At 45.3% G+C, this 70,300-nt stretch overlaps 4 protein-coding genes and 1 long non-coding RNA gene across 8 annotated transcripts in view; 3 read left to right on the forward strand and 2 right to left on the reverse strand.

The window, feature by feature from the left end:
- The first annotated feature begins 7,874 nt into the window (after positions 1-7,874).
- LOC121579462 (lysine-specific demethylase 6B-like) lies at positions 7,875-27,385 on the forward strand. 3 transcript variants are annotated; one of them, XM_045224420.1, is made up of 21 exons: positions 7,875-8,095; positions 12,202-12,355; positions 15,485-15,582; positions 15,709-15,832; positions 15,937-15,990; positions 16,114-16,336; positions 16,476-16,736; positions 17,020-17,175; positions 17,266-20,435; positions 20,555-20,681; positions 20,929-21,034; positions 22,061-22,266; positions 22,356-22,534; positions 22,661-22,729; positions 22,820-22,968; positions 23,055-23,169; positions 23,320-23,507; positions 24,569-24,710; positions 25,108-25,234; positions 25,380-25,556; positions 25,659-27,385. In XM_045224420.1, exons 4-21 carry the CDS (start codon positions 15,714-15,716, stop codon positions 25,680-25,682), a joined length of 5,592 nt encoding a protein of 1,863 aa, XP_045080355.1. In that variant the 5' UTR covers positions 7,875-8,095; positions 12,202-12,355; positions 15,485-15,582; positions 15,709-15,713; the 3' UTR covers positions 25,683-27,385. The 3 variants fall into 3 exon arrangements, with proteins under 3 accessions (XP_045080355.1, XP_045080356.1, XP_045080354.1); XM_045224421.1 differs by having other exon boundaries at positions 12,205-12,355; positions 15,688-15,832; XM_045224419.1 differs by having other exon boundaries at positions 12,205-12,355.
- A 2,578-nt stretch (positions 27,386-29,963) lies between these two features.
- On the forward strand, positions 29,964-33,080 carry LOC121580219 (transmembrane protein 88-like). The gene is made up of 3 exons (XM_041895271.2): positions 29,964-30,497; positions 31,440-31,825; positions 31,987-33,080. Exons 2-3 carry the CDS (start codon positions 31,451-31,453, stop codon positions 32,263-32,265), a joined length of 654 nt encoding a protein of 217 aa, XP_041751205.2. The 5' UTR covers positions 29,964-30,497; positions 31,440-31,450; the 3' UTR covers positions 32,266-33,080.
- Positions 33,081-33,963: 883 nt separating this feature from the next.
- On the forward strand, positions 33,964-44,609 carry LOC121580331. The gene is made up of 3 exons (XR_006003022.2): positions 33,964-34,157; positions 41,016-41,125; positions 43,538-44,609. It is a non-coding gene; the product is annotated as an uncharacterized LOC121580331 (long non-coding RNA).
- A 6,388-nt stretch (positions 44,610-50,997) lies between these two features.
- Positions 50,998-55,488, reverse strand: LOC121580330 (procollagen C-endopeptidase enhancer 2). The gene is made up of 9 exons (XM_041895383.2): positions 55,285-55,488; positions 53,787-53,895; positions 53,428-53,686; positions 53,133-53,257; positions 52,813-52,949; positions 52,271-52,647; positions 52,090-52,167; positions 51,788-51,958; positions 50,998-51,424 (listed from the first exon to the last, which is right to left on the reverse strand). Exons 1-9 carry the CDS (start codon positions 55,386-55,388, stop codon positions 51,294-51,296), a joined length of 1,491 nt encoding a protein of 496 aa, XP_041751317.2. The 5' UTR covers positions 55,389-55,488; the 3' UTR covers positions 50,998-51,293.
- Positions 55,489-63,874: 8,386 nt separating this feature from the next.
- Positions 63,875-70,300, reverse strand: part of LOC121578905 (period circadian protein homolog 1-like) — a 9,064-nt gene continuing 2,638 nt past the window's right edge. For both annotated transcript variants that reach the window (XM_045224422.1, XM_045224423.1), the window contains exons 6-17: positions 69,904-70,278; positions 69,626-69,779; positions 69,231-69,474; positions 68,956-69,070; positions 68,536-68,805; positions 68,268-68,426; positions 67,663-67,989; positions 66,413-67,500; positions 66,122-66,299; positions 65,823-66,006; positions 65,391-65,541; positions 63,875-65,215 (exon numbers count right to left, since the gene is read on the reverse strand). In XM_045224422.1, coding sequence (XP_045080357.1) covers positions 64,802-65,215; positions 65,391-65,541; positions 65,823-66,006; positions 66,122-66,299; positions 66,413-67,500; positions 67,663-67,989; positions 68,268-68,426; positions 68,536-68,805; positions 68,956-69,070; positions 69,231-69,474; positions 69,626-69,779; positions 69,904-70,278 — 3,659 coding nt within the window. In that variant the 3' untranslated portion in view covers positions 63,875-64,801. The remainder of the gene's footprint in view (positions 65,216-65,390; positions 65,542-65,822; positions 66,007-66,121; positions 66,300-66,412; positions 67,501-67,662; positions 67,990-68,267; positions 68,427-68,535; positions 68,806-68,955; positions 69,071-69,230; positions 69,475-69,625; positions 69,780-69,903; positions 70,279-70,300) is intronic.

Below are 70,300 nucleotides of genomic sequence, written 5' to 3' on the forward strand. Positions count from 1 at the left end.
AATGTATTTGGCTTAGGTGTATGTAAACTTCCGACTTCAACTGTATGTACAAGTCTTGACTGAGCATTCACTGTTGTCATGTCAAGATTATGGTATGATGTGGATTCCTGGATACAAACTTCACTTATATGATGGAACCTTGAATACTAATAACTGAGTGAGTCATGTCATGATGGCATTTTCAGGTTATTTGAAAGCCGTTTTGCGTCTACAGTATATGTACTCCTTTATGGACTATGACATATTGAATTTGAATGAGTTTCAATTGGAAAGACAATTGAGAAGGGATTAAGCAATGTGGTGTGACAGGATTTGTGTGTAATCCTTCTCTAGAAGGAAAAATACATCTTAGAATGTTGATTGAAATTGAGGAATCTCATGAATAAGGGAATATGTGGGTTGGCTTCAAAGTGAAGTGACCTGAATCCCATTTGAATGAATTGTTGAATTTGAGTGACTGGTATAATCAACCAGCACATTTTTATTTTGTCAAATCAAGTCAATCGGCAAATGCATAGCCAACAATTTGCAACATTATACTCTTGCAATCAAACGATTGAGTTTCCCTTCTAATTCAAACACCAAAATACTAGATAACAGATAGGCCTAGAGCAGTGCTCAATCCTGGTCCTGGGGCCCAAAGGCTGTGTTCACACATGGAGCCCAATTCTGATATTTTCTTTACTCATTTGTCTTTTGCCCCATCTGATCAGCTCTTTTGCCCATAATTGGGCAAAAGATCAGAATTGGGCTGTCTGTGTAAACACAGTCAAAGGGGTGCATATTCTTTATTTTGCCCAAGCACTCACACACTTCGTTCAACTAATCAACTCTAGGGCAAAAACTAAAATGTTCACCCCTTTGGGTCCCTAGGACCAGGATTGAGAAACAGAGTACTGTAACAGGGTGGAGGTACCATTATTAGAGTAAATTAATTTGAGGCTTGTCAAAGTTCGGTAGCCAAAGTGAATCCCTTCATCGGGGATTGGACAACAGTAGGGATTCTTCAATGAAGTGTTTGTTGTCATTCAACGACAGACGACTAGTTTTAATACAAATTTTTTTGCTTAAGAAATACTGCATCAAACATATTAGTTAATGTAAAATTGCACGACTCAGCTAAATTGTCAAAATTAATTAGAGATTTCTTAAGTTATTTTAGGTTAATTCAGATTATTTTAAGGAAGTGTACTTGTTACTACGGCGTCTCAAGAGGGACAAACAATAATATGGCTGCTTTTTTCTGTTTTCTTCAAGCAAAGGTATTTTAAGGGAGTATGCGAGCACTTCGCCTAGCCGAGTTCTGCTAGGAGCAAACCAAACCTATGTATGTGGACACCTTAACCCTAACCTTAGCCATAACCCTTACCTTACCCTAACCTTAACCGTTTGACATTTCAACTTCAATGGGTTGACGTCAGAGTTGGGACTTCCCAAGGATCCTGTTTTCCATCTTAAATGTAGTCAATTTTCTTCTTCTATTGTGTTTGAAAAAAGTGTGAAGCTAATTTTTGTGATTTACCACCACATGCAGTGCTGGAGTCCTGAACCAAATCTTGTCATTCATTTATTGTGGCCACTAGATGGCGGCAGTATAGCTTAAAGCCATTTACAAACCATAGGACCCAATTTGAAGAAGACTTTGCTCTTTGAAGAAGGAGACGGCCAGCAAATGTATTTGTGTTTTGTTGTGTATTTGTACAAAGGTCCGCATAAGCACTTTGATATTTATCCCCACTTAAAGTATTGTGTGAAGTTTGCCGTGCCTACCATTAAAGAGCAACTGCCCTTAAAAACCAACTTCTCCCTTCGAAAATGGCTGGGTGGCATCGATATGAGTCAGAAACATTTATTCTAATGTCAAAATGTACTACAAAGTGTAAATAGGATAATTTTGTTCATAAAGTCAGTCTCGTCCAAAACTGAGATTTGCGAGATGATAGGAAAAATATTTATGTCACGGAATTTAATCACAGCTTTCCTTGTATTGGGTTTATTTCAATCCTGCCTACAAGCCCACAGCTGGCAGCACCCAAGTAAACAGTGCAGCTCCACGTGACCCGATTGCAATGCACATGGACAATTTTGTTTGACTTTGGATATCCCTATGGGGCTAGTTGGGGACCATAAGTCATTTACACAATGTACATGGGAGAATCTGTTAAAATTCCAAAAGCTCCAAATTTCAGTGACTTAAAAACCTCAAACCAACTATAAATTGTAGAAATGTATATACAAATATTGAAAGCATTTAATGAGAAATCTAAAAGGTGTGCAACATGAAAATATTGTCTAATTTACATTGTGTAATTTATTGACGGTCCCTAACTAGCCCCGGAGATAGGCTATCCAAAGTCAAAGCAACTTTTCCACGGTCAACACCAGCCGGCTGAAGCTAATTGGCGATGGAATTTGGCTAGCTCTTCCCACCTGCGAACACACACACGAGACACGCACATCAAACCACGTTTGAATTCAGTCATGGCCGCTAGCATTTCTTAAGGGGCCAAATCGGGAAGATCAGCCACCCTTTAAGATTTGCTGTGCCTTTTGAGATACAATGTTTACTTGAGAATTGAATATTGCATGTGATCACTGAATTGTTGCCTTTGTATTGAAGACTTTATACCCACTGTTATTTACCTTTTTCAAGGCAATCTACATATTCCAAGCACACCCGCTACGGCCCTAATTTAATCTTAATTCTCTCTAATAAAATCTATTCTTTGTGATGATAACCATGTGTTGTGAGTGCCTGTATACTCAGTTCAAGTCTTAATTGACTATGCCCTATCTAGTTTACACAGGCAGCCCAATTCAGAACTTTTCCAATTATTTGCATATCTGATACCTATCTGATCTTTTCAGACAAAACACACATTGGCTGCATTTACACAGGTAGCCCAATTCTGATCTTTTGCCCATAATTGGGCAAAATATCAGAATTGGGCTGCCTGTGTAAACACAGCCATGGAATCTGATATTTTGACTTCCGATTTATACTACCTCCATGTGGCTTTGTTTACACAGGCAGCCCAATTCTGATCTTTTACCCAATTATTAGCAAAATATCTGCTCTGGTTGGTCAAAAGACCATCAGTTGGGCAAAATATCAGAATTGGGCTGCCTGGGTAAACGCGACCCTTGTGGATTTAAATTCTGATACAAACCCGATCCTCCATATGTGACCTCTGTCTGGATGCTCAGATCAGATTTTTTTTTTCTGAAGTGTTTTTTGTTTTTGCTCATGACCTGTCATTACCAGTGGTGGAAAAAGTACCCAATAGTCATACTTGAGTAAAAGTAAAGATACCTTAATAGAAAATGACTAAAGTAAAAGTGAATGTCACCCAGTAAAATCATACTTGAGTAAAAAATAAAAATAAGATACTTGGTTTTAAATATACTTAAGTATCAAAAGGAAATGTAATTGCTAAAATATACTTAAGTATTAAAAGTAAAAGTATAAATCATTTCAACTTCCTTATATTAAGCAAACCAGACAGCACAATTTTCTTGTATTTTTTATTTACGGATAGCCATTGGCACACAACACTCAGACATAATTTAGTGAGTCCGCCAGATCAGATGCAGGGATTTTCTATTTTATGTGTGTGAATTAGTCCATTTTCCTGTCCTGCTAAGCATTCAAAATGTAACGAGTACTTTTGGGTGTCCGGGAAAATGTATGGAGTAGAAAGTACATTATTTTCTTTAGGAATGTAGTGGAGTAAAAGTTGTCAAAAATATGAATAGTTAAGTAAAGTATAATTACCCCAAAAAACTACTTAAGTAGTACTTTAAAGTATTTTTATTTAAGTACTTTACACCACTGGCCATTACCATGACAACCACCCCAAAAATGTAAAGGAACAGAGACAGGAAATGAGCATTGCATCTGTGTGCTACTTCAGAGGCTACATCAGTGTGAATGCCCAAATCTGATGTGGGCTGTTTAAAACTTATCTTGGACAGTCAGAAAATTTAGAAAGAAAATCAGATTTGGGTTCTTAGGATGTCTGCATAAACACAGCCCTAGAACCTTTGGGTGTTACAGTAGGCTACCCTTTTTTAAAAGTTATGTGTATTGAGTTTCTCTAACTATCCGGATACATGGGCCTCCCCTCAGTCTGGTTCCTAGAGGTTTCGTCCTCCTTCAGTTTTTCTTTGCCACTGCTGTTTAGGGATCTCGGCCTAGTTGCTGTAAAGCCTTTTGTGACAACTGTAAAAGGGGCTTTATAAATATGATAACATTTCTTTAACTTTGTCTCAACTGTGGACACGTGTAGCGCCACAGTCCTTATTTGGGGGAATTTGACAACATCACCGCATGTGTTATTCAAATTCCGTGGCCCTTTTGTTCTGTTTCCTTAAGAGTGACAGCGCCAGCGTGCATCGTGGCGCGAGCGGTACCTCGTCCACGGAGGAGTAGGTGAATGCTGCGCAATAGACGGAGGCGTGCGTATTGAGTGGCTCCCATCAGTGGCTTTACAACTGCGCAATAGGAAATCTGAATCACTCATCCCGACTGTTTCGCTCCTCAAAATGTTTTCCATCTTCGTTTGTCAGAGGTAAGCGAGAGGGGCAGTCATCGATAGCTACACTCTGCCAGGCTGTTTGTTTGTAAGGCTATTTGCATTTTATTTAAGCGACGGACCTTGTCTAGTAAATATTCTAATTCAGAAGCTTCTCTCTGCGCCATAACTTGATTATTGAAAATATGTCAATGCAGTTGAAAAGCCAACGGTCAATTATATTTCACTCATAATGTGCATGAGAAGGGATATATAAGTATCTACAATTAAGCTATAGAAATGTAGGCTACTTGTTCAAGTTACATAAAACTAGGAATTTAGACTATAATGCCAACACATTGTATTCTAGGCTACTGGGCGATCCACCTCTGTGGTTTTATTTTAGTGTGTCAATTTAGTTAATCATGTTTCTAAAGTTCCCCCCCCAAAATATAACTTTTAGAGGACTGTTTTTTTTAAAAATAAATTAGTTGGCTATTGCTTACCCATTTTATGAATTCATTACCATTCTCAATATGTCCACTTGGTTCTGTAAATATGGTGTCTTATTATCACGTTTAAATCCCACGTGAAGTTGCGGCGGGAATTGGGAAATAAACTGAATGCGGAATTGGCATATTCCCACTCAATCGCTCTCTCTCACACACACACACACACACACACACACACACACACACACACACACTGAAATATTCCCAATTTGTTTCACTAGTTTCTGTGATGCAATATGGATTATTGTCCACAAGGTGGAGATATCTGTACATGGATGATATAGAAGCCTACTTTTGTGTGGAGGTCTATGATTCATTTTCATACAGTTACATGTAGGTCTGTTTAGTGTAGATCATTGAATGTGTTATGGATTATTGTCTAATGTAGATTATTACATGTTATTTGCAATTAATGGTTGTAATTCACTAGTAATTAACTACATTTTTCAGGGTTTGGTTATTGGCCAGTTGAGCCATAATGAATTTTCCTAATAAGATACTAGATCATGTACCTTCAGTCAGTACTAATCTAATCAGGTCTCAATTTAGTACTTCTCTATGTGTTTGTCATATAAAATTGACTCCAGGGTGGTGATCAGTGGGGTTACAGAACGTTCAGATGAATGGTACTTGGAACAGACATGATGATTCTGTCATGTAGAAATGGTGCCCTCCTGAACATGAGCCAGCTCTCAATCTGTGTTACTCTCTGATTAAATAATCAATGCAGTGTTTGCTCTATTCAGTTGCATGCTATTAACACATGCTAATAGGTTTTTCATTTCTCTTGACAGTGGGTGGTGGCAGGTAACGAGAGGTGAAAAATGGCACAGCCTTTGTAGACACCCTATCAGACACCTACAATTGAGTAGCACTTTCTGTTGGCCAATAGCAGAGAGCGATGCATCCACACCTAGGACAAGGGTGTGCCATAGGAGAAGAGGACAGAAGATGAAGTGTCAGCTGTAGCCAATGGAAACCATGGTTTGATTGACTTGCAGAAGATGAACGTCCAACAAAGCCAATAGCCAACAAGATGAGGTGGGTTTCCAAATCTGCTCAGCCAATGGGAAGGGAGATAGCTCAACCAAATTATGAATAATTCAAATAGTCTATGAGCTCGAAGAGATTGTCTGGTCCATATTCCTGTATACATAGCCACAGCCACTATTTGCATTGATAACCAAAATAAATAACACCATGAGAGTAAATCGAACATGATCTTCAAATCATCTCTTGCTACAAGTCTCAATGCTTCGATTACAATCGATTCACCTCAACAGATTCTGAATGCACAGCATTGTACCATCCTTATTATGCAGCCACAGCACACACCATGGCAGCCACTATGCTGTATGCAGTATGTATAGTGTATACAAATAAGTAGGCAGTGATTTGCTTTTCAAGATGCCCCAGTGGTAGAGGGGGCACACAGCATGCAAACTGTGTGTATGTGTGAGAGCTGGGGCGAGGGTCCATGTTACACGATTCGTACATGGAGGGTGTAATGTTCAGTTTCCATGGTGAAAATGGAATCCAGCTCTGTGGCAGTGCCTGCTGATTGGCTGATATGGCCACATGGGGTTGTGCTGTGAGCAGATGGCTGGCCAATGGGGTAGAGACAGCGTTGGGGCTGTTGCTAAGGGGAGTCAGCTGGACTCTTCGGAATACTCTCTCTCTCTCTCTCTCTCTCTCGCTCTCTCTCTCTTGCGCTCCTCTCTTGCTCTTCTCTCTCTAGCTCCCTCTGTGTTTTTCACAGACTCACCCTCTCTCTCTCTCTCTCTCTCTCTCTCTCTCTCTCTCTCTCTCAGCTCTGTCCTTCAGACTGTCTGTGTCTATCCACTGCTCTTACTCTCTCTGTGTCTCTGGTGTATTGGTTGATTAAGGGTGAGGTGAGGAGAGGGGGCCAGTGAGAAGCAGCTCTACTGGCTGTGGGCTTTGAGTCACGTAGGCAAGACCCTCCCAACATAAACCCAATGCCCCCTACCCCACCTCCCCCGGATCATGTCAGCTGACTTCCTGTGGGTCCAGTGCTGGGGTCCAGTGCTGCTGGCCTGGTTAGTCATCCACTACGACTCATTGGTCGTCCCTCATTCTAATGTCTATCTGCCAGAACCACGCACATAATCACCACTCTCCTGATTAATCACACAGACATCAATTATTACACACATCAGAGCTCAGTCTGCGCAGCATCCTACTTTGCCAATATGACTCTATATTCCTCCAATATATTATCATTAAGATGATACAGTATGACATGTTTCTGTCCGTTTTCGGCGAATGACTTATCGTCACACATATAATGTCTTACCCTCTGACATAATTGAAATCCCAGTCATTCCATGGCACTATTGCTCTCTTGTGGCGCTTTTAAACTGAAGGTTTTGTGAGCTCATGTCGAATTCAGGGCATGTGAGTTTAATGTCTGAAACAAAATGCTTGTGTCATACAGTATGGAGGGAGAGAGTCAGTCCACCTGATTGGAGCACAATGCAACTGATTCCAACATTTGAATAGAGTAAGGGGAGAGTAGGAGTATTACTGACAGTGCTTAGAGGGCAAGTTCATAACTATCAATCCATTAATGGAAACCTTTACAGTTGCCAGTGATATGTATGGAGTATGCTGTACGATTTGGGGAATATCTGCCAGAGAGAAAATGGAGTCTTTGCTACCTCACTGTGGTGGTTTAAAAATAGCTTCTAGTTCTGTTGGCCTTATTCCAAAACACACACACACACAGAGAGAGAGAGAGACACCCCCCTCTATCTTTCACTCTGTCTTTGTCCCCTCCTCCTGTTTAGTGTAGGAGGATTGACATGAGACCCTCCTCCCTTATTGGCTGGTGTGAATTAAATGGCGGTGTGGGGGCCCGCCCCTCAGGTCTCTGCACGTGGATCAGTCTGCTGTTCGAGCCTGAGTATCAGAGGAGAGGAAACCAGGAGAAGAGGAGAGGGAAGAGCGGAAGAGGAGAGGATTGGGGGAGGAAAGAGGGAAAGGGAGAGGAGCCGAGGGGTGTGGAGCAGAAAGAACGAATAAAAGAACAGAAAAAAAAGGAAAGAACAGGTAAAACAAGGAGAGTGTGTCTGTCTGTTTCTTTGTGTTACTGTACAGAAGGTGTGCAATTGTGTATGCATTTGTGCAAATAATGTTATGGTGCATGTGTTAGGACATGTCTTTGTGTTGATATCTGACTACTGCACAGAGGGTGTACTAAGCTGTGTGTCTGCAGCTTGTGCAGCACAGTTATGCAGTACACACACACTGTACATAAACACAGTCAGCTGATTTGTGATGATTTTTTTTTTTGAGTAATGGTTATTCCTGTAGTGTTAGTCTCTTTAAGCCTCTGTTTAGACTCAGGCTTTAACTTGTGCTTTAGAGCAATGCAGTGTTTGGTTCGTGTTGATGTGTGAGTTTGGTTGCTGTGATACAGTAGTAAAACAGAGAGTAACCTTATATTTCCGTGCTGGAGTTAGTCCAATGATTGCAGCGCGTGACCTTGTGTCAATAGAAAGCTTTCCGATAGGGAGTGCTGCTTGTCAGTTTATTGCTAAACAATGTTATTGTATTCTGATTTGTATTTTATTTATGACAATGCAGACCTTTTTAGATTCAAGCTTGCCAGGGGTTTTCCAAGTGTGCAGAGCCCAAACAGGGAGCCTGGCATTGGGATAACGATACTTGTGTCCTCCTTTTGCTAAAAATGGCCAAGCATTGTCGACCCACATTTAGTGCAGTATTTATACAGTACAGTGACTCACTCTCCTCTGGCAGCTGCAAATAGAAGGAGTAAAGAGCAGCCTTGTTTGCCCTTGCTAAGTCACAACAACGCACCCATGTGGATACAAACACATACTAACACACACACTCTGGGCATCAGGCAGTGTTTCTTCTGTGGTCCACCACTGGTCACCAACCAGTACACCCAACCACTTGACCATGCTGATTCTATTATGAGGTTAATGTTGAGCACACACACCAGCTGCCTGTTTTCCTCCCAAATAGGTTCCAGGTGGTCGGATTGGTCCGTGTGCGTTTCATTGGAGGAATTTAGTGGTAAATCTTTGTCTTTGTTCTGAGAGACTCAGTAGTAGGCCGGGGTTATAGGTCAGGGGTGAGGGGTCAGTGTGAGAGCTTTCTGATGAGGTCCCAGCCCCCTCAACCGCCCTGCGGGGTCACAGATCATTCAGTTCCTGCCCTGCTGATGCACGTGCCTAGTGATGATCTCCATGACAACCAGTCCTCTACACATACTAGCACAGACACGCTCTCTCTGACACACATTAACGCACACACGCGCAGACACACACTCACTCACTAACACACAACCACACACACACACTCCTTCATTGCTGTCGTCTTTGAAATGCCACCTGGTCTGTTGGTATCGTTTGCAAAAAAAGACGCCCCCCCCTCCAGCCCCCCTGTTCCAAGCCTGCAGTGGTACATTCCAGTACTCCTCTGAGGTCTGTGCATACAGAGGGAGAAGCCTCCATTTTGGAGAGAAAGAGAAGGTAGAGGAGGGGAGGGCTGTGAGGTTATAAAAAGTTATTTTTAGAAAAGCAATTTATATTAATCTCATACTTTCTGCTTTGTGTCAACTCAGGTCAGCCTTTTACATTTTCTTACAGACATTGAGTACCTACAGTAGGCTACATACACATCAGTGTCTCTGTCTGTTAACCTGTGGATGTGACGCTGTATGTGTCAGTGTCCGTTTGTCTGTTTGCTACCCTGTCAGTCTTTATTCCAGGTTGATTTGTGTAGTTGTGTTTTGTAGGTGTGACTGAGAAGTGATGTCTCCCTCTTCTCTCAGTTCTCTTTCTCTATTTTTCTCTATGTATCTAAATGCTCCACATGTTCAACTGGGAATGGGAGTTGGGTATCAGAGCCAGGTCTGGTGTGGTATGGTGGTGCAGCCCATCCCCCCCGATATAAGATAGGATCAGTGTGGTGCTTCCTGCCTCCCACTCCACTAAGCAGCTTAGTGACCTCTGTCTGTCTGTGTGACTGCACTGATTGTAGAGGCTCCGCCATGTTCACCCACACAGAGGGATGCACGTCTGCACTGGGTTACTATGCCACCAGCAGGCTGATGCAAACAGTGTTCAATGTGTGTCAATGTAGAGTAACAGGGTGAGGATTATTGCTGTATTGGAATATGTTGTCTCTGCCTCTTTGATTGAGGGACACTACTGTTCTTGTGTCAGTTGCAGAGAAGTTGAAAGGCAGGGTTTGACAGTGCAAAGACATTCTGCTCTAATGTCAACATTTTTGCTAACTTCAAGACTCTAGAGACCGCAGAAGGATTACAGGGATTATATATGCTTCTATTGAGGCAACTCAAATTTGAGAATTGTAAGCATATGACTCCCATTGTCAGAAGACTATTGTGCATGGTATTATTCTGCACCTTTTCAAGCAGGCTGGTTGATAACTGAGGCAAGCATGTCTGCTAATCTGGAGAGGTTAGTTAGTTACTTCCTGTTGGTTCTGGGGGAGAGGACGGGGCAGTCTCACCCCTGGGGCTGACACCTGACTGGAGAGAGGAGAGATGGGAAGGAGGAGAGGGAAAAGATAGAGGATGAGGAGGCGTTTACTCGATCATGATTATTCAGTACAGGAACTAGGGTTGGGCGGTATCCAGATTTTCATACCGTCAAACCGTTTCTGTACCATACCGAGTTATACGGTATTAACGGAAGTGCACACGAGGGGCGCTATTTTCTTTGTTGATGCCCCAAACAATTCAGGCAACAGGGATCTTCCTCCAAGAGTGAATTGAATGTTTCTGCTGTAACTAAAAAGCTTGATCTTGACATCTAGCCACTTAGCTAGCAAGTTAGCAAACCAAATGCATAGCTGGAGCCCTGAGCTGGATATAATGTATTTGATACATCTTAGATTCCAGTTATAAAACGGGATTGAAAATCATACTGTCGGTATTTGTAAATACTCCGTTATACAGTATAACTGATATAAGGTCCAAGCCTAAAATGAACGTAACTATTAAGTCAGTGGAGAAGCAGGGCTTCTTGTTTTTAAGATCTGCAGCAGCGGGGATCTTCAATTCTTTATGAACATCTTAAGGCCTATATCACAGTTTTAAAGGTGACTTATTCTCTCAGATTTTCTTCTTCCAAAGCAGATGTTAAAAAGATGCATTATTAATAACATATTTTAGACTTGTTTCCCTTCACAGAACAGCATCGGAATTAATTAATGGGTATTGAGTAATAGTAATGAGAATGTCATAATAACAATGGCATTGACATTTGTATATCTCAAGGGCCATTCACACACAAACACACACAGTCTGAGAGAGCGAGACATGCACAATCACACATTCCCTCTGCACTCAACTCCACACACTGTGGTAATTGATCTAATTGAAAAACAAGTCAGTCGCCAGAGGGGATACAAACCTTCCTTATGCTTTCATTTCCCGACAAGCTGATGTATGCATGAACAAACACACAAACGTACAAACACACACACACACACACACACACAGCAGGGGAATACAGATAGTCAGGTGCAGCCCTCACACACAAGAAAATGTGTCTCGTTAAGGGAGAGTCTTGCTCTGGGGTAAATTATATCATTGGTTGCCAAGGATACAGGACACAGTGTGTGAGTAAGAGAGGGAAAGAGGGAGACAGAGTGAGTAGCAGACACGTGGAGGGAGATAGTAAGTGGGAGAGCGAGTGAGAGAAAGAGAGTGAGAGAAGGAGGGAGGTGGAGAATAATCAGTCTTGTTGAACTGGGTCTGGAGTAGGAGAGGTGATAGGGGAGGGGCCAGAGAGAGGAAGGCAAAAATAAATGAAATCTGACTGGCTGGTCAAAGGGGGCTGGGCCATCCTTTCCCTCTCAGCTTTCTCTACTGAGCCATTCCTTCCCTTCCCTTTGTTTGTCTACTGAGGGGAGAAACGCCACAGAGAACAGTGTGTATGACAGAGAGGGAGTGAGAGAGAAAGAGGGAAAGAGGGGGGAGAGGGAAGGACAAGAGAGGAATGAGGAGATGGAAGAATGGAATAGAGATACATACTTTCTTTTCAGACAATAACCCCTTTCATGTTCTCACGTGTCCTACCTGACAGTGGTTTCTCCTCCCTCTCGCCTGTGTGTGTGTGTGTGTGTGTGTGTATGGATGTGTGTGTGCCGGCTAGCAGAGGGAGTGGATGCCCGTTCTGTTTAACAGGACTTCAGGCTGAAGCTGAAGTGGGCAGCTGTCTCTCTCCCTGAGTGAGTGGCATCTTCACACCGAGACCACAGAGACGGTCTCCCCTCCTCCCTCTCTCTCTCACAGCACTCAGCAGCAAGGTAAGACTAGAATAATCCTTCACCTCTCACATACACACACACACACATACACATTCACATTCACATACACATACACATTCACATACACATACACATTCACATACACGGGCATGGGGTCACAGTAAGAGACAGATGTTTCCCTGGAGAGGGATATGCGTAAGTAAGGGATATGTGTTTCTCTGGTGACAGAGACACCGGTTACCGTGGAGATATAATGAGTGTTGAGGAGAGGACAGTGAGTTCTCTGGTGACAAAGAGCGTTATGGATGGAGACACTGGTCTCCTTGGTGACAGAGACCAATGGAGGGCTGCAGTTCCGAAAACTGAAGGACATGTCGGCTCAGAGTGACTGACTAACTGACTGAGCTAGTAAAGATGAAATGTGGAGCCACCCCCTTCCTCCACCCTCTACTAACTCAGCTATACAGTACATGTCTCCATATGAAATGTCCATTCTCTCTCTCTCTCTCTCTCTCTCTCTCTCTCTCTCTCTCTCTCTCTCTCTCTCTCTCTCTCTCTCTCTCTCTCTCTCTCTCTCTCTCTCTCTCTCTCTACCTCTCTCTCTACCTCTCTCTCTCTCTCTCTCTCTCTCTCTCTCTCTCTCTCTCTCTCTCTCTTTCTCTCTCTACCTCTCTACCTCTCTCTCTCTCTTTCTTTCTCTCTCTCTCTACCTCTCTCTACCTCTCTCTCTACCCCTCTCTCTCTCTACTTCTCTCTCTCTCTCTCTCTCTACTTCTCTCTCTCTCTACCTCTCTCTCTACCTCTCTCTACCTCTCTCTCTACCTCTCTCTCTACCTCTCTCTCTACCTCTCTCTCTCTACCTCCTCTATATTATCTTATTCATTGTTCAGTGTCATCTTAGAGAGTATGCACAGTGCTGTATACCAGTATCTGTGTGAGAGCGGGTTAGTGTGTATACAGTGTTTGCTGTATTTTGACAGTTCTAGTGGATGAGTAAGCAAAAGTCTATGCTCTGCCTGTGGACACAGGGAGGATGTAAAAATATTTCTCCCCTACACACTCTCACCCACAACCCCCTGAATTAGAGCGATTTCCTGTGTGCTGACATACTATAATCCATCTGCGATCTCACACAAACACACACACACACACACACACACACACACACAGACACATGTGTGCACACACACACATACACACACACACACACACACACACACACACACACGACACAGGGCTGATATCATGTTACCCCCTCTTAAGGCCCTTCTATCACCTGCCCTCCCTGTTGGCCTAATTCATTAAAGGCGCCTAGAGGCAGACTCACTAGACATATGTAGACTCACTAGATCTGACATACATTATGGTGGGGCATGCAGGCCATGGAGCATAGATCTACAAGTGCTAGATTGGATATGTAACTTGGAAGAACCCTATAGAATCGAGAAATTAATGCATAGTTGCAACCCTCATAGACATCATTTGTCATCTCTGACGGTATATTTAATAACTACGTCTCATAGCATGAATTTTCTGGATTCTTGTGTATTCTCATTGGATGAGAGACATGTCTGTCCTCACATACACAGAGGATCACTTTCCCTAAGTCCTCATACCAACCCCCATCCATCCATAACCCCTGTTTGAAAGAGCAATTGTCCATTCTTCGGAATGAAGTGCACAGAGGAGGGGGGAGGGGTGCGGCTGATTGAGTGGCCAGACAAGTGAAGGAGCAGTGAGGAGGAGGAGGGGGGAGGGGTGTGTGTTTCTGGCTGCTCTACACACTGAGCACAATGTGTGCTTGTACTCTGATTCACTGGGTCACAGGCCAGTCCCATGGGTCGGAATATTTGGGTTTGACTGAAAATAAAACGCTGTGTTTACCTCAATTTGACTTGATCCCAAACACACACACGCACAGTCGCGCACACACACACACACACACACACACACAAACGCACACAACCAGACCCAGTGTGTGTAGAGCCTCTTTTATCCTTTGGTGATATCTTTCTCATTACTCACACGTCTAAATAAACCCCAGCCCTCTCTCCTACCCATACTCTACTGGCACCCAGGATCCTATGGATGGGCAGTGCTTAAAGGTTATTTATTCAGTTTATAGGAAAAGTAGGTAACTGAAACCATAACAGGCTAAACTGATGTTTTAGTTTAGCATCATAGTATCTCTATAGTAACATTTAGCAGAGAGAGAGAGATGAGGATTAAAAGAGAGAAAGGTTAGACTCATTCATAGGTAGGTCACACATGGCCACACACAGCTGGCTGGCCTAGTTTTCACCTGTCACTGCTTCCACTACTACCACACAGCTGAATGAACTGGAGCTGGTTTGCATTTAGGGCCTGGGAGAGATAATTTAGGGCCTGTAATGACCTGCAATGTACAGCTGTCCTTATGGAACATAAGAGAAACATTATTGTCCGTATGTGTGTTTGCATTGTGCAGTAGTACACAGTAGTATTCTACAATTATTCTAAACAGCCTAATGGGAAAGTCCTCTTTCACTGTCTACTTAAAGTACATTCATACACACACACACACACACTCGCTCCATCTCTGTTGCCGTCACACACATCCATTATCCAGATCTACTGTATAAAAAGCAGATCAGCCCCCCTTCTCTCTCTCCGTCTCTGCTGTCTGCTGTCTTAATGTCCAGACTAGAATGGTTGGAGACTAGAGCAGACAGGCCTTTATCAATGGCTGGCCACAGGCTGCAGTTGCTGCAGGGAGCTGGTGATCAGAGAGGGGCTGGATGCAGGGTACAGCTCTGGCTGACTGGTGATAAACTGTGCTCACCACAAACAAACACGAGTGTTCCAGCAAGATTAGGAGGCAGACACACAGAGAGAGAGAAAGTGAAACAGAAAGAGGAGAGTGGTGTGTGTGTAGCTGCAGTGAATTGTATTTGTTGTCATTAAAGGAAAGCTCTGTCTTAGACCAGTACCTAAAGGTAATCTAGTGTAAGTGTGTGGGCAGTAGCAGTTGTAGTTGTCTGCTGGTGTAGGGAGTTGTAGTGCAGTGTTGGAGGTGCATTAACATGTACAGTGTAGAGAGTGTACAGAGACTGTGAACGTCAAGCAAGATGTGGTTGATTTTTTTGTGGTTTGGCAACTGAACACTAATCTTTCTCCATCTCTCTCTAGGTTGTGGTTCAGAGTTATTGAAGGAAAGACAGACAGGTGTTGTCGTGTAGCCCTCTCAGTTTTATAGTAGAGGGCTTCACAGACACAGACCAAGTGTGGTGAGTATTTCTACCTCTGTGTACAGTACTGTTTGTATCCATGGCAACCATTTGCCTTCATGTAGACTACAGTTTGCTCATGTTCTATCCTAATCCAGTAAAAAGGTGTGTTTTGTCCTGTCTCAGGCTGAATGTATCACCCAGCAGAGCAGTATTCTGGGCGTAACACCAGGGACTCCTACCCTGCTGGAGGACCTCACAGAGGAACATGGGCCCCTGTCAACAGTCGCCCCTGGGGCCCTTCAAACAGGTGAGCCCTCTTCTTACACCACTGTCTACTGACACACTCATAACCCTTCTTCCTGTTATGGAGTCTGTGCTGAGCCAATGGTAACCCTCCTTTATCTACTGTAGGTACAATGGCGGAATCAACCAATCCCAGCACCTAAACAAGATTTATAATGACAGGTGAGTGAAACATCTCAATTGTTCAGAACTTACATTGAGTGGAGCGCACATCTGAAATGTTAGTCCACAGTCACCTTACTGTAGTGATCCCTTAGTGATCTCCACTTTCTCTCTGGAACATAGGGGGGCCAGGCCATCCTTCCATTCCCAGGGAAGGGGCCCTCAGCGGAACCAGAGACCAGCAATACGACCCTGGGCCCAGAAAGACCAGGCTTATGAGACCCAGGGCTGGCACCAGGACTCCCCACGTTCATTTCAAAACCATGGCCGCAACCAGGGGGGCTACCAAACAGGACCGGGGGAACCCTACACCATCTGGGACTCCTACAACAACCAGCCTCCCAGGGTGAGAGAGGAAGAGAGCAGCCTATCGACAGTACATACTCTATGCTGTACATAACTCATTATCTATTACATACAGTAGTTAGGTTTATGTCTTTTTTTATTGATTGCATGACTTTAATTATGATAATTATCTCTCTCAGTATGGGGGTCCCCACCAGCACCAACGGCCCAGAGATCCCCCCGGAGACCTGGGCTCCCCAGCAGAGAGGTGGGCCGCCTCAGACCGCTCCAGGGCCTTCCAAGGTAGGATGATAGACCAGGGACCAGGACCATGGAAGCGCCCACCCCCCCACAAGCACCACCGTGGCCAACCTCCACACCGCTCCCCACCCTCACAGCACTCCCCACCCCCCAAGGAAGACTGCCCTGCCAAGAGGAGCAGAACCTCTGGCCCTGAGCAGGTCAGTCACCACCAAAGCTAATGATCGTGTTTGCCAGAAGTGTAAGGTCCCCCACCACAGTTAGTCCTGCTATCAGTGCTTGAGGAAGATGTCTACTAACCTGATCTAGGATCAGATTTCTCTACTGCTAGCCTTTACCATTAGGGTGATATCCGATCCTGGAACAGTCATCTGAAGCCACTCTGAGTGTAGCTGTGATATTTATACAATAGCACCACCTTCTGGTAGGGATCAATACACCTCACCAGGATACTTACTGTTTATTACTGTTCTCTCTCACCAGCCCTCTCACCGTGGCTCAAAGCATTTATCTGGACCAGACCAGCCCCAATCACCACCCCACTACCTCCCTCCCAAACAAGGCTTCTGGAACCAATCATATGACAGACCTGGTCCTCGCACCCATGCTGAGAGGAGGACCTCGTCTACAGAGTTACAAGTAAGTCAGTTAATAGTAAATGTACTTCAAGAGAACAGAGCTCTTAAGACTACTTATTGATTAACAATCCTCTCTCTCTTATTATTTCAGGAATCCACCAAGTCAAGATTAGGGCGTCTCAACTACAGTACACATCATTCTACCCATACTCCAGTTCCCCAGGTCCCCTTCAATGGTCAAGGCCCCCCTCCTTCCTCCTATCCCCGCCATCCTCCTCCATCCCATCCCTGTGGCGGCAGCAGACCCCCCCACCATGGATCCAGAGTGGAGGTGGATGGCCAGTCCCAGCCCCCCTCCTCACCAGCAGACCACACCGGCGTGCCTTACAGTCAGCACCACCAGCGTCCCCCATCACCCTCCTCAGTACCTCAGCACAACCCCCCAGCCCCACGCTCCCACAGACAGCAGAGGGATCAGACCCCCTCCCAGCTCTCTGCTACAGAGCCTCCCCACCGCAACAGCAGCCACAGAGATGGAGGCTCCACAGCCCCGAGCTCCTCCAGCCCCTCTGGCCTCTCCAGCTCCACCACTCCTAGTAAGGCCAGTGGGAAGAAATACCCTCCACCTAATCAGAGGAATCCTGACACTGGCTCTGGCACACCCCGTAAACGGGGACCAAGGACCCCCTCACCTAGTCCCACACCTCCCCCTCTCTCTGCCTCCCGCACAGGGCTAGGCTCAGAGCCCCAGACCCCACCCAGCTCTCCCCAGGACAGGCCTATTGTCAACAACAACATACCTACTATCAACAACAACAGACCTACTGTCAACAACAACAGACATACTACCAACAAGCCAGGGCTGCAGCCTCATGGACACAAACGGACAGAGAGGAACCATAAGGATAAAGAAAGGAGAGCAGAGAGAGGCGAGGTGGGAAAGAGGGAACCAACGAGGGAGAGGAAGATGGAGGAGAGGAAAAGGAGAAAGGAGAAAAGAGAGAAAAGGGGGGATGGGGTGAAGAATAAAACCCATAAAGGAGAAGAGGTGAGAGACAAGGTGGAGAGAAAAAATAAGAAAGAGGAAGAGAGGAAGACTGAGAAAAGGGAGGAGAGCCTTAGGGCTAAAAAGCTGGTAAAAGCAGAGATGGGATGCTCAAAGTCCCTCACTCCATCAGTACGGCCTTCCTCCCCTAAGACTCAGTCTGGATCTAGGGTTCCAGGGAAGCCAGGGCAACCCTCCCAGACACCATCCACCCCTGGCAAACACAGACACAGGGAGAAGGGCCAAGGAAGAGGTGGAACGTCCTATGACCACAGCTCTCCAAATACCTCAATCCCACCTGCTGGCCCGCCTGCCGCCCGTCCTTGCCAACCCTCACCGTCACCACATCCATCCAAACACAAAAAGTCAGAGAGGGGAGGGACCCTGAACAAGTCAAACCCAGCTCAACCCAAACCCCCCGTCAAGGGCTCACCACTGCTAGCCTGTCCCCCACCCACCACCACCAATAACAACAACATCAGCAAGACCAGTAAGACCAGTCACCAGCCCACCAGCCCTCCAAAACCTTCTAAATGCAGCACAGAGAGGAAGGCTGATTCTACCACCTCCACGCTCTCATCCAAAACCGCAGCAGCTCCCACTGTGGCTGGGTCAGGGGGGTCCATCCCAAGCCAGCAGAGCCAGACTGAGACAAGGGGTGTATGTCCAGAAGGGGGGGTCCTGCGGGCCCCAGATCTCCAGCCTGCGGCAGGGGTGGGCAGTGTGGAGGAGCTGGGAGACAACCCCCCCGCCAGCCCCCCTGTGCTCAGCTGGCAAGGCTCCCCGGCATCAGCCCTGAGTGAGGAAGAAGAGGAGGAAGAGCAGGGAGGAGTGATGAGGAGACCTGTCCTGCAGCCCAGCCCCACCCACAGCCCGTCCCTCTCACCCCCCCATGGGAACTCAGAGGGACTCAATGAGAAGGCGGAGGGCGTCAGTGAGGGGAGGGGTGCTGATGAGCTTCGCCATAGCGACCTGGCCAAGCTCTATGGCCTGCCTGATACTCCCAATGGAGTGGAGGAAGAGGAGGATGAGGAAGAGGAGGACAGTAGTGGGGACACGTCGTCCAGCTCTCTTCTTCCGCGTCGGCCACACCTCCACCAGACAGGAGTGGCTGATGTCTTCAAGTCTTTGGCATCGTTCCTAGGGGGCCAGAGGTACACATATCGGGGCGGCCCGTTTGGGCGTCCTCCTCCTAGCTCCATGGGAGGAGTGAAGTACTCCTCATCCCTCGCCATGGATCCAGAAACCAACTGTCAGGACCAGCAGTGTCCCTCCCCAACATCAGACTCCACCACGCCCCCAAGACTCACTACCCAATCATCCACTCACACTACCTCAGATCCGCCTTCCAAACCCCGCCCTCCCGTAGACCTCAACCAACCACAGCTCTCCGTGGGGGAGCGCACTAAACAGAAGCATGCGCGATTGGAGGAGATTCAGAATGAGAGAAAGAAGGAGAGGACTAAATGTGTAGACAGTGGGGAGACAGCCGGGTCTCTGAGCGCTGAGCTGAGATTGACCACCACACACCGGCTCCCTGCCACCACCAAGGAGGAGCGGGGGCAGAGGGAGGTACGCAGGCAGACAGGCAGGAAGAGGCTACAAAGCGGTGCAGATGGAAACAGGGAAGGAGAAGGGAAGAGGAAGAGAAGAAAACAATATAACAGCGTCAGTAATCATCAGAGTGGAGGCAATGAAAAGAAAAAGATGGAAGAAAAGAGTGAAAGAAAATCAGCCTCCTCCATTACGTTGTCCTCATCTACACCTCACCCCAGTAGCCCGGTCAAGCTGTTCAAAGACACTAAGAAGAGCCGTCAGATTCAGGGGAATCTTGGCCTCCAGAGCAAAGACATCCAGGGACAGAAAGACAAGGCACACACAGGAAACACTGAGCAGGGGGCACAATCAACAGAGAGGAAGGAGGAGAGGGGCAGTGAGCCTGAAACCATTACGTCCACACCAGGCAGCAACACAGACACAGTGGCAACAGCAACTTCCACCAGCACCTTCAACACCTCCTCCACTGTTACCACCTCCCCTACCCCCACCCCGGCCCCCTCTGCTGCCCCAGTGAGGAGGAACCCCTGTCCCCTGGCTGCTGCTGACTTCCTGAAGCTGAAGGCCCTGTCCATGGGCCCTCCCAAGGAACTGAAGATCCGTCTGATCAAGGTGGAGAGTGGAGACAGAGAGACGTTCATCGCCTCCGAGGAATGCAGGATCCCCCTAGGAGAGGTCAGCATCAGACACACAGCCAGCGAGGTCATCAGGGCCTGCAAGTGAGTATACAGTACATGTGATGTACATTTACTAGACATCAATACACAAAGAAAAGTGTATTAAATGAAATCTTATTGAATTCTAGCTCTTCATCTGTCTCTTCCTTTGTCTGTTTCAGGGGGGCAAAGGTGAAGGGGAAGTTTCGGGAGTCCTATCTGCTCCCTGCTTTCTCTGTCAAGCCTGTTCTCAGCACCAACCCACCCATCCCGCGAGAGAAGCTCAATCCCCCCACACCAAGCATCTATGTGAGTCCACACTCCAGAGGCGCTGCACTGCAGTTGACCCTATGCTTCAAGCTGTCTGTGGGTGTGTATGTCTTGGGAGGGGGGATAAAGCAACTACAACAAAAAGATACATCTCTGTCCTATGACAACAGACGACAGTCTTCTTCCTCTTTTTCTTCCTGTTTTCTTCATTCTCACATATCAGTTCTGTATTTGTGCAATGCCTTGCTGATTTTTTTCCGGTGTTGTCCTGTGTGTCTGTGTCCAGTTGGAGAGTAAGAGAGATGCCTTCTCCCCAGTCCTCCTCCAGTTCTGTACTGATCCCAAGAACCCTGTCACTGTCATCAGAGGCCTGGCTGGATCCCTCAGGCTCAGTGAGTTTCCGTATTTCGATTTTCTCAGGGCTAAAACTTAAAGGGAAATTCCTCCACTTTTCAATCCCATATTCATATTCTCCGGCACAATACCAGTATCTACAGTGAGGGGAAAAATTTGATCCCCTGCTTATTTTGTTCGTTTGCCCACTGACAAAGAAATGATCAGTATATAATTTTAATGGTAGGTTTATTTGAACAGTGAGAGACAGAATAACAACAAAAAAATCCAGAAAAACGCATGTCAAAAATTTTATAAATTGATTTGCATTTTAATAAGGGAAATAAGTATTTGACCCCCTCTCAATCAGAAATATTTCTGGCTCCCAGGTGTCTTTTATACAGGTAACGAGCTGAGATTAGGAGCACACTCTTAAAGGGAGTGCTCCTAATCTCAGCTTGTTACCTGTATAAAAGACACCTGTCCACAGAAGCAATCAATCAATCAGATTCCAAACTCTCCACCATGGCCAAGACCAAAGAGCTCTCCAAGGATGTCAGGGACAAGCTTGTAGAACTACACAAAGCTGGAATGGGCTACAAGACCATCGCCAAGCAGCTTGGTGAGAAGGTGACAACAGTTGGTGCGATTATTCGCAAATGGAAGAAACACAAAATAACTGTAAATCACCCTCGGCCTGGGGCTCCATGCAAGATCTCACCTCGTGGAGTTGCAATGATCATGAGAACGGTGAGGAATCAGCCCAGAACATAAGAAGAAAGTTCCTAAAAAACATTTATTTGTGACATCACAGGGTAGGAATAAAAGTAAGAAAATCTATGATCACTGTTTTTAAAATATTTTAACTTTTGATGATGTCATCGGGTAGAACTTTGTACCTTTTTATATTTTTTTCTACAAAACATTCAAATGTGCGTTTTCACATATGTAAACACTGGTATTGTGCTGTAGATAATGAAAATTAGGTTAAAGTGGTGGAGTTGCCCTTTAAAACAGCAACATTATTTCTAATTTACTCACTATACCTCTCTCACTCCTTTCTCCTCTCTCTCCCTTTCTGCCAGACCTGGGTTTGTTCTCCACTAAGTCTCTGGTGGAGGCCAATGCGGAGCATGCTGTGGAGGTGAGGACCCAGGTGCAGCAGCCTGCTGATGAGAACTGGGACGCCACTGGTTCAGCCCAGACCTGGCCCTGCGAGAGCAGCCGCTCACACACCACCATCGCCAAGTACGCCCAGTACCAGGCCTCCAGCTTCCAGGAGAGCCTCCAGGTAGGGGAAGAACACACACACATACACGTTTCCCCCCACTTCCTCTCTTTGCCCAGCTAAGTTCATTATGTACATCTATGTGTCTACAGGAAGAGAAGGACAGTGAGGATGAGGATGAGGAAGAAGAGAATGAGACTTCATCCTCTGACCCATCAACCACCCCTGCATCTGGCACCAGCAAAACCAGCCCTACTACGGTCGCCAGCAAAGCCAACCCTACTGTGGTTGCTAGCAAAGTCGGCCCTACCCCTATTGCTAACACACTCAGGTCAGAACATCCACATCATACAGTGCAGTCAACTCCTTAATAAACCAAATACAATACATTTAATCAAAACAATATTCTGACGTTATTAAAGATGTTTTAATAAAGTACACTTCCCCTTTACCATAGGCCAGAGGCAAAATCAACTGGAAAGATCATCAAATTCGGCACCAACATCGACCTCTCTGATCCTAAGAGGTGAGATAGCTTTACATGTGGTAGTTTGTTTAAAAGCTCTAAGGACACTGTTGGAGAGGAGGTAGAGTGTTAATGTGTGTTTGTTACCAGGTGGAAGCCCCAGCTGCAGGAGCTGCTAAAGTTGCCAGCCTTCATGCGTGTGGAGTTCAATGGGAACATGCTGAGCCACGTAGGACACACCATCCTGGGCATGAACACCGTCCAGCTCTACATGAAGGTCCCCGGCAGTCGCACGCCTGGTCAGTGTTCTATGGGTGTGTTTTTATATGCATATTGCATGTATCTGTACATGGGCTTAAATATCTCTGTGTATGTCTGTTTTCAGGCCACCAGGAGAATAATAACTTCTGCTCTGTGAACATCAACATTGGGCCGGGGGATTGTGAGTGGTTTGCAGTCCATGAACACTACTGGGAGCACATCAACAACTTCTGTGAGAAGTGAGTCATGAGACGGTTTTCATGTGAGGGCCTTGCATTTAGTTAAGCATTTGAGCATTTCTGCTCATTGAAAGGTATAACAACAGTGACCCACAGGGGATTTGAACCAGAAACTAGCCACTTAGATGCCATCTCTCCTCCCTCCTTCAGGCATGGAGTAGACTACCTGACGGGGTCCTGGTGGCCTGTTCTGGAGGATCTTTACCGCTCCAACATCCCAGTGTACCGCTTCATCCAGAGACCAGGGGACCTGGTGTGGATCAACGCAGGGTCCATCCACTGGGTGCAGGCTGTGGGCTGGTGCAACAACATAGCCTGGAACGTTGGACCTCTCAACTGTGAGTTACTAACAGTGTCCAACAGGGGAAGCCATAGATAGGAAAGGGGAGCTGGGTCATACACATTGCAGAGAAGAGTGTAGCTTGTAGTTGGCTGTACACTATTCTGTACCTCAATCAAATTATACTGAACAAAAATATAAAAGCAACATGCAACAACTTCAACAATTTGACTGCGTTACAGTTCATATAAGAAAATCAGTCAATTGAAATAAATAAATGAAGCCCTAATCTACTGTATGGATTTCACATGACTGGGCAGGGGCGCAGCCATGGGTGGGCCTGGGAGGGCATAGGCCCACCCACTTGGGAGCCAGGCCCAGCCAATCAGAATGAGTTTTTCCCCACAAGGGGCTTTATTACAGACAGAAATACTCCTCAGTTTCAACAGCTGTCCGGGTGGCTGGTCTCAGACAATCCCACAGATGAAGAAGCCGGACGTAGAGGTCCTTGGCTGGCATGATTACACATGGTCTGCGGTTGTGAGGCCGGTTGGACATACTGCCAAATTCATTAAAGAGACGTTGGAGGCGGCTTATGGTAGAGAAATTAAAATTAAATGATCTGGCAACAGCTCTGGTGGACATTCCTGCAGTCAGCATGCCAATTGCATGCTCCCTCAACTTGAGACGTCTGTGGCATTGTGTTGTGTGACAAAACTGCACATTTTAGAGTGGCCTTTTATTGTCCTCAGCACAAGGAGCACCTGTGTAATGATCATGCTGTTTAATCAGCTTCTTAATATGCCACACCTGTCAGATGGATGGATTATCTTGGCAAAGGAGAAATGCTCACTAACAGGGATGTAAACAAATTTGTGCACAAAATGTGAGTGAAATAAGCTTTTTGTGTGTATGGAACATTTCTGGGATCTTTTATTTCAGCTCATGAAACATGGGACCAACACTTTACATGTTGCGTTTATATTTTTGTTCAGTATACTATTAAAATTCCTTTCCAAATGTACTCTATAGAGTCTGAACACTGGTATTATTTGGCCTTAACACTGCTAATGTGAGCCTTTCTACTCTTAAATATGTGTGTCGTCTTTGCCCTTTCAGCATACCAGTATCAGTTGGCTCTGGAGCGCTTTGAGTGGAACGAGGTGAAGAAGGTCAAGTCCATCGTTCCCATGATCCATGTCTCCTGGAACGTAGCCCGCACTATCAAGATCACAGACCAAGAAACCTACAAGATGGTCAAGTGTGTGTGTGTGTGTGGACGTGTTTAACTATACTTGTGGGGACCAGAAGTCCCCACAAGAATAGTAAACAAACAAACATTTTACAAACTGGGGACATTTTGTTAGTCCCCATAAGGTAAAATGCTATTTCTAGGGGGTTTAGGATTAAGGTTAGAATTGGGGTTAGGGTTAGGAGCTAGGGTTAGTTTTAAGGTTAAGGTAATGTTTTGCGGTTAGGGTAAGGGTTAGACTTAGGGTTAGGGAAAATAGGATTTTGAATGGGACTGAATTGGTTAGTTATACAAGACTGTGTGTGCGCCTCGTCACCTATCTAGTATGCATGTTTATTTCTTGCTACACCTTATCTCTCTCTCCTCTCTCTTCTCTTCTCTTCTCTTCTCTTCTCTCCTCTCTCAGGCATTGTCTCCTGCAGTCCATTAAGCACATCCAGATTCAGAGAGACCGGCTGGTTGCTGCAGGGAAGAAGATCTCTTATCAGAGCCGTGTGAAGGACGAACCAGCCTACTACTGCAATGAGTGTGACGTAAGTCCCTCCCAACAGCCTGTGGATATATGCCTGAATCAGACCTGCTATGAACTACCATGACCCAAGTATCTTACCAACAGAGTGTTGGTGTATGGCTTTGGTTATTTTCTACAGTGATTGATTGTGCTGTGTCTGTGTGCAGGTGGAGGTGTTTGATCTGCTGTTTGTGACCAGTGAGTCTGGCAATAGGAAGACCTATATGGTGCACTGTGAGGACTGTGCCGGGAATGTCTCCAAGAGCCCCTCACTGGCAGGAGTTGTGGTGCTGGAGCAGTACCGCATGGAGGAGCTGATGAGAACCTACGACAGCCTCTGTGTGGTGAGAGAAACACACACACAGTTTCTGTGTGCTGTGAGGTTATGTCCACCTTATTTACCCCCCTTTCTGTCTCTTTCATTCTCTTCCTCTTTCTCTCTCCAGACTCCATCACCCTGTTCCAAGTGAGGCCTCCTCCCTGTTGTCCAACAGCCATAACCAAAACTCCTACACAGTGGCGGCACAGACGTTGTCTTCAAGGAATACTACTATTGCGAACACTTGGTGAACAGCCAACCATGTTTACTCAGTATTGTTTACATCACAATAAGATATCGTCCGTCAGCCAATTGAATTCCAGCTCACTGTCTTCCCCTCCTACCAGCTGCTGATTGGACTTGGGTCTTGAGATAGAATGACTAGACTGGTACTACTACTCATTAGAAACATGTCAGACAACTACAGAAAATGTGAACAAAGTTAGCACTGGAAATCAGGTCTTATTTAAAACGGACACTGCTGTGATTCAAAAGCGTCAAGTAGCCGGTATATGGTGCATTAATTCAGGTACTTTTATGCAAATCCAATGGAACTTTTTTACACCAATCTAGTTATTCTATGTCCATGAATTTACTGTGTTGTGACACTAACAGCAGGGGAATCGCTTCACTAGCAAAGTAGCCAATAGTCTCAATGAAATTACATTGTTTTGGTTTTGTTTTCTATTCAGGTGAACTCTGACATTTGTAATTCTGTCTGTATACTCTTTGGGGTGCTATTTCCATTTCAGTTATTCTGACCTAGATATTTCAAAAGTTTTACCAGCCTAGAAGTACACCTCATTGGCCTTGTGAACTGTATTTAGATGATAGGAAATGAGAAAATGCAAACATGCAGATAAGGTTTTGGAAAGCATTAGGAATATTCATTTAAGAAGTTGTAAACATTTCTCTGAAATACGGGTTTACTAGAGGACTAATCTGGTTTCACTCTTTGTTGGAAATCTAGTCTGTTTTATTGTGATTTTTGTTTTTGCATAATAATCCTAAATAATGTTTGGTAGAGAGAGATGTGGTTGCTACAATATGCCCTAAAGAACATCCCCTTCCTTTTTCTTGTTATAAATGGTATCGTTCTCCCTGTTTTTATACCTCTGTTTTGGTTGATATCTCCTCCTTTTCTGGATTACAGAGAAACTGAAGAATTGTAAATTGTGACTTTATTTATACTTGTATATGTTTTTTTTTCTTAAATGTATTTATTGCATATTGATGGTGCTTCTCTGGGGACACCAGCTATTTTTAAAGTTTCCTATTGTGTGTGGACAGCGAAGGGCAAACGGGGAGGTTGGATTTTAATGGTGCTCAACCTCCTCTTGCCTCACCACCCCCTCACTAACTGTGTATAAAATCTATGAATATAAGTAAATGAATATAACTGAAACCGAGAGGTTGGTGCTTAGAACCGCGTCATTATGCTTACCGGTAAATGAATAGAATGATGTCTTTGTACTGTATCTAACTGATAAAAACAATACCTTTTTCAACTTTTTTGCATTGTATGAAATTCATAAAATTGTGACGCATTTGTGATTTTATGATGAACATTATAAGTATTTGTAGTTTTAGCCACATTTGAAAGATACTTTTAGGGATGTGTAGTGAGGTGTGGGTCTGGGTTCCTTCAGTGTGCTGTCCTCATGAGTATCATTTCAAGGTTGTAATCTTGCTCCTCTCCTCTGACTGTTTATTTAAGCTGCACTGTTTTAAAATAAAAAAATAACTCCTATTGAAGAGGGCCTGAGCCAGACCTGTCTTAAACATTCTGTGATTTTTCTGTGACATTATTGTGAGTATTATTGATAAAATAAAATAAAATGTTTTGAGAAATTCTTTGAGAAATGTTTGTCATTGAATTGGTTTACCGGTCTTGATAAGAAGCCTTGATAGTTTCACAGAGTAAGGTCTGATTTGGGTTTGAGCTGATAGAGTATCTTCAAGAAACATTTCTATGGAGGGATATTTATTTCATCCCTGTGATCTACCCACACTTAATCTCTGCTGATGGTAATGCCTAGCAGCATCCACCCATAATTTCTTCTGTCATATCAATACCCACTTCCTGCACTTTGCCTGCTTTAATACAGTACATCAACCAGAATCTCCTTCATTACACACGTGTTAGTGTTTGGATTACTGGTGACATTAGTGACTTGAATGGGTCTACTCCCAGTTACTAAGGAAGAAATAGAATGCCTCAAATATTGTTCATGATTTATCACTGTTTTGCCAATGTCCATTTTTTCCTTTGTTGGGGACATGGAAATAGAAAACCTTTAGTTTGAAGAGGATGCAGGGACAACTCATCCTAGACCTACGGATAGAGCAGCGGATATCCTGGTTCCTAAGACAGGAAGACTGGCCTTCCTCTAGCAACCCTATACCTCTCAACATACACAAAAGGCTGTATTATCACCTCTCTTTCATCTTCTCAGCCCCCTCCTTTATTCAATCGCTCCCTCTCACTCCAGATTCAACTCCTATCTGCCCACTGAAGAAATAAACAAACTTTCCCAGACTGCGATGACAAAAACTGGAAAAACATCCAATACTAATTTTCACTCTTTGAACTAAACCCCCACTGGTCTCTTATCAGTCTGGTGATCCTCTCCTTCTCCTGCCACATCACTCCATTCTACCCCAGCCACATTTCCTATTTGTTTTCTGAACCTGGTGTTCTGTTTTTCATCAAGGGGGCAAGTGCCAGACCCCTTTCCTTCTTGACCTTTAACACAACGTTAAAACAACTATGTCTTGTATGACCCAGGCAGCCACTGTGCCTACCTACCTTCTACACAGTTAATTTGTTCAGTTCTGTGTTCTGTCTTGGGGTCTGTATACTATAGTGCTATTAGAAGCTGTGTCTTATCTTTGTGCAGTCAGTGAGTTCCCTCCCCCATCATCTATATCTCACTCAATAGCAGATAGGAATGTATGGATCTGTCTTACGTAAGAAACCAGCAAAAGTGTATGCATGTTCTGAACATGTATAGCAAATGTCAAATAGACATGTACTGTATCGCATTATCTTGCAATGGAGACCATTTACAAAACTTTAACAGTTTATTCCATCTTATCACCATCTCACTAAATTACAAATTCTTTTTTTAAATGCTTAAATGTACTTCTTTCAGAAAGTTCCACTCTACTGTTTGTTCTCTTGTGTTTAGGATTTTATTATACACACATTTTCAATATTAGAATGCAGAAGTTAGTGGTTGTAGTAACTGCTGCAGAAGGTATTGGTTAGTGGTTGTAGTGACTTCAGCATAGGTTAGTGGTTGTAGTGACTTCAGCAGAAGGTAGTGGTTAGTGGTTGTAGTGACTTCAGCAGAAGGTAGTGGTTAGTGGTTGTAGTGGTTAGGGGTTGTAGTGACTTCAGCAGAAGGTAGTGGTTAGTGGTTGTAGTGACTTCAGCAGAAGGTAGTGGTTAGTGGTTGTAGTGACTTCAGCAGAAGGTAGTGGTTAGTGGTTGTAGTGACTTCAGCAGAGGTTAGTGGTTGTAGTGACTTCAGCAGAAGGTAGTGGTTAGTGGTTGTAGTGACTTCAGCAGAAGGTAGTGGTTAGTGGTTGTAGTGACTTCAGCAGAAGGTAGTGGTTAGGGGTTGTAGTAACTGCAGCAGAAGGTAGTGGTTAGTGGTTGTAGGGACTTCAGCAAAGGTAGTGGTTAGTGGTTGTAGTGACTTCAGCAGAAGGTATTGGTTAGTGGTTGTAGTGACTTCAGCAGAAGGTAGTGGTTAGTGGTTGTAGTGACTTCAGCAGAAGGTAGTGGTTAGTGGTTGTAGTGACTTCAGCAGAGGTTAGTGGTTGTAGTGACTTCAGCAGAAGGTAGTGGTTAGTGGTTGTAGTGACTTCAGCAGAAGGTAGTGGTTAGTGGTTGTAGTGACTTCAGCAGAAGGTAGTGGTTGTAGTGACTTCAGCAGAAGGTAGTGGTTAGTGGTTGTAGTGACTTCAGCAGAAGGTAGTGGTTAGTGGTTGTAGTGACTTCAGCAGAAGATAGTGGTTAGTGGTTGTAGTGACTTCAGCAGAAGGTAGTGGTTAGTGGTTGTAGTGACTTCAGCAGAAGATAGTGGTTAGTGGTTGTAGTGACTTCAGCAGAAGGTATTGTTTAGGGGTTGTAGTAACTGCAGCAGAAGGTAGTGGTTAGTGGTTGTAGTGACTTCAGCAAAGGTAGTGGTTAGTGGTTGTAGTGACTTCAGCAGAAGGTAGTGGTTAGTGGTTGTAGTAACTGCTGAAATTTGTCCCTCACCCCTGACTCCTAATATATCCAAATAAACACTCTCTCCCTCTCTGGAGTGACTGCCTTCCCATTCCTCCCCTCCCTACCCCCTCGCTCCCCACTGGGTGCAGGGGTTATCAGTGTAATCCCTCCTGTGTGCCCCCGCCCTTCCCAAATACCATCACCAACCCCTAACACACCCCAGCTGCCTCTCTGTACCCACCAGCACCACAGCAGCCACAGACACGCACCCAGCAGAGAGAAGACAGGCAGGAGACAGAGGGGAGACTCAGTGACTAACCAAACTGGAGTAAAAGTGAGGAAACGGCACGGCAGGAAATGAAGAGCCAGAGCCAAGCAGGAAAGCAACATTTGCCTTAATTTAGCACAAAGCAAAGGAGCAAGAGAGTCACACTGACTGAGGGCTGTGAGGACACAAAACATCTGCTGAATACCTGGAGTTTATCTCCTGAAACACCAGGATATAGCAGAGAACAACAAAGGTCTAAACCCTCATCATCAGGCTATAAACCTCCACCTGATCAATAGCATCACTCTGACCTCTGGATCTGGATGTTCATGTAGTGGAGACCTACCTCTTCTTCTCTCCACAAGCGTTCTCAGAGTGGGAAGACAGGTTAAAGAACGGAGTGTATTCTCATCGTCTCACTGCTGCTGTGAGAGGAGAGAGAGACAGATCCTCAGAACTACTCCACCAATCACACAGTGAGTAAACATATCTTTATGGTCATTATGTGTGTCCAGGGATGAAGGAGGGCCATGGAAACTAAAACTAAACATCCTAACAAAGATCATGGTCAACTCTCTTCCAGCTCATAGGGTTTATGCTGCTAGTGCATGTTTGGGTGTGATGAGACGTTTAGCATTTGGCATTGTATTACAGGACAGTTTAATAACTTTATTTGAAGGGTTTTAATCCACCCCGTTCATTGCCAGGTTCATATGGAGACTGAATGGAAAGGTAACTATTTAAATCCATGATCCCTTTTTCCCATGATGTTCTCAGAGAGGTCATACATGCTACCTTCATCTCAATACCAACAGTTCTAGTATCAGATTTGTGACCATGACACATGGCTGAGGTACCACCCCACTTCTAAAGACAACTGGAAAGTTGGGTGAAATATATGAAATAACATCCATTATAATTATCCGTTTTCAGAGTTGTTGACTGTTAAAATTTGTGGTAGAGGGTTTCTCAGAAGGGGGGGGGGGGTTCCTGGCTCATTGTTCTGAGTCTGTAGTCATCCAGGAGACTGGGGGTAGGGCCAAGGGGAGTCTATTTCCTCCTTCCCAGAGGTGCGTAGTTATCTGTGTTTACTTTCCGCACCTCTCACCACCGTACTTTAGGAAAATTAGCTACTCTCACTTTAATGGAGCGACGTTGAGGCTTTTTTCAATCTGTTATGTAAAAGCATGGGAATGCCAAACAGATTCCATTGTGTGCAGGGGATACATTATCAGGCTCCCAGTCTATGTAACTGCAACTGCTAAGGCACCCTAACAGAAGAATAGACCCGCCCAATACCACTTGGCCCATTACCAACTGCACTGCCACTAGTAATAATGAATATACCATTGTACTGTATGATATGCACATAAATAAATGAATTAATAAAACAACCCTAATCATTTTGTTTTCTGAAGACCAAGGGAGGATGAGTCTGTCGAGGAACGGGACCCTGGAGAAGGGCATCACCCAGCTGCATCACATTAACAATGGGGAACCTCTGTCATCACTGCCATCCCACCTCCAGCACACAGGCTCTGTGACCTCTGTGCCAAGATCACCCATGGGGGGGTCAGGAGTGGTGGTGCCACCCCCGTACTCAGTGGCGGGCAGCACGGCGGGGGGTACGGACGCCCCTCTGGAGCTGAGAGGCTCTCTGGACTGCTGGGCATGCTCAGTACTGGTGACGGCTCAGAACCTGATCATCGCACTTGTCAACGGCACACTGGCCAGCATCGTGTTCGGCACCATCTTGACCCCAGCACTGGTCATGGTAGTGTTTGGCTTCCTGTGTCACTCCACGGTAAGACTGCCATCCTGGAAGGAAGTCTGTGTGTCTCAGAGAGATAGAGACAGAGAGGAAAGAGTCAGAGACAGATGGGGAGAAAGAGCATGAGTCACGACCTGAGCATTGTAGTGTGACACATGATGAGTGGTTTTAATATCTGTGTATGTCGTCCCCAGGTGCAGCCCAATGGCACGTCCCTGTACTGTTCAGACCTTCTGGATGACGGTGGCTGTGTGGCCCTGTTGGTGGTGGGCTTTATCCTGGTCACCCCCCTCCTGGTCCTGGCTCTGGCTGCCTACTGCCGCCTGGCCCGCCACCTCCAACTGGGCCTCTGCTTCATCCCCTATAGCAGGGCCGTATACAAGAACTTACCTACCTCGCGCCACCGTGGAGGGGACTGCTGCGGCCAGCATGGGGCCACAGAGGGGGAGGGGAAAGGCAGTGTGTGGGTGTGAGTAGAGTAGATGTTGACCCAACCACTGATGCAGGGTCAGATAACATTTTCTTCCTCCTTATGGTTAAGGTTAGGATTGGGGGTCAAGTAATCTGATCCTAGATCTGTGGATAGGGGCAACTTCTACTTTGAGCAGGGAGAGGAAGAATGTGAAGGAATGGAGAAAGAAAACAGGGCATGAGGCTAGTAGGGAAAGTTGAGGTGTGGAGATTATGTTTATGGAGAACTTTCATATGTCTATAGGTCTGGAGGTGGTGTGGAGGTGGATCTTACAATACACTGGTTCTTTTATAGGTAGAGAGCAAAGGTGAAGCTGTAAAAACATAACTGTGCTGCATGAAGTACTATCAAATATCACTGTAACTCCGCTGTAATTCAATGTCACATTATTATGTATTTTTTAAAATATTCAATCAAGCTGTACTTTTATTACGTTATCCTTGTTTAGAATAAAATGTTTCCATCATATTGAAAAAGGTGCTTTGTGTTAAAGAAATAACGAAAAGGGAAGCAGGTTCTGTTGTCGACTGTCTGGCATGAAATGGCAACATCTCCCTCTAGTGGATCACAACATGTCCACTACCATTACATCACCTCACAAGCCTGTGGGTTACCAGGGCTACTATCATTCTGATGCCATTTGTCAGATGTCAAATATTGACTCTTTAATCCAAGTTTTAATGGAGTTTTAGTCACAAGTGCATCATATAAATGGTGTACAGAATCAATCAAAAAGCTTTTTATGACATAACTTCACTCAGTAACTGTAAGGGTTTGCTTGTATTCACTTGTCGGGCTTGAATAGAATGATGACATTCATAGAAAACTGTTGACAACCTATACTCATATTTTGTGGATAACAAAAACAGTTGTTATGCAGTAATAAATACAGTAACATGCCAAATTTGTTTTTTTAAGTAGGTTAAAACAGTCAACTTCTGTCATGTGTATATAATCATGGCCTGTTGTAATATAATTGAGAATAGTTGGAAAAAATACTTTGAGTATATTACAGGCTTTCTAATTGCCCATTATAGCAATAGAATAGTATATTTTTTTTTAAAGTGTATTAAAGCTATGCCAGTTTCATATAAACAACTACAAAATAACCTATTTTCTCCCTACCAGCTGTTGTGCTGTATGTCAGCTGTTTGAAAGTTCACTGCTCAGGGTCACCAAAGGTCAGCGTTGTTCTGCCTATCATTCAAAGTAGGTTACTCAGGAATGAGCAGGTAAGGACACTTTTCAGACATGATCAACTTTATGGTTGACTTTTGTGTTGGTTGCATTCTCTGGTGTCCTCTTGTGTTGATGATGGACAAGATAGTAATAGCATATGTTGACCTTTAATAAAAGCAATTCATTTTGTATCTTACAATGTGGGGGAACAATATTCCGAATAAAATGTTTTACATATTAGTGTAGGTAAACACATCATCTTGACTAACATTGCATCCCTTACCAATTGGATCACCATGCATGTCCTTGTTTTTAACAGTTCTTTACAAGAGAACATAGCAACACTTCACTGGAAATCTATTTACTGCCAATACTAAGTTGCCAACACACACATACACTGTGTGGGGACAGCGTCGGGGGAGGCATGTTTTGTTTTGTGGCCACGCATTGAGGGATTAGCTATTTAAAGACGCACAGTCGACAGTGGAAAATTTCCATGCCCTCGTTGTATCAATGAGAGAGTGACAGACGCTCTACCAGGGACAAGACAGGTTGCATTTACAGCATCAGTGGTCAGGGGAATGAGCTCTGAGTGCCTCGCGATATCAAACCAGAAGATCTGACATCAAAGAGCAAATGATACAATTATTAGGAGAACTCCAACCAAACCTACTCACTAATCAAGTTCATATCATTTGGATCTTTGATTTACAGGTGAGTTATAGACTATTCTATTCTTTTGGCTATTCAATAGCACCAAGACATCCAGGGATTTTTCGATGTTTTGTTTTCACATTTCAATTAGGTTGACATAACCTTTATACAGTTATTGATTGGCTGTAGGCTATGCCTACATTTAGCTATTGTGATTTTTTACATTTGAGGAATTGGGATTGAGAGGGAGTAAGAGGACAAAGTATCTTACTGAACCAATGCAGCAATTATATCAATATAATTTCTGGGTACCAATTAAATACCTTAGTGTAGTCTAATAGTTTTCCATTAAAATTGAAAAAATAGCTTTTTTAGCAAAAAACTATTTCTCAAGCAAGAATTTTGGTAGGACTGTTTGGGAGTGGTCTGAGTTGGGAGGGGGAAACTGAAAACAACCTGTTATTGACAGAGAGGTTTGGAAAGCTTTTTGTAATTGGTCTATTAACAAATGTACAAAACTCCTGCCCATGCAAACCTGCTGATTAGACGGTCCTGTGTAGATTGCATTTTCAACCAAAAACTGCCAGGAAATCAAACAGTGATCAAATTTGTTCAGACTTTTACAATGTTAGTTTCATCAGCTGTTGTACAATATGATACAAAACAAAGGAGAAACATAATTTTGACTGCACTGGGACTTGCTATTGTAATTCAGAATTATTTCTCTTACATGATTTCTTAATTTGCATATAGCCCAGGCCTACTTTATACATGAGCTATTTTGTGCATAACAACACACAGAATTTCTCATTTTAAGATCAGAATTTAGAAAATAAAATGCATTCATTAAATTCTGCATTGAATTCCATTATGGGATACTGAGAGATCTGTTTGCCTTGCTCTGTTGATTTCTGCGTGAATTGCTCTAGTTTCAATGGCAACAACAGATTATCCGACTGCCAGTTTATGTAACGGTCTTTTCAGAGAACGCAGTGTATCAATAGCCTACTGTAGCTTACCGGTTGACCGCAACAGGTCTGGCATGCGAACAAGTGTAGCACCCTCTGGACAGCACCTTTATACAGTAGGCAAAGTAAGTGCACTTGCCCTGTAAACTTAAGGTTACTGAGCTCTCCACTTTTTGCTACATTGGTGGCAGCAGCCCCCGGCCTTGTTGTGCACCATTGGGGTTTTCCTGCAGGCCTGCCTCACAAAAGAGTAGCCTACAGTGTATTGTCCCTGCACAGAGGTTAAGTCTGCGCCCCCTACATTTCTACACTTGTATCAGGTAGCACTATGTGAAATCATTGATATGGAACCTCACATTATTTCAGAATTGAGGGCACAAACTGAAATGGACCTAGGAAAACACACACACGCAATAACAGCTTAGTTGGGCATGTGGGGATCACCATGTTTGGGCTTGCCTTGACCTGTACTGTAAAGGAGAGAGATCTGAGATGAGATCAGCTTGTTGGCAGTGTTTTCCCTTGTTCTCACAATTCCCTGAAGAAACACGCTAAGCCTCCTGGGATTTGCTGCTCACCATAATTTAAGGTTACTTTCGTAACCCTGGTTCTCTGATAATATTAGTGGACTGCGAGTTTGCAGCCTGCTGCTTCGCTGGTCGCTCAGTTAGCACTGGCACTAGCGAACTGCCCTCTCTCTGCTGCGGAGTCTTGGCTCATAGATGGGGAGATCGAGTTGCCACAGTACCCGAATCTGTGGGCAGGTGGTGGCAAGGCTAGCCTTGACACAGTAGCTTACCTGGTTTTTGAGTCTTTTGGACCGGTTAAGTAAATAAGCACAAAAACAACTGAATGTTATGTGAACTATGCAAAAGAGCTAAGCTAGCGGTATGCTAGCTGAGGTATGCCACGTGAGCGTTTCGCCAAGCCTAAGTTAGCAGTGGTACAGCCAGCCTTGCCGCGTTAGCTAGCCTGCTTAAGGCTGACTCATGGACCGGATCACCGCATGGTAGGACTGGTTCAGTTCATAGGCACAAAGCAACTTAATGCTAGGTGAACTAAATACGAGAGCTAAGCTAGCAGTCGCTAGACGGTGATTGGTTAGCTAGCTAGTGTTCGCCGTGAAGGCTAGTAGTGTAGCTTAAGCTAGCACGGGCCGGTACTTGGTAAAACTTCATAAAACTTGCAGGACACGTTCAAGAGCTGCCTGAGCATGTTTGTTTCTCAAGGGTACGGAGGCGTATAATAACAGCGTGAGAAAAGTATTGCTAACCAGGTTATGTGTGTGCTAGGCGATGCTTAGCCGTGAGGCTTTTGTGTAAGCTAGCTAGTGTTCACCCAGTGGACTAATAGCCTAGCTATAGCTAGCACTGCATTAGCCGAGGAAAACCGTGTGAATAGCGTTGTTTCTTCAGTCTTGAGAGTCTCTTTTCACCATAGCACGGTGAGGTGTAACCGGTCAGTTTAGTCAATGAAACGAGTGAACATTAGATGTACTAAACGGGAGAACAAGCTGGCAATTCCTCTGTAGGTGGAAGAGCCAGTAGCAGCTGGCTTCCCAGCATCATCGAGCCACCAGCACAAGATCGAGGGGGTTTAAGTGTCTGCCTCAGGCGGGGTAGCAGTGGCCATAATTTATTAAACCGAGAAGTCAGGTTGGGCTGTGGTCAAGCCACTGTTACCCTTCCTGTGTCCCTAATTCATAGAAAAAGGCCTGCTAACCCAGTATGGCTGCTGTGAATTAGCCTTGACAGGTGTGAGCTAGCTTATTAGATGGCTCACGGCTAATGGCTAGCTGAAATGAGCACTGTGTATAAACGCTATAGCCGTGGTGGGCTAGTGTAGGCATTAGGTTGTTATAGCTAGTACAGTGCTAGCCGAAGGGAACCGTGTGGGTATTCGTCTTCGGGTAGAAAATCTCCCACGACCGTAATGCAGAGAGGCTAAACCGGTCAGTCTAGTCAACAAAAACTAGTGAACGTAGGTTGTACTACACGAGGGAGCTGGCAATGCTACTGTCTGGGCTAGCCAGCAGACCTGACCCGCTTCCGTACAGCTGCACTAGGGTCGGACAGGCTTCCTGTGTAGATTAAGACACTGCTACTCACAGAATGTTTCAGAGATATCAAGTTATGGTATTGCATGCATTTCATCAAATGCTCACAGTCAAACAACCAGTAATACTGCACACCTGTGGTTCTTTTCCTGTGTTTCCTGTAGCTCAGTTGGTTGAGCATGGTGTTTGCAATGCCAGGGTTGTGGGTTCGATTCCCACGGGGGGCCAGTATGAAAAATGTATGCACTCACTAACTGTAAGTCGCTCTGGATAAGAGCGTCTGCTAAATGACGTAAATGTTTTGTCAGGACTGCAGTGAATCGCATCATGGTACAAATGGAATCCGACCGAGGCCACACTTTTTGAGCGAACCACAGTGCATTGTTTAGTGCGCTCCCGAGTGCGGCTAGAGTGTTCACACCAGTCCAAACTAACCGAGGTAAGGGGGAAAATGCACCATAGTTAGGAAAAAACGCTCCAAATCAATTTGTTGTGAAGGCCCCATTAGAGTAGAAAAATAATTATACTTGAAGCTGAAACTTTCCTTTCCGTCAGTTCTTCAACACAGGGACAAGAGCTAAGGTCCTACCTTCGGGAGCGTTAACCTTGTGTTTGCCTGAGAACAGTTAAGTTGGAAAACAGGGATCAAGTCATGCTGAGGAGAGCTTCAGGAGATTAGTGATCTTCCGCTAGGAAGAGAGGCGAGAAGTACAAGAGTACGAGGAAGTGGTACCTTATAAAGGTCTCCGACAGACTTTGTGTGATTGGTTCTTGCTAGTAGTCATCTGCCTGGAGCAAATCCCATTGTGATACATCAAAATGAGTATTTGAAAGCGAACACCCATTGAGAAACACTGACCTGAACAGACCTGAAGCTTAGGAAACAAACTAACTTTACCAGTGGAAATCAACTTTCATAAGAGGATGACTAGAGTTCATATGCTCTATGACATTGACTTCTTACTGTCACAACATAGTTGGATAATGTAAACAGAAACGTATGCGGCTGTATAAGTAGGCACTGGATTATGTCTGTTAGATGGGACTTTTTGGGCCCGTGGTTCCGGCACACAGCCAGACAGAGATTTGGTGCACAGTCTCTATGTAAATTTCCACTGGGCAAAAACTGGTTGAATCAACGTTGTTTGTACGTAATTTCAACAACAAAAAATCTATGTGATGGAAAACTGATTGGATTTGCAAAAAGTCATCAACGTAAGGGAATGTCGTCTTTTTGTCACTCAACATTTAACCTAATGTCACGCCCTGGCTCTGGGGACTCTTAAATGTTGAGCCAGGGTGTGGATTTTTCTATGTTTAGTTTTTCTATGTTTAGTTTTTCTATGTTTTCGTTCTAGATCGTTTTGATCTATGTTGGCCGGGGTGGTTCCCAATCAGAGGCAGCTGTAGCTCGTTGTCTCTGATTGGGGACCATATTTCGGCAGCCTGTTTTGCACTAGTCTTTGTGGGATCTTGTTCCGTTTGGTTTGTTGTGTATAACCTAGGACTTCACGTATCGTTTGTTTGTTGTTTTTGTTCGTGTAAGTACAATTAAAGTATGTACGCTTATCACGCTGCGCCTTGGTTCCACGAGTCATCAGTCAACGTTCGTGACAGAAGATCCCACCATAAGAGGACCAAGCAGCGTGCCCAGGAGGAGAAGATGGCGATGTCGCAGGTGGGCAAATGGTGGTCTTGGGAGGAGATCTTCACGGGCAAAGGGCCATGGGCAAAGGTGAATGCCCAGGCAGGAGAGGAGACTGTGGAGGCGCGCTACAGAGAGGAGCAGCGGCAACGCAGAGGGTACCGGCCGAGGAGGAAGCCCGAGAGACAGCCCCAATTAATTTTTTGGAGGGGGCTAAAAGGGTTGTTGGCGGAGCCTAGAGGTAGAGCAGAGCCAACTCCCCGTACTCAGGCTAGGAAGCGTGAGACTGGGCAGGCTCCGTGTTATGCGGAGCCACGTACTGTGCCGCGAGTGTTCCGGCACAGTCCTGTACGTCCTGTGCTAGCACCACGCACGTGTCGTGCAAAGATGGGCATTCAGCCAGGACGGGGTGTGCCGGCTCAACGCTCGTGGTCTCCAGTACGCCTCCTCGGCCCCGTATATCCTGCACCAGTGCCACGTGCTGTAGCGCCAGTACAAGTGCACAGCCCTGTGCGTCCTGTGCTGATGCCTCACACATATTGTGTGGAAATAGGCATTCAGCCAGGACGGGTTGTGTCAGCTCTCCGCTCCAGACCTCCAGTCCGCCTCCACAGTCCGGTCCGGCCTGTTCCTGCTCCCCGCACCAAGCCAGTGGTGCGCGTCGCCAGCCCGGTCCGGCCTGTTCCTGTCCCTCGCACCAAGCCAGTGGTGCGCGTCGCCAGCCCAGTCCGGCCTGTTCCTGTCCCTCGCACCAAGCCAGTGGTGCGCGTCGTCAGCCCAGTCCGGCCCGTTCCTGCTCCCCGCACCAAGCCAGTGGTGCGCGTCGTCAGCCCGGTCCGGCCCGTTCCTGCTCCCCGCACCAAGCCAGTGGTGCGCGTTGTCAGCCCGGTCCGGCCCGTTCCTGCTCCCCGCACCAAGCCAGTGGTGCGTGTGTCCAGTCCGGCACAGCCCGTGCCTGTTCCACCGGTGCCTGGTCCGGCACCGGTCAGCTGCTCCACTCCGGAGCCAGAGCAATCCGCTCCACCGGTGTCCAGTCCAGCTCTGGCCAGCGGGACCAGATCAGGGGCGCAACGGGGGGGTGGAGAGAGAGTGGTGGTCACGCCCGGAGCCGGATCCGCCTCCGAGGCGGAATGCCCACCCGGCCCCTACCCTCTTGTGTTTGTGTGGCGCGGTCGCAGTCCGCGCCTTTGGGGGGGGGGGGGTACTGTCACGCCCTGGCTCTGGGGACTCTTAAATGTTGAGCCAGGGTGTGGATTTTTCTATGTTTAGTTTTTCTATGTTTTCGTTCTAGATCGTTTTGATCTATGTTGGCCGGGGTGGTTCCCAATCAGAGGCAGCTGTAGCTCGTTGTCTCTGATTGGGGACCATATTTAGGCAGCCTGTTTTGCACTAGTCTTTGTGGGATCTTGTTCCGTTTGGTTTGTTGTGTATAACCTAGGACTTCACGTATCGTTTGTTTGTTGTTTTTGTTCGTGTAAGTACAATTAAAGTATGTACGCTTATCACGCTGCGCCTTGGTTCCACGAGTCATCAGTCAACGTTCGTGACACCTAAATCCAATGACATGCATAGCCGCGGGAAGTAGAGGTGCTGAGGGTGCTGCAGCACCCCCCGAAAAATGAGAATACATTTTTTAAAATTAATAACGTTTTTTCTTTGGTTGAAGAAATGTTTTTTTTCTCGCAAAAGTAGTGCACTGAGCCTTTAATAGTCCTGTATTAGCGGACCGATATAGCCATTGAATTCACGTTAGTTGATAACTCAACCAAATGTAAATCAAAACTAGATGTTGAACTGAGGTCTGTGCCCAGTGGGTTACTTCATTTAAAAGCTCCCTTTGATTAATTGCCTGTTTGTAAGCTATTCGATCTTCTGTCATTGCTGGAAGTAACAATTTAAATGTTTCACGGCCTCCAGGGTCCCAAATATTAAGGACAAGGAAGAAAATATCCTAAAGCTATCATTTTCTCTCGGAAAAGCTATCAAGATTTTATTATGATAGTCCAACAACCAAACCAGAATGACACATTTAGGGCAAGTTTGGAGTGTCAATTTTGCTGGTGCAATTCACAAGAGGGATGAGTAGCTCTTACGTTCCCTGAACAAGGCTCATTATTAATTTGTAAGAGACAGAGTACACAATGCAATATGGTTGTTCAAGTTTTCTCTGTTTTCAGGTTTTGAAAGGTATAGAGTACCCAGTGCTAATGCTTCTTTTAAATAACAAAATCCTTGTTCTCTCTTTTCAGACTGGCTCCTCTAGCTGCTGCACCCATGGGTGTGAAGGTTCTCCAGTGTTTTCCCTGGTACAGGAGGTGTAAAGACAGGGGCAAGGGCAGACACTGCCCCCCTAAAGCGGGTAACAACACTAGCTACAGTTTTTTTCAGGAGTGGGATGCCTGTTTGTTTAGATTTTTTCATAGAGGCACTATTTGCAAAGAGCAGAACACTGTGTTCATTAAAAGTGGAACTGACAGCATTTTAACTAATTTGCAGATATGAAACAAACAGACAATCATAATATCAGTCAAAAATATCAAATTCCCAGGTTATGCTACAAAACCAACTTTATAAGAGGTTTTAAAAATAGGTTATATTTAACTCAAAGTTCCATGACGTACAGAAAGGCATAGTTCAATGCATGATTCATATAATTCACCAATACATTTCTTGGTAGTCCAAAAAATATTGCTAGCAGGTTGTAAATCACAGCTGGCCTGGTAAATTGTTTGTTGCCGCCACCCATTCAAGATGCACTGTTTCATTTCAATGACTCAATATTTTGGACAAAAACGGACAAGCTGCAGAAGGACGAACAGGTTACTATTCCCCATCGTTTATCAGTACAATTTTGACGGCCAACTAGCTGAAAAAGTTTGAGGGTTTATCTAATGTTCCCTCAATAGATTTTAGCTCATCTTGCTCTGGCTAGCATTAGTTGTTGAGCTTGTTGTTGTTGCTGTCCATAACTGAAGGGGAGACTACTTTTCATGGTTGTTTGATCAATAGGAACGTAAAGTTCCCAAATGTAAGAGTCCTCCCGTGGTATTTACATATTTGCAGAAATCCATTCAGATGTATTTTGTGGCTTTTGGCGAATGCGTTCGAGTGATCTAAAGTTGCGCTGTTGCTACTGCCTGTAAACACACAGTTCAGTTCGAAGTGAATGATGGCAGGCCCTTGTGGCAAATGGCTTATTTGCACAAAGGCTTATTTGCATAAAGGCCTACTGTAACTCCTATTGGTTATGGCTCACCGGTCTGCGTAGACTTATTAGGTTTAATTTCTGCAGTGTCTATTAATTGTCCAAATGCATGGTCGCTTTCTCACTCTATATTGATATAGAATGTTCACAAATGCCTTACTCTACATCATTCCCAAATATTCTATGAATTTATAAAAAGGTATTTGTATTTATTATGGATCCCCATTAGCTGAGCTACTCTTCCTGGGGTCCAGCTAAATTAAGGCAGTTATACAATTTTAAAAACATTACAATACATTCACAACAGATTTCACAACACATTAAGTGTGTGCCCTCAGGCCCTTACTCTACTACCACATATCTACAATACAAAATCTATGTGTACGTGTGTATCTTATCGTGTGTGTGTTGCTTCACAGTCCCCGCTGTTCCATAAGGTGTATTTTTATCTGTTTTTTAAATCCAATTTTACTGCTTGCATGAGTTACTTGATGTGGAATAGAGTTCCATTTAGTCATGGCTCTATGTAGTACTGTGCGCCTCCCATAGTCTGTTCTGGACTTGGGGACTGTGAAGAGACCTCTGGTGGCATGTCTTGTGGGGTATGCATTGGTGTCCGAGCTGTATGCCAGTAGTCCAAACAGACAGCATGGTGCATTCAACATGTCAATACCACTAACAAATACAAGTAGTGATGAAGTAATTCTCTCCTCCACTTTGAGCCAGCAGAGAGATTGACATGCATATTATTAATGTTAGCTCTCTGTGTACATCCGAGGGCCAGCCGTGCTGCCCTGATCTGAGCCAATTGCAATTTTCCTAAGTCCATCTTTGTGGCACCTGACCACACGACTGAACAGTAGTCCAGGTGCGACAAAACTAGGGCCTGTAGGACCTGCCTTGTTGATAGTGCTGTTAAGAAGGCAGAACAATGCTTTATTATGGACAGACTTCTTCCCATCTTAGCTACTGTTATATCAATATGTTTTGACCATGACAGTTTACAATCCAGGGTTACTCCAAGCAGTTTAGTCACCTCAACTTGCTCAATTTCCACATTATTAATTACAAGATTTAGTTAAGGTTTAGGGTTTAGTGAATGATTTGTCCCAATTACAATGCTTTTAGTTTTTGAAATATTTAGGACTAACTTGTTCCTTGCCACCCATTCTGAAACTAACTGTAGCTCTTTGTTAAATGTTGCAGTCATTTTAGTCGCTGTAGTAGCTGGCATGTATAGTGTTGAGTCATCTGCATACATAGACCCACTGGCTTTAGTCAAAACCAGTGGCATGTCATTAATAAAGATTGAAAAAAAGTATTCTTCCTGGGGGTGTATATGAACAGATTTTAATAAGATTTCATGGTGCTAAAATGCTGTCAGTTCCACTTTAAGGCTATTTACAAATTACTTGGAATATAATGTTGGACTGACAACCCTTTGACAGTTCATCAATATCAATAGTAGTACAGTATGGGAATGTGACTTCCCAAGAGAGATTCATGTCAGTATTAATGTAATCTTAATGGGGTTTTAATCCTCTCATCTCTCCTTTTCCTGTTTAGTTCCATGCATTGAGACGGAGCCCCAGTTTGCCCCGACAACCTATGCCAGTGATGGTGCTGGAGGTGGAGTTGTCTACTTTTCCCACAAGGCAAGAGTGGCCTACAGACATCAGATGGAAGGCAACGTTATAGATACCACCTACTGACCCCCAGCCTCAGCCTCCAGCCCCTGCTGCAGAAACACCCCTCAAAGATTGTCTGCTCAGAATCCTCTGTCTCACAACAGACTATATCCCAGTTCTTCAATGATCTTGTTTGTAGATGAGGTGCTCAGTTCATCTCAATGTTAGAGGTAGTTGCTTGACTGAAGATGGAGGCTGAGTAGCACTTTTGAGAACTGTCTGATAGACATAAGAACATTTTTGACAGAATTGGGAGAAAACACTTTTGTAGATAAGGGTAAAGAAACGTTGTTTACACTAAAGTGCATTCTTCTTGTTTTATCATTTGTCACTTTATTTATTGTTCTAGGGTCAATGTTGAGTATTTATTGTTCTAGGGTCAACATTGTGTATTTATTGTTCTAGGGTCAATGTTTTGCATCTAAATGACGTTTTGTAGTGGTCCATTTGCTGTAAAATCCCATCTAGCAACTGATGTTGTAGACTAGCCATAACTACTACACGGCTATACGATGAATGTTATAATTGTACAACTGTCAATTATTTGTCACTTTATATTCTATTTGTGTTGTTTCTATGAAATAATCAACAAGACTAATGTTACATTACTAATAATGTAACAAGTCTATTTTAAAATAGTGTTGAATAGCTGCAAATTAATTGTCTTGCAGTTTGATTATGTAACCTTTCTACAGTGTCAGTCTAGTTCGGTCCATGTTCACTGTTATCCTATCACAGCCTTTGAATAGTTTTATGAGTAAGACTGTATTTTGGTAACATTGGAATGTACTCAACAAGCAGGCCTTCATGAGTAAGGGATCATCACCGAGGGGCTATGCGTTCTATGGACAATAATGAACAACATGGAAGGTGTGTTCCAAGACGCGCTAGCAGAGTGGAACTAACCTTCCACGGAGTTGCATTATTTTCCAGAGAACACAGAGCCCTGAGTTGATTATCCCTTTTATACCATGGCTATAATTTAACACATTCGCCACTAGAAATGTGTTCATTATCCACTGAAGTAGCTAGCAAGTTTATTAGATAGCTACAGTAGTTGCCTTGGTAACCAAACAAACAGACTTGCTGGTTTAGCTAACCATCAGCTTGCTATTATGAAAATCGAATTCAACAATTCCAATAGTGTTTTCAATTCGACTTTTGCTTTCAAAAGCAGCTCAAACATAGAACATGTAAGAATTAACTATAGCCATTGAATTCTACTATGCTGATATACCGTGCGTTAAAGGGAATTATACAACGGGGTGGGTCGAATCCTGGACGCTGATCAGTTAAAACCGCATTCCAGCCAGTGTCTATTAACCGCATTTCAGCCCGTGTCTATTCCACAAGTTACCACAGCTAAAGCTATGATGTTGAAATGCCTATTTACTCTGTTCCATCTTACTGTGCAATCCACTGTCTCATCAGCCCAGCCAGACAATTTATAAACTTGATCTCCACTGTAAAAAGCATCTCCCATTTCTTTAAGACTAGCAATTGGTTTTCAATAGCGGAGATTTGTATAAAACTTGGTCTGTCTCTGACATTTGCAACATTGTTTCAATATTGAAATTCGATCTCCAGCTGTCCCATAGTAATTAATATGTAGGGGTCGGGAGTCGGGACGAGACAGATGGGCAGCTTTCCTCAGCCAGTCGAAATCATGAATCAGCTTCATTTTTATGGACATGTACAAAGTAATTTCAATAGAAAACAGATCAAACTAAACAAATGCAGCTAGTTTGCAGTCTTTCCAGCTTCAGTTTGAAGTGATTGTGTTAGTTGTGTTGTTGGCTAGCTCCTCTGAACAACAGTGTTTTGACGAGAGCGCACATGTTCTATGCCAGGTGAAATCGCGCATCATTAGCTAATTCTTATGCATGTATCCAAATAAATGTCACTAGAAAACAGCTTAAACAAATGCAGCTACTTTGAAGATTAACACTTAGTGACATGACTAAACTGGAGGGAGCTTAATTTGACTGTGTAAAGCGCACACAGACACGTTTTAGATACGAGAGAGGGCAAAGGGTTATGTAATGCGTGTCAGAGATAGAGGTGAGAAGAAAGAGAGGAGATCTTGGTTACTTCCCTGGATACAGTAAAACTATAGGTACACATAGTAATTGGCACACACATAACATGGTATGTATCAAACCTTTTCAGGTAAGCATACATTCAGTATATTTGGTAACTCATCAATACTAACATGAAGCAGGTGTCCTAATGCTACATACACTATGAGGACACCCCTTCAAAAAAGGTCTATAAAATCGAGCACACAGCCATGCAATCTTCATAGACAAACATTGTCAGTAGAATGGCCCGTAATGAAGAGCTCAGTGACTTTCAACATGGCACCGTCATAGGATGCCACCTTTCCAACAAGGCAGTTCGTCAAATTTCTGCCCTGCTAGAGCTGCCCCGGTCAACTGTAAGTGCTGTTATGTGAAGTGGACACGTCTAGGAGCAACAACGGCTCAGCAGCGAAGTGGTAGGCCACACAAACTCACAGAACAGGATCACAGAGTGCTGAAGCACGTAGCGTGTAAAAATCGTCTGTCCTCGACTACAACACTCACTACCGAGTTCCAAACTGCCTCTGGAAGCAATGTCAGCCCAAGAACTGTTAGTTGAGCGCTTCATAAAATGGGTTTCCATGGCCGAGTAGCCACACACAAGCCTAAGATCACCATGCGCAATGCCAAGCGTCGGCTGGAGTGGTGTAAAGCTTGCCGCCATTGGAGCAGTGGAAACGTGTTCTCTGGAGTGATGAATCACACTTCACCATCTGGCAGTTCGACGGACGAATCTGGATTTGGCGGATGCCTGGAGAACGCTACCTGCCTGAATGCATAGTGCCAACTGTAAAGTTTGGTGGAGGAGGAATAATGGTCTGGGGCTGTTTTTCATGGTTCGGGCTAGGCCCCTTAGTTCCAGTGAAGGGAAATCTTAACGCTACAGGAAACAATGACGTTCTAGACGATTCTGTGCTTCCAACTTTGTGGCAAGAGTTTGGGGAAGGCCCTTTCCTGTTTCAGCATGACAATGCCCCTGTGCACAAAGCGAGGTCCATACAGAAATGGTTTGTCAAGATCCGTGTGGAAGAACTTGACTGGCCTGCACAGAGCCCTGTCCTCAACCCTATCGAACACCTTTGGGATTAATTGGAACGCCGAATGAGCCAGGCCTAATCGCCAAACATCAGGGGGGGGACAAACTCCATATTAATGGCAATAATTTTGGAATTAGATATTCGAAGAGCAGGTGTCCACATACTTTTGGCCATGTAGTGTATCTTAACAAACATGGAGATCAAATCACTTTCTGATCCACTTGCCTGTTTTATACGTTTACCTGTTTCATAATCATGGCAGATTAAAACAATAACTGGTCAACCCAATTGCAAATGTGAACCATCTCAAGTGTGGTTATAACAGTTCTAATGTGTGCAACGTTATTATGCAGACATTATATTAACACACATTATCATAGCATTATGTTGGCAGTATACCTGCAGCCTTGGATAATATGACTGGACTCCTTGGTTTCTAATAGCATAGCTCTACTTTGGCAATTCACATCATTCTGAGTCGTGACTTTCAACTGAAATGACAAAGCACAAAAATTACAACGGACTTTGGTCACATGGTGGCACTGTTGCATCAGAAAAATGTTCTAAGCAGTTCCCTATAGAGTCCAATATGGCGACTCCAACCCTAGTAGACAATACCAAATAAGCATCACTCTGGAAATCTCTATGCATATGATCTTATCTTCATTTAAATGACTGTTCATGTGTAGGATCTTAATTTGTGCCAGTCTCCAACAGCAGGAAAATAATCCTGCAGCAATAGGAAATGTTAATTATTATGTGGATTGTAATTAATGGACATTTTTTAGCGGATGATACATTTTTCGTAAGGTAAAATTACATTTTAGTCATTTAGCAGACACTCTTATCCAGAGCGACTTACAGGAGCAATTATGGTTAAGTGCCTTGCTCAGGGGTACACCTACAGATTTTTCACCTAGTTGGCTCGGGATTCAAACCAGCAAACCTTTGGTTACTGGCCCAACACTCTTAACCGCTAGGCTACCTCCCACCTTCGAAGTGGAAATTACAAACTTTAGACACCTTTTAAACTCAAATACACTACAAGTGTTGCAGGACAATTGCAGGACAATTCTCATACAATAGGGTGATTAAATGAAGATCCTACATCTGTATGTGTTTTGTAGCAAGCAATTTAAGCAACTGTGTATACCAGACGAGGCTGGTGGGAGGAGTTATAGGACAGGCTCATTGTAAATACTGTAATGGCATAAATGGAACGGTGTCTAACACATCAAACATATGGAAACCACGTTTGACTCCGTTCCATTTATTTGATTCCAGCAGGGAGCCCAGCCAACAGCGAGTTGCAGTAGTCCAGAGGGGAGAGGACAAGTGCCTGGAGGACCTGCGCCGCTTCCTGTGTGAGGTAGGGTCGTACTCTATGGATGTTGTAGAGCAAGAACCCGCAGGAGCGAGTCACTGCTTTGATGTTTACAGAGAACGACAGGGTGTTGTCCAGGGTCACGCCAAGGTTCTTTGCACTCTCGGAGGGCGACACTGTGGAGTTGTCAACCGTAATGGAGAGGTCTTTGAGCGGGCAGGCCTTCCCCGGGAGCAAGAGCAGCTCCATCTTGTCGAGGTTGAGCTTGAGGTGATGGGCCGACATCCAAGCTGAGATATCTGCCAGGCACGCAGAGATGCATGTCACCACATGGGTGTCAGAAGGGGGGAAGGAGAAAAGTAGTGGAGTGTCATCAGCATAGCAATGATAAGAGAGACCATGTGAGGATATGACGGAGCCGAGTGACTTGGTGTATAGAGAGGAGGGCCTAGGACCGAGCCCTGGGAGATACCAGTAGTGAGAGTACGTGGTGTAGACACAGATCCTCTCCACGTCACCTGGTAGGAGTGGCCTGCCAGGTAGGATGCAATCCAAGAGTGTGCAGAGCCTGAGACTCCCAGCCCTGAGAAGGTGGAGAGGAGGATCTGTTGGTTCACGGTGTCGAAGGCAGTGGATAGATCTAGGAGGATGAGAACAGGGGAGAGAGAGTCAGCTTTGGCAGTGCGAAGAGCCTCCGTGACACAGAGCAGTCTCGGTTGAGTGAACCGTATTGAAGCCTGACTAGTTAGGGTCAAGAAGATCGTTCTGAGAGAGATAACGAGAACGTTGATCAGAGACAGAACGCTCAAGTGTTTTGGAAAGAAAAGAAAGAAGGGATACAGGTCTATAGTTTTTGACGTAAGATAAGTCGAGTGTTGGTTTCTTGAGGAGGGGAGCGACTCGGGCCATTTTGCAGCCAGTGGTCAGGGATGAGTTGATGAGGGAAATGAGAAGTTCTCCAGAGATGGTCTGGAGAAGGGAGGAGGGGATGGGGTCGAGCGGGCAGGTTGTCGGGCGGCCAGACCTCACTAGTGGCAGTATGTCATCTGGAGAGAGAGGGGAGAAAGAGGTCAAGGCGTAGGGTAGTTCTGTGTGAGTGAGACCAGTGGACTCAACAGGCTGAGTGAATGAGTAGTTGATTTCGTCAACGTTCTTTTCAAAGTGGTTGACAAAGTGATCCACAGAGAGGGAGGAGGAGGGGGTGGAAAAGCGTTTACTAGGATTAGAGGCAGAAGCTTGAAATTCATAGTGCTAGAAAGTGGCTTTAGCAGTGGAGACAGAGGAAGTGAAGGTAGAGAGAAGGGAGTGAAAGGATGATAGGTCCTCCGGAAGTTTAGTTTTCCTCCATTTTTGCTCAGCTGCCCGCAGCGCTGTTCTGTAAGCTTGCAATGAGTAACTCAGCCACGGAGCAGGAGGTGAGCGCCAAGCCGGCCGGGAGGAAAGGGGACAGTACGAGTAATAGAATGCAGAAAGGGTGAAGAGTAGGGTCGGAGAGGCAGAATCAGGAGACAGGAGGGAGAAGGATTTAGCAGAAGGGAGCGATAGGATAGAAGAGGAGAGAGTAGTGGGAGAGAGAGAGCGAAGATTGCAACTGCGCATGACCATCTGGGTAGGGGCTGAGTGGTTAGGGCTGGAGGAAAGGGAGACAGACCTGGAGGGGGGTTGCAGTGAGATTAGTAGGCGAGCAGCCTCTAGTAAAGATAAGGTCAAGCATATTGCCTGCCTTGTGAGTTGGAGGGGATTGGGAAAGGGTGAGGTCAAAAGAGGCAAGGAGGGGAAAGAGAGAGTTGGAAAGAAATGAATCGAAGGCAGACGTCAGGAGGTTGAAGTCACCAAGTACGAAAAGCGGTGAGCCATCGTCAGAAAATGAGTTATTCAAGGTGTCAAGCTCATTGAGGAACTCTCCAAGGGCAACTGGTGGGCGATAGATGACAATAATGTTATGCTTGAGTGGACAAGTGACAGTATGGAACTCAAATAAGCAGATGGACAGGTGAGAGAGGGAGAAAAGAGAAAATCTCCACTTGAGTAGCCCTGTGCCACCACTGCGACGATCAGATGCTCTTGGACTATGAGAGAAACTTTGTCAGATGAAGAAAGAGCAGCTGGAGTAGCAGTGTTCTCTGGGGTGATCCATCTCTCAGTCAGGGCCAAGAAGTAAAAGGACTGAAGAACAGCATAGACTGAGATGAACTCGACGTTCTTGACCGCGGATCGGCAGTTCCAAACGCTGCCAGAGACCCGGAATTCCTCATGGGTGGTGTGCGCAGGGAACACTAAATTAAAAGGATTGCAGCCAAGGGGTGGGAAGCATCTGTAAAGCCTACAGTGAGAGGAGTGAACAGGTGTAGAAAACACACACATAGTTGCCATAGCTACAAAAATAGCAAAAATTAGATAATCTGAAAATAACTAGGTAAGATACTCAAGTAAGAGAGTGGTGTGGAGCCTTCCTCTATTTCCTTCCTTGAACAACACGGCAGAACTGTCTTAGTTTTGCGATAAAACTGCCACTGACACGACCACCGCTTACACGGCTACTGCTGAGAAACCAGGGGAGACTGAAGTACTAACACTAATTGCTGATTGTCTAGGAGAGGTGAAATCACTCCCCCTCCAATACAGCCACTGACTGCCAAAAACAAGTAACAAATTGCCCTGCCCCTTAATCCTGGTTGATGTGTCAACAACTATATGCAAATTATGAGCAAATTATGAGCAGTCAGCAGTTCGCACACCAAGTAGGCCACTAATTCTTTGAGAGCACCTGTTTCGTGTGTCATGAGGGTATTTTGTAAATCTGTCCACTAGGTGGCATACCATCATTGTGTTGCAGTAAAGCTATACTGAATGGGACATGAAGTTAATGTAATAAACATATCAAACCAACACCATGTGTTATAAATCCTTTATTGAGAGACATAAATTACAAAAATAATATAATATATAGCCCTATTATGAGGTGGGTCAAACTGTTGCTATGTGATGCTTGTCATTTAATCTGAACCTGTGAGAGACCCATGAAAGGATATTTCAGCAATTAAGTTAGTGTCATCAAACATTAAGTGAAAAAACAAGATAATTCACTTCATTAAGGACTCCTCAAGAATAAACATAATTTTTTTGGCACCGTAACCTTTGTTGTCATTGCACGAGGCTGGATTTCCCTGATTGGTGGACTGGGGTGTGAGGTTAGCATGGTTGGTTGTTGATATTGGTCAGCAGTTTGTGATGCGGGGCCTTATATGGGGCAGTGAAAGCCCCAGGAGCCATTGTTCCACGCCCATCCTCATCAACCTGGCCCATCAAGATGTAAGGCATTCCTGAGAAAGAGATTGATAAAAAATGCATTTATTAGGCAATCCAGCAATACCGTCTATGATGACACAACAGTCTATGCTGATAAGTCAGCAGTGTGTGTGCATCTGTGCGTGCATGTGTGTGTACATGTATGTGTTTGCATAATGTTGTATATGCCAGTCAGATTGTCTGGGAAGAAAAATCCTGTGTAGCTCAGTTGGTAGAGCATGGCGTTTGCAACGCCAGGGTTGTGGGTTTGTTTCCCACGGGGGGCCAGTATGAAAAAACAACAACAACATGTATGCACTCACTAACTGTAAGTCGCTCTGGATAAGAGCGTCTGCTAAATGACTAAAAAAATCTAAAAAATAAAAAAAATAGGTTACCTCTGCGGATGACAGGGCACTTCTTGCAGGCTGACACCAGTTTGACAGACATGTTCTCTCCAGCCTGGGTGATGGTCAGCCGGCCAGCCTTGTAGGCCTTGATGAGAGACACACTAATATGGATACTGCCCTGAGGACCAGGGGTCAGCTCTGTCACCTTACCCGTGATCACTGAGAGAGAGAGATATAGTTTAATTGCCTGAGCAATGCTGTGAACTTAAAATTGCTGTGTAATGATAGTACAGATGTTAAGCTTGAATAATTTGGCTATCCAATGATGCTAGCTGTCTAATGGAACTCACCAAATTCACTGGTGCAGAAACTGCTCTTGATATTTCCATCCCTCTTACATGCCTTTGCACACAGTGGGTTCAAGGGAACTAGAAAATACAAACATTGCTTACACACACAGTCACACAAACACACAGACATGTGTATGCATAAACTCAGCTCTCGCTACACCAGTGCTTCAGCTTCTCTTACCTGGCCTCTTGCTGTCTGGTCTAGTAACTCTGGTCCTGTCTGGGCCTGGCTTGTTTGGTGGGCGAGTCCTGACTGGTTTGACTGGTTTGGGCTTGGCAGTGGGCTCCTGGGGCTGTGGGGTTGGGGGGGCCTGGTGTCTGGCTGTAGTGGGTGGTTGGGTGGTAGTGGTGGTGATGACTGTTCTCTCAGGCAGGATGGGTTTGACAGCAGATTTCCTGGGGACTGACTCTGTACGGGGTCCTGATCCTGTGTTGTCTACTGTGGGGGTTCTGGATCCGCGGGGGACGCTGGTGTAACTGGCCATGAAGCCATCAGAGGTCACGCTGAGGTCAGACACAAACTGCACTAGGAGCACGTTCCCATTGGTCACAATAGTTCTGTGGGCAGAGAGTGATGCAGAGGGAGGATTGGAAGAGAGTAGAGGAGTAGAATAACAAAAACAAACAGATATACAATATATCATCATAGACTTAGACCACAGACAAGCATAATCATAAACACAGGAAGTCAGGCAAACACACATACAGTCGTGTACCACTCACTGGGGGCTGACGTCTCCACAGTATTTTCCAATGCGTCGAGAGTCATCTTTTTCTCCACCGTTGAAGAAGGCCACATAATCAAAGCGGCAGTAACTGTCTGACTCCATATCAAACTTATCAAACTTCACCTCAATCACCTAGCCCACATACAGAAATAAACAGATTATACAAATACAGCAACATTACTCACTATGAATGTCACTTGAAACTCAAATATATTTATGCATATAGGTGCACATTCACTTCTGTGGTTTGTGCATCATTTGCAGAACTCCATGTAGAATAAAGAGCATGGAAAGCTGAACATGATGAGTAATAACCTGGTCTGGCTCTACTGTGATGAGCCAGGAGCAACTGATGCCTGCTGGGTAATTCTTCTCAGGCCAGTTAGGTGTTTTAACTTCACCCTGGGCTTTTGTCATCTTGCCTCCACAGAATTGGTGCTCTGAAATAATTATTCATATACAGATCAATAAATAATAAAGTGACTAAAAGATTTGACAGTGGTATAAGCCTACGTTACAGAATGTGAGCTAATGGACATAGGAAATCAGAAAGATGTTGTTCCTTCGAAAAGACAGAGAGTGAGAGACCAAGTTATACTGTAAAGCTCACCATCCACATGTGGTTTTCCTCCATTGAAATAAGCCAGGAAGCCCCTCCCTCCAGTCTCAGAATCGCTCACCATCTCCAGCATTATGTTGTTGGTGGTGGAGATGAGAGTACCAGGCCTGAACGTTCCACAGAACCTCCCCAGCTTTTGCACCATGTTGGAGTGGCCATTATACACATCCAGGTAATCATAGCGACACATGGGGTCAGCCTCCAGGTCGAAGATGCGGAAAGAGAGCATGACCACATTGCCCTCTGGGACCTGAAGTTTAGAGAGAGGGCAGAACAGGCATTTAGGTCAATCTGTAGGTTAAATACAGAGTAATGGAGAAGTGATATGTAGTGCAGGGCCAGTGACTCACTGTAATGCGCCAGGTACATTTGCTGTTGGGTTTGTAGTAGCTTGGAAATCCTTCACTGCCCACAAAGCCTGAGTCTGCAACCATTTCTCCTCCACAGTGGAACACAGGCCTGAGAGAGAGCAGGGTGGGAACACAGTGATGTATTATCATGTACTGTACTTGATAAATGCTGGCTAATGCTTACCACATCACTATCACTTTGAGTTTGGGATACTCGCACATGTGCATGCACACACACACACACACACACACACACACACACACACACACACACACACACACACACACACACACACACACACACACACACACACACACACACACACACACACACACACACACACACACACACACACACACAGACATCCAAGTATTGTGACTCACTTCCTCAACAGATAATCTCTAAATCCCTCAGGCACCCAATGATAATTCTTCCCCTTGGCACACTGGTGTCAGTTTCAGGAGAATGGGAAGAGGGGGTGTAGACAGGATGAAGACTGGACAAAGTTAGTGGAGGTTATGGTTTTCTTGACTAGAGCTTCCTCAAGGAGACCTCCCCCTAAATGTTTTAAAATGTCTCCCCTCTGCTTGTCCCAGTTTCTAACCCAACCACCCAGTCTTCCCCATCACCCCATGCACGTCCACATCTGCTCAAATAATTAATTCAAACTCCTTTTCCAACTGGAAAATACCAAACCTAGACTAATACCAGAATACTTTCATTGATAAATATATAATTGTATGCCAGTGGCCTCACAGACAGTCATGGGGACAGACAGACACATTGGAGACTGTCTGTACAGGAGACAGAGGTGCACAAAAAAACTAAGGCAGAAAAACCTAATCCCTGTAATGGAGCATCAAAGCAGCTCAATAGGTAGAGACATACTGAAGAAGAAACCAAATAAAACCCACAAATTTAGTCAGTTACCATTATCACAACCGGAGGACAAAATAGCTTTTCCAGGAGTCCAGCCAACACTCAAGGCTATATCTTGAACTCAGACACATTGAGAAAGCTCCCAGTCTGTCACATTATAGGAGCTCAGACTTACAGAACTCCAGCAGACAGAGGCAAGCTAATGAAAGCCAAGATGTCCAGCCAGAGACAAGCCGTCCTGATCCAACCCCACACAGACACATACAGACAGACATACAGACCCCAAAGCACTAACATCTGGGGCAGCTCAACCACAACAACACCATGGACCATTCACAACCCCAACAACAACACTGCCATACCCCTAAGCTAATATACAAATGCAGAAAGCTCAGATAGGGAGTTCAGAGCACACTGCTTGAAATCTGAACATGGCACACTCAAAACCATACACGCTCTGTATATGGTTATGGTATATTATGAACCATATAAATAATGGATATTGCCACAGATGAATACACTGTGCATTTATCCAAATGGAGCCATCCACACTGTAAAGCCTCTTGCAAACATACATTGCACACACACCAACAAGCCCAATACACTCCTATTCCCTACCTGGTGTAGTTAGTCTCAGGTTGGCTCTGGCTCTGGCCCTGTGCCCATCCTAAACATAGAGCCAGGAGCACGGAGAGACCCCAGACTCCAGATACACACTTCATGATGCAGAGAGCAGACACAGTAAGAGGGTAAACCAGAAGAGCGAGATGGGAGCAAGAGGGGGAGAGGTGGAGGACAGGGGGAGGGAGCCACTGGAGAGGCGTAAAGAGGGAGTGAGAAAGAGAGAGAAGGAGAGAGATGCTGAGAGGGTAGGAGCCAGAAGGAGTCATGACTGGGGAGATGTCGCGAGGAGGAGGGGAGTGCTTAATTAGAACCAGATGCTGTCTCAATGTTAACATTGGCCTCCATACAACAGAGGGGTGCACATAGGAAAAGAGAGAACAAAAAGAGAGCAAGAGACTAACTTCCCACAATGGCTGCACAGACGTTTGTGCAATAGACTAATTCAAAGCCATAAATAACTGAAACAGCTTATTACTGTTGCACACAAAGCATAGCATGCTAAATTATAGCATTTATCTTGGTTGTTGCCAGGTTAATTATGGCATCGGTCTCAGTAGATCACAGAGTCTGCTGGATCATTTTGCTGCCTGGTTCCTGGCTGCACAGGTGGAGGTAGAGCCTGGGGTACCAGGGGGGCTGCACAGGTGGAGGTAGAGCCTGGGGTACCGGGGGGGCTGCACAGGTGGAGGTAGAGCCTGGGGTACCAGGGGGGCTGCACAGGTGGAGGTAGAGCCTGGGGTACCGGGGGGGCTGCACAGGTGGAGGTAGAGCCTGGGGTACCGGGGGGGCTGCACAGGTGGAGGTAGAGCCTGGGGTACCGGGGGGGCTGCACAGGTGGAGGTAGAGCCTGGGGTACCAGGGGGCCGGGACCTTTACAAAGAAGGTCACTTCTATTTACATTCCAGTGTGGGCTTTTGACCACTAGCTTGACTGATGTATTTAGATCAATGGTTCTTTATCAAATTCATGACACTTTTGATATTGATGAATATCATTGGCTATTAGAACGGCTTTATCTAAGCAACTTTCCAAAGTTGGATGAACATAAAGGCACCCAGTATCTGAAGCCCCGTATTTCTTTTGACCATATTCCCCCAGCCCCCTAGAGCTCCTTTAGCTCCACAGACAGACAGACAGTCTCCCAGTCAGAGGGGCTTTATCAGCCCCCACAATGCAACGAGATAGGGAACAACACTCCAGAGAGGGCTGGGGGAGTGTTCTCCATGATGTGGATCTGTAAAGCCGACCCTTTAGCCTGCATCGCTGGGCTGGGGCCTTTAGAGGGGGTGCCGTTTCATACCATAAAAACAGCCACATTCAGGGGGACAGAGCAGTAGAACCATGACCAAAGCCCATAGGAGGCGATATATGTTTATACATTCACATCTCTTAGTCATAATTACAGATGGTCTCTTACTTTAACATGGATTCATGAATTACTGACTGATTTATATAAGCAAGAGCCTATGGGACCGCTTGAACTGCTTGAAATGTTGTTATGGTTGTGTTATGATAATGTTATGATATACCCTCCTATCAACAATGCTATAGCATGGCTGCTCATTAGCGTGCCTTGAACTCCCCAGTCAGTGTCTGCTGACTGCTGTGTGTGTGTTAAGCTACATCTCTGATGAGAGGCTGATAGAGCAGGAATGTGGTGACGTGCAGAGTGAGTCTGCTGGGGGGCGGATGGCGTCTGTGTGTGAGGACTGCTGCTGCTAAAGTGTGGGAGTATGAGGGACCGTAACACCTGGCTGGAGTCCAAGGGGTGTAGGCCTCTGCTTCTGCCACGACTCCAGAACAGTCCATCACGAGACATTCCTCCTGCAGGCGAGACAGTAAGGCAAAGGGTTAGTATGGGTCTGTGGTGGGGGAGGGAGGGAGGGAGGGATGGTTGGAAAGGAAGATTCCAGGAGAAATTAACTAAGCCGATAGAGCAAATGGGAGAATGAGATAGTTTAACTGCCACTGCAAACCGAGGATACTCAGCAGTGCAAGTATTTATGAAGGAGATTGAGTCATATTTATATCTTCCTGCTTGAGACAGAAATCCCCCCTGCACACTCACATACATGCATGCACACTGTCTGGAGTTGCAAAACATCTCTGTAACTAATTGGAAAATAAATTGTATTCAATAAGAGATGTCTCAAGCCGAACAACAGTGAGAGAGGTGTGAAATGGAGTGACAATAGCCTTCCATGAAGAATAGTGTGAACGTACGTGAGGAGGGTGACAAACTGCAACTGCTGTTCCCAGAAGAATCATAAACCATCTCTTCTCTCTCATTGTGGTTTCACTCAAAAGGATTAGCTCCTGCTTAAAAAAGATCAGCGTCCACCACATGCACACACACAGACAGAATATAAACTCCCTCGCAAATGTGTACTCCTGCAATAAAGACATAACGCATAAAAAAAAAAGTATATATATATCCAAAGCCTACTGAGTAATGGGTGAATCAGGTTATTCAGAGAAATGTCCAAGGCACAGAGAAACAGTAAAGAGGCACTGAAGTAGAGACAGTGTGGTGACCATCACTATGAGACTGAGGATGAACAGTATGAATATAAACAGTCAACCCTGTGACCTGCCAACAGGCCAGGTCACCACACGTCTTTTGGGAAGAATTGTGTTTAGATTTGGATCATAGCTTTTCTACCTTGGCAACAATGAGGGAGGTATGTTTTTTTCCCCCAAATGGTTATGTAATACAGTATATCCTGCTTTTGTTTCCATCCAACTCAGGTCTCATGGGGAAATCCTTACTCTATATCAGATAATAGCAAACCAAGCAAATATGAAAATAAAAGGTTTAATGTGGTTTTAAAGAGAGAGGTTAGCATGAGTGCATTCTAGCATGTAGGGAGTGTTTTCTAAGAGAACTCTGCTCCCAGGCTAACAACAAAATCATAATTTGAGTCTCTGTTGTGTAGCCCACTGGTGAACAGTCTGGCATCTGTTGAAAGTACAGTTGACTTGCGCAATGCCCTAACCATTTGGCCATGACTCTGTCCGTGGGTGGAAGTGAGAGTGCCAGTGAAAGTCCCTCTGCCTCCTCTCCCATCTCACATGGTCGGTGTCCAGCAGTGCTCAGTCACTTCCTGCACATGTAAAAGACAGTGGAATGTTCAGACACACTTTGAACTGCGTTTGCGACTCCAGAAAGGGAGAATGCAGACTATTAGATTTAAGAGCCGAGGTCTTGTGGCTGTTTGTTACTACCAGCTGAGCCCCACACTGGGTTTATCTGACCTAAGACCCAAGCAGCTATTTAATCTGCTCTAAGTCACGCTTCCTGTTGGATTTAACCTGTGGATTTGGAGAGTGGAAGATTCCAGGAATTGTTTTGACCCATGCCAATACTACTGAGGACTTAGAGTGTGGTCTGCTGAGAGGGTCAGGGATGCCCCCGCTTACCTGATGTAAAGGACCAGGGAGGTGGAGAAAAAGCAATATAAATAAGATATGTAATGTTATTTCTCAAGGCCATAGTTCAGCTTTGAGACATTCTTCATCACAAGTTAGATTAGGTCAGATTGTCAACTAATTCCCTACTTTGAATATGATATAGAGTGGGGGACACTGGAGCACTTAGGGATATAGATATACACTGTATATACAAAAGTATGTGGACACCCCTTCAAATTAGTGGATTCGGGCTATTTCAGTCACACCCGTTGCTGACAGGTGTATAAAATTTGAGCACACAGCCATGCAATCGCCATAGACAAACATTGGCAGTAGAATGGCCTTACTGAAGAGCTCAACGTGGCAACGTCATAGGATGCCACCTATCCAACAAGTCAGTTCTGCAAATTTCTGCCCTGCAAGAGCTGCCCCGGTCAACTGTAAGTGCTGCTATTAAGAAGTGGAAACGTCTGGGAGCAACAACGGCAGAGTGGTAGGCCACACAAGCTCACAGAACGGGTATGCCGAGTGCTGAAGCACGTAGCACGTAAAAATTGTCTGTCCTTGGTTGCAACACTCACTACCGAGTTCCAAACAGCTTCTGGAAGCAACGTCAGCACAATAACTATTCGTCGGGAGCTTCATGAAATGGGTTTCCATGGACGAGCAGCCACACACAAGACTAAGATCACCATGCACAATGCCAAGCGTCGGCTGGAGTGGTGTAAAGCTCGCCGCCATTGGACTCTGGAGCAGTGGAAACGCGTTCTCTGGAGTGATGAATCACGCATCACCATCTGGTAGTCTGACGAACGAATCTGGGTTTGGCGAATGCCAGGAGAACGCTACCTGCCCCAATGCATAGTGCCAACTGTAAAGTTTGGTGGAGGAGGAATAATGGTCTGGGGTTGTTTTTCATGGTTTGGGCTAGGACCCTTAGTTCCAGTGAAGGGAAATCGTAACGTTACAGCATACAATGACATTCTAGACGATTCTGTGCTTCCAACTTTGTGGCAACAGTTTGGGGAAGGCCCTTTCCTGTTTCAGTATGACAATGCCCCCGTGCACAAAGTGAGGTCCATACAGAAATGGTTTGTCAAGATAGGTGTGGAAGAACTTGGCTGGCCTGCACAGAGCTCTGACCTCAACTCCATTGAACACCTTTGGGATGAATTGGAACGCCAACTGCGAACCAGGCCTAGTCACCCAACATCAGTGCCTGACCTCAGTAATGCTCTTGTGTGTGAATGGAAGCAAGTCCCCGCAGCAATGTTCCAACACCTAGTGGAAAGCCTTCCCAGAAGAGTGGGGGCTGTTATAGCAGTAAAGGGGGGGACCAACTCCATATTAATGCCCATGATTTTGGAATGAGTTGTTCGACGAGCAGGTGTCCACATACTTTTGGTTATGTAGTGTATTTCTGGAAACCAGGGCTGGTCCTTGTCTTTCTGCCGCCCTAGGCGAGACCAAAAAATACGTATTTTCCAGATGTTGAAGTTAGGTTCAGTTTAGGTTCTGAATGAAAGGTGAAAATTACTTATTTTCCGAACGTTTAAAATACGTATTTTCCAGACGTTGAAATCAGATTCATTTTCGGTTCTGAATGAAAGTAGAAAATACTTATTTTCCGGACGTTGAAAATACGTATTTTCCAGACATTGAAAATACGTATTTTCCAGACATTGAAATCAGGTTTACTTTTGGTTCTGAATGAAAGTTGCAAAGACGTCATTTATAGACGTCTATGTTTGGCTGCTCCAGTCCAGACCAAATCTGAACCAAACATAGTACTCTATGATAATTTGGTCTGGACCGGACCAAAAATCAATGTCCGTGGACATTGAAATCAAGGCTGGTCTGGACCGCACCAAATCTGAAGCAAACATAGATGTCTATGTTTACGATAATAGACAGTACTGTGCAGCCGTCTTCATCGACCTGGCCAAGGCTTTCGACTCTGTCAACCACCGCATTCTTATTGGCAGACTAAATAGCCTTGGTTTCTCAAATGACTGCCTCAACTGGTTCACCAACTACTTCTCAGATAGAGTTCAATGTGTAAAATCGGAGGGCCTGTTGTCTGGACCTATGGCAGTCTCTATGGGGGTGCCACAGGGTTCAATTCTTGGGCCGACTCTTTTCTCTGTGTATATCAATGATGTCGCTCTTGCTGCTGGTGACTCTCAGATCCACCTCTACGCAGATGACACCATTTTGTATACATCTGGCCCTTCATTGGAAACTGTGTTAACAAACCTCCAAACGAGCTTCAATGCCATACAACACTCCTTCTCCAACTGCTCTTAAACACTAGTAAAACGAAATGCATGCTCTTCAATCGAACGCTGCTGGCACCCGCCCACCCGACTAGAATCACTACTCTCAACGGGTCTGTGTAGAGTATGTGGACAACTACAAATACCTAGGTGTCTGGTTAGACTGTAAACTCTCCTTCCAGACTCACATTAAGCATCTCCAATCCAAAGTTAAATCTAGAATCGGCTTCCTATTTCGCAACAAAGCTTCCTTCACTAATGCTGCCAAACATGCCCTCGTAAAACTGACTATCCTACCGATCCTTGACTTCGGCGATGTCATTTACAAAATAGCCTCCAACACTCTACTCAGCAAATTGGATGTAGTCTATCTGTCACGCCCTGGCTCTGGGGACTCTAGTATGTTGAGCCAGGATGTGAGTTTTCATTTGTTTTTCGTGTCTAGTTGTTGTATTTCTATGTTGGCCAGAATGGTTCTCAATCAGAGGCAACGGGTGTCAGCTGTGGCTGGTTGTCTCTGATTGGGAACCATATTTAGACAGCCTGTTTTCCCACAGTGGTTGTGGGATCTTGTTCCAGTGTGGTTTGTGTTTGACCGAGGATGTCACGTTATCGTTTGTTGTTTTTGTTCGTGTTTTCATTATTTAATAAATATGTTCACCTTTCACGCTGCGCCTTGGTCCTCTGTTCCCGACGATCGTGACACTATCACAGTGCCATCCGTTTTGTCACCAAAGCCCCATATACTACCCACCACTGTGACCTGTACACTCTTGTTGGCTGGTCCTCACTACATATTCGTCGCCAAACCCACTGGCTCCAGGCCAACTATAAATCACTGCTAGGTAAATCTTCGCCTTATCTTAGCTCATTGGTCACCATAGCAACACCCACCCGTAGAATGCGCTCCAGCAGGTATATCTCACTGGTCATCCCCAAAGCCAACACCTCCTTTGGCTGCCATTCCTTACAGTTCTCTGCTGCCAATGACTGGAACGAACTGCAAAAATCTCTGAAGCTGGAGACTCTTATCTCCCTCACTAACTTTAAGCATTAGTTGTCAGAGCAGCTTACCGATCACTGCACCTGTACACAGCCCATCTGAAATTAGCCCACTCAACTACCTCATCCCCATATTGTTATTTATTTTGCTCATTTGCACCCCAGTATCTCTATTTGCACATCAGCTCTTGCACATCTATCATTCCAGTGTTAAAACTAATTGTAATTATTTTGCACTATGGCCTATTTATTGCCTTACCTCCATAACTTGCTACATTTGCACACACTGTATATATATTTTCTGTTGTATTTTTGACTTTATGTTTTGTTTTACCCCATATGTAACTCTGTGTTGTTTTTATCGCACTGCTTTGCTTTATCTTGGCCAGATCGCAGTTGTAAATGAGAACTTGTTCTCAACTGGCTTACCTGGTTAAATAAAGTGAAATAAAACAAATTAAAAAATTAAAAAATGAATGGTCTGGATCAGACCAAATACCAATGTCCGTGGGTGTGGAAATCAAGGCCGGTCCAGACCAAAAAATGACATCCAAAAGGCGTCGGCGTCACTCCGCGCTTACTGAGGTGTAGCCTACAGTGTTGCCTAAAATTGAATTTTATGAATGCCCATCTATGTGGGAAGTCTACTGTTTGTAAAACACCAAAAGAAGACATCTGGACAGGACCAAAAAAAGACATCCAAAAGACGTCGGCTCGTGCTTACTGGGGTGTAGCTTATGTCAGCCAGCAATGGAATTTTCCCTTACAAAAAAAGATTGCAGTTTTGAAGCTGCAGTAAAAGTGCAGTAACTGAGGTCGACTGTGGTATTTTGTATGCAGTATTTGCAGCATACTGCAGTTATACTGCACTTTTCGTAAGGGTATGAATGCCCATCCATGTGGTAGGCCCACCATTTGTAAAACAGGCCATTGCATTGGCTTTACTCGTCCTGATTCCTGTGACTAATCAATTTGGCTATTTAAACTCTGAATATCAGCAACTCAACTTTTTAGGAGTTATCCTGTGCCTATTTGCAATGTGTTTCCACAGCTTGAAATGAATAAGTATTTTCTTTTTCGCTATGATTGGCTTGTCAAAAATATTAGGGATACAAACTTGAAAAAATCCTGGACAACAGTTGTGATTGTCCATACCATATTGCCCATTTTACTTTGACCTGTCCTGTTTTTAGGATATGTTGTTTGTTTACATGACAGCGCATTTTCTTTTTTGATTGGGCGCCATTTAGGTTAGGCTATTTGATTGGAGAAACCTGCATGATGTAAAAAGTGCCCGTCTCAATACATTGTCATACATCTGATCTCCAGCCTGTAGGCTACAGAAAAACTCTTTCTACCATATCCTGTATCAACAGCACCCTGGAGAGGCGTGCTGGGAATGGACAAGCAAAATATTTAGCGCCCCTGCCTTTGACAAAGTGGGCACTGCATTTCACAGGGCGGCATCAGCGTTCACTTAAAAAGCCTATATGCCACTGGTTGAGAGAAATTGTCATTGTTTTTGTGCAGAATTATGTGTTGTTGGAGGTGCGTCTTGGCCAGTTTAGCTCAGAAAATGCCGCCCTCGTCAATCTGCCGATAGGCGGCCGCCTAATCCGGCCTAATGAGCGGGCCAGCCGTGCCGGCAATTTAAAATTACTTCAATATGTTCGAATACCTAGCTAATCTACCGTAGCCAATTTCAGAAATGTAACGTATCACCCGTCAGGCTGGAACATATCCTTCAACAAACTGTCGCCACACCCTCTAGTAGCAGAGAAGGTAAAGGAAGAATGCATGACTGATGATTTTAGCTACGGTGATGACCTTTACATACCTGAAAGAACACAAACTACACACCACAAATTCTTGAAGAGAAACAAAAGAAACCAGAACCAAATTATATTTCTTTTTAATATTAATAACATACCAAAATCCCCCCAAAGAGTTGTAATAAGTGACTAATCATTTTATTTACAGTAATGAATAAGGGGCTGACTTAACTATTGATAGAACATATTGGCCTTGACCAACTGCATGATCAAGGCCTGCTCCTCTCTCCCTCGTCAACAAGACTGGCTCCAGCTGTTCTGTTACCATGGGAACGCCCATCTCTGCGCCTGACAAATCTGAGATACTATTTGTACAGAAATACCCATAACGACGCAAACAAACAACAGGGTATTTCTTTTAACATGGTCTTGATGTATTTTGTGTACTTCTCTGGAGGATATAAAATTGTCAGGATGTTTTCCCAATAATGGCTAAAACTATACATCTTTTTACAAGGATTGCGGTGTGCATTATAAAAGAAATGAACCATTCAGAACATTACATGACAAAACAGCCCACAGAAAACTGTAGTATGCCAGCTCTTGGTTGGCGGTATACTGTAATATACACATTGTACAATATCAGAAATGACTTAGAAAATATTTGTAATACGTATTCTACCAAACATATTTTTCAAAATGAATTTGCAATTTAATGGTTTTCACGATAGATTTGACATCATTTTCCAATATGGACTTTGGACGAATAAATTATATTGCGTTGATACACACAATAACTTGTAAACTATCAATGTGTCACTATAGGGGAGAAAAATCCCAAAGCAGTGAATTACAAATGGAACATGTCTTCAAGCCTCCTTAGACAGGGGACCAGGCACCAAACATGCCAATAAAATATTTACTAAGGGCTTCTCTTTCCATTTAAATACATTGAATATTTATACCTTCTTAGATTCCATATACATTGAGCTACATTCTCTATGTATTTAAACAGGATCAGGTATTCTTTGACTCCTTATCCATGTTCACTTATTTGTTCAAACACAACACATTAACAGTGAGCTTGGCCCCCGTTTGTCCCAATGCATTGTGTTTTAGAGTCATTGGCCATATAGAAGTCCTCGGTTGCCGTTTACAGCCAGAGTCCCCTTTCTCTGTTCCGGATGATGACGTCACCTCCAACTCTTTCACTCTGGTGTCCTTACTTTCTCCTTCCTGCTCCACTCGCCTCTCACCCTCGCCCCCCTTAGTCTCTGTCTGGGGGGCTTGTGGTGGTGGGATGGAGGTGTCATGTGTGTCTGTTGCCATGGTAACCGGTGTCTCTGTGTGTGCAGTGGCCTCTTCCTGTAGCTGGAGGTCCCCTGTCAAATCCATGTCCTGCAGCTCCACATCAAAAGGCCTAGGGACGGAGGTAGCGGGAGGAGAACCACACCCGGTACAAGTCTAAACACAAGCAGAGGGACAAGAGGGGGACAAGAGTTGAATAAACACGTCCTTCACAAGTACATTGTTTTTATAAATCTCCACTGTCATCTATACTGATTCCTGTGAATCTTTCCGGTCTGAGAGAGGCAGGGTGTAGCTACTATCTCCAGTATGTGTCTGTGTGCTGACTTACAGGGGTGTTGATGGCCTGTGGCAGGCGTCCGGTGCCCATCCAGGGCTGGACCTGGATCAGCTCTCTCTTCTGCTCCTCAGTGAAGCACGGCTGCTGTTTCTGCACCGCCCTCAGTATCATACGATCCTCCCTTAGAACAGTCTCCCTGTCCCTTTAAAATCACACAGACCAATACTCTTTCACATGTCCATAGATATGCCATAGTCTGTAAAAGGTGGTATTAGGAGCAGAATGGTGTGCAGGCCTTTATTTTCTTTTTCATAGTCTGTATTAATAAATAATATACTACTTGCATTCCATGCACATCATCAATCATAAATACAATTACAATAAATAGCTATAGCATTTAACTTTAATCATGACTGGTAAATGTAACTATGACTACAATTGCCATGACAACAGTGTAGTGCAGTGACCATGGCGATTTCTTACCTGGTGGGCATTTGGTACGTCATCATAACCTTGTCATCTGTGTTCGCCATAAGGAGCCAGATAGGGTCCTGAAGGACATATTTCATGAGCTGGGCCTCTTTGGCCCCCCCTGGTGCCTGCTTATGGGAATGGTCGTTCTCTGACGAGTCAATGCTGCCAAAGTATTTGCTAGTGTTGCTGCTTCCTGTGGTTGAAAAAGGAACATGTTCAGTTAGTATCATAACATATCAGTCACTATATACAAACATCCTTTACCATCACAGCGCTAAGAAGAAGAATCTGGGCGGTGTTAAACTCACTTGTGCCACTCCCTGAGGTGCTGCATCCATTAGAGCCAGAGCCTGAGGACCCGGAGCCAGAGCCTGAGGACCCGGAGCCAGAGGCGGCCGAGCCGTTGCCTGAGCAGGCGTCCTCCTGCAGCAGCAGGTCCAGCAGGTCACTGGAGGTGGACATTGCATCCTGGTCATCAGCATCAGCCTGAAGGAAGGGAACAACACAGGAGAGACAGAGGTTAATGACAAGAACTCCATAGACTCAAATGAACATTTTCGTAATTATATTTTCTAAATGGATTGCAGTTTAAAACTCACGTTATCGTCCTCTTTGGCGTCACCCTTCATGCTGCTGCGGTTAACAGAGCCTTGACCTCCGACCTGAGACACCGAGCCAGGTGGGGGCAGGGTCTGCTGCGCCCCTGTCGACATGCCCTCCTGACGGTTGCCTGGCAACTCCTCCAGTTGCAGTAGGTTGAGGGGGGAGGAGCATCGGGACTGGAAGAGGGGCGAGTCAGTCCCCTCCAGGGGCACTTGGCACGTGGACTGAGGGGTGCAGGAGCGGGAGTTGCCGCGATGGACGAAGGTGGGATCCATCTCGGGTAAGGCAAAGCCAGGAAGGCCGGAAATCGGAATGGGATTTGGGAAAGGTAATGTTGGGTTGGGATTGTAAAAGTGTTGGGGGATCATCGACAAAGGATTGACCTGTGACAGGTTGAGTTGAGCTAGGGTGGGACTCACATGAGGCATGCCATTCATCTGCGTCATAGCGGGGTTGAACTGAGCCAATCCAGGATTGAGTTGTGGTAGTGGGATAGCCTGGTTGAACTGCGGTAGTGCCTGGTTAAGTTGTGCCATACCATGGATACCGGGGTTAAGGTGCGGTATGGCTGTATTGAGCTGTGTTACACCTCCGTTGAGGTGAGGGATTATGTAGTTGGGCAGAACAACCATCATTGGGGGAGGCATCGTCATGGGCATCTGGTTGGCATGCAGGGGGTACTGTAAGCCTGGCTGGGGGCTGGGGTAGCCCATCTGCATGGCATTGGGGTTCACTCCGGTGTGGGCCAGGAGTGGTTGTTGCACGTTGGGGTAGAGGGGGAAAAAGGGCAGGACTCCTGGAGGGTACTGGGCCACGGCAGGAGGGAGGCTGACCTGAGAGGCCACAGAGGTGGGCCAGGAGGAGGATGAGGTCAGGGGTCCCTGCATCATCAGGGGTTGACCCATGGGGAACATGAGGCCTTGACGCCCCTGCCCTTCCCTTCTGGAACTACCGTTCATCCCTGAGCCAGACTGGGGGCGGCCCCCATGCTGGGAGCCCTCCTGCTGGTGCTTCAGCCTCTTGCCCCCGCGGCCCCTCCTCCGTCCATTACCGCCTGCTGGGTAGTCCTGCGAACTGCGCACTCCTGAGACAGAGACACATAGAGAGGGAGAGACACAGAGACGGACAGACACAGAGAAAGAGCGAGAACACAGGGGTGAGCTGCACGGGGAAACTATGGACTCTCATTCATAATATTTCACAGTCATAATAGAAACCACATCTCCACTTGAAGTGTCCGTCTTACCTTTGGGTGTGGTGGTGTGTCCTCTCAGAGAAGGAGGGCCGGGGTCCAGCACACGTAGCTGTCCCAGGTCTCTGAAGCGGCTCAGGAACGCCTGTTCCTCCTGCTGGGTGTGGGCAGACAGCACCTCCTTGGTCAGACCTAGGCGGCCTGAGCATCCAGCTGACCTGCGGCCGTCCCTCTCGGGCTGGGCAGGGCTGGATGGTGCCGGGCTGGGCAGGGCCGATGGTCGGGGGGTCACTGCCGTCGTGATGGTGTTGTTAGTGGCTGGGGCTGGAGAGGTGACGGTGAGAGTGGGGGTGGCTGGTGTCTCCTCCATCATTACAATATCTGCAGGGAATAAGGTTGACAATATATCAGAGGAGAGAGAAGAGACGGAGGTAAAGAAGACAGAGGTAAAGAAGACAGAGACAGAGGTAAAGAAGATAGAGACAGAGGTAAAGAAGACAGAGGTATAGAAAACAGAGACAGAGGTAAATATGACAGAGACAGAGGTAAAGAAGACAGAGACAGAGGTAAAGAAGACAGAGACGGAGGTAAAGAAGATAGAGACGGAGGTAAAGAAGACAGAGGTAAACAAACAAACAAACAGTCAGGATGTATCCTACCTGACTCTGGGGGCTTCTTGTCCCCTACGTGGACAATAGTGCTGCTGAAGCTGCATTGGGACGTGAGAGAGACCACACTCTCAGCCTTGCAGTGCAGCGCCAGGGGACTCATATGTGGCCCCCCTTTAGACCCTTCATTACCCTGGGGCCCTTCGAGATCTGTAGGGAAACACACAGTTAAGACACCAAAAATACATGGAGAGCATAAAAAAAGGCATAGGGAAAAAAACATTATTTGATGTGTTTCAATATGATCTGTATTGTGTACCTTTAGCAGTTCCAGGCAACTCCCTCTGCTTGTCATCATCTGACGTTGATGATGTGGTGCAGGAGGAGGAGCCACATTTCCTCTTCACTGTGTTGGGGACGTTGCAGCTCTCCAGGTAGCGTACGATGCTGTCCAGACAGTTGATCTGCTGGTAGGAATAGTCGGCTGATGGGTCTTTCCTTGGCTGCACTGAGGCCAGGGTTTTAATTGGCCCCAGAGCTCCAATAGGTCCCAAGTCCTTGTTCAAATTCTCTGGCACCACCAGGGCTCCTGAGAAGAATAAAATAAAGTACTGTTAGAATCACCGGTTATACATATCTCGGTTTTACATTTCTAATTGTGACATTTCAGATATTTTATAGAACAAAATAATGAAACTCTTAAACTCTCATATTTTTTTAAATAATTCCAAGTGTTTACCAGTGCTGGCATGTTTGCGGAGTGCTGGGCGGTTGCGGGACTTGGTGAAGACCTGCTGACCATTGGTCTTCACCATGTGGACGTCCTTACAGATCTGCTGGAATGTCATCTGCTGCTGTGGAACAGAGATAGGAGAGTATTAGGCCTGGAGTTACAAACTAGTCACAAACTACTAGTTACATTGTTACAAACTAAAATGACCCTGTTCAAATCTTGTTACCTGATAAAACAGACAATTAAAACATGCGTGAAATTATGATTGTTTTAGTACTCACTGGTCTCTGGATGGTCTTCAGGATGAGCTCCTTGGTGGAGGGGCTGTTGCTGCCTGACGAGGAGCCCGGGCTGGGCCTCTGTGGCTGGGATCCGTGGGAGCTGCAGTAGCCCTGGGAGCCACCACTGTGGACGGGCTGCACCAGCACACGGTGGATCTGCTCACTGAGCCTGGGGATCTCTGGTGACATGGGCCGCGCCTCCACCTCCATAGTAGGCGTGAACACATCCTCGTTCAGGGGACTCCTGTAGATGAAGGGAGAAGGACAAGGGAATAGGGTTTAGACCAAGACAATTGTATTGCTTGATAGCTACACAAATAGGTTACAGAGCAGTTCAAATGTGCTATTGCAAGGTTGTGAAGGTCATTGATGTAGCAGAGAGGTTAACTACTCACGTTCTGACTTTGTGTCGACCAACGATGAAGGCCACTTTGCGGCTCCAGGGGTTAACGAAAGAGGACCAGCTGGTATCTATGGTGAGATACTCCCCGTTCCTGGCACACATCCGAAGGGGCGAGTGTTCAAAGGGCTTCCCCGCTGACTGGAGAACTAAGGGGAGAACCAAATATGTTAAAACTTTGATGGAGTATAAGCGCATAATCATTCATCCATTTGCCGGTTAATAAATATTTACAGAATGTATAAGGCATGACTGTTGGACAGGAGTACTCACTCTTCTTGTGGATGGCCACCATGACAGGCCGGTCATCAGGGTGGAGGTACATGAGGACAGGGGTCCCAACCAGGTCCTGGGGCAGGTAGCCTAGCAACGGCACAGCCCTTTCATCGACTTCCTGAAAGAGACAGCTAGGGGTGTGGCTAGTGGTGAAAATCCTCTTGTCAGCTGGGATACGGGGAGCTTCGTATCCTGAGTGCACCTTCTCAGCGATGAGCAGGCAGCAGGGCTGTGGCATATCAGAGTCCCGCAGAGTTAGCTGGTAGGGGGTCATACGGAAGGGGTAGTACCGCACCTCCCCCTTGCTGTCCCTCCCACCACTGATACGGCAGAACATGGATTTCTCCTGGGTGCAGTCCACAGGGGAGGTCACTGAGGGAGATAGAGAGAGGGG

Source organism: Coregonus clupeaformis, chromosome 13, assembly GCF_020615455.1.
Source record: "Coregonus clupeaformis isolate EN_2021a chromosome 13, ASM2061545v1, whole genome shotgun sequence".
Taxonomy (NCBI): Eukaryota; Metazoa; Chordata; class Actinopteri; order Salmoniformes; family Salmonidae; genus Coregonus; species Coregonus clupeaformis.

Excerpts from the sequence above, each read along its gene's own strand:
- LOC121580219 (XM_041895271.2), top strand. The coding sequence starts at position 31,451 with ATGAGTCTGTCGAGGAACGGGACCCTGGAGAAGGGCATCACCCAGCTG. Across the intron at positions 31,826-31,986 it reads GCTTCCTGTGTCACTCCACG|GTGCAGCCCAATGGCACGTC; the intron begins GTAAGACTGCCA and ends TGTCGTCCCCAG.
- LOC121579462 (XM_045224420.1), top strand. The coding sequence starts at position 15,714 with ATGTATCACCCAGCAGAGCAGTATTCTGGGCGTAACACCAGGGACTCC. Across the intron at positions 21,035-22,060 it reads GGCTGGATCCCTCAGGCTCA|ACCTGGGTTTGTTCTCCACT; the intron begins GTGAGTTTCCGT and ends CCTTTCTGCCAG. Across the intron at positions 25,235-25,379 it reads ACTACTGCAATGAGTGTGAC|GTGGAGGTGTTTGATCTGCT; the intron begins GTAAGTCCCTCC and ends GTCTGTGTGCAG.
- LOC121580330 (XM_041895383.2), bottom strand. The coding sequence starts at position 55,388 with ATGAAGTGTGTATCTGGAGTCTGGGGTCTCTCCGTGCTCCTGGCTCTA. Across the intron at positions 53,896-55,284 it reads CCTGAGACTAACTACACCAG|GCCTGTGTTCCACTGTGGAG; the intron begins GTAGGGAATAGG and ends GCTCTCTCTCAG. Across the intron at positions 51,425-51,787 it reads GTGCCCTGTCATCCGCAGAG|GAATGCCTTACATCTTGATG; the intron begins GTAACCTATTTT and ends TCTCTTTCTCAG.